This window comes from Rutidosis leptorrhynchoides, chromosome 3 (assembly GCF_046630445.1).
Source record: "Rutidosis leptorrhynchoides isolate AG116_Rl617_1_P2 chromosome 3, CSIRO_AGI_Rlap_v1, whole genome shotgun sequence".
Classification (NCBI taxonomy): domain Eukaryota; kingdom Viridiplantae; phylum Streptophyta; class Magnoliopsida; order Asterales; family Asteraceae; genus Rutidosis; species Rutidosis leptorrhynchoides.
The window spans coordinates 497,610,471-497,682,559 of NC_092335.1; the positions used below are offsets into that span (position 1 = coordinate 497,610,471).

The following is a 72,089-nucleotide window of genomic DNA, read 5'->3' on the forward strand; positions in this document are numbered from 1 at the left end:
AATGCACCAAATTATGAAATCAAAGGACAAATCCTACACATAGTAACAAATCAATGCCAATTTAGTGGTGCGCCGAAGGAAGATCTAAACGAACATCTTCGTACATTTAATAGGATATGTACTTTATTTAAAATAAAAGAAGTGGAGGATGAACAGATATATCTCATGTTATTTACCTGGACTTTAAAGGGAGAAGCCAAAGATTGGTTGGAATCGTTACCTGAAGGGGCGATTGATACATGGGACGTTTTAGTTGAGAAATTTCTTAAACAATTCTTTCCGGCATCTAAAGCCGTGAGACTTCAAGGGGAAATTGTTACGTTCACGCAGAAGCCAAATGAAACTCTATATGAGGCATGGACAAGATTTGGAAAGTTGTTGAGAGGATGGACGCAACATGGTTTAGACACTTGTTAAATAGTACAAATATTCTACCAAGGATGTGACATCACTACACGAAAAGACATAGATATAGCAGCTGGTGGTTCCATTATGAAGAAAACGGCAACTGATGCTTACAAAATTATTGATAACACTGCTTCCCACTCACATGAGTGGCACCAAGAAAAAGATATCGTTAGATCATCTAAAGCAGCTAGAGCCGATTCTAGCCATGACTTAGATTCTATTTCCGCAAAGATAGATGCTGTCGAGAGACGAATGGAAAATATGACTAAGGATATTCACTCAATACGAATTAGTTGTGAGTAGTGTGGAGGACCACATTTGACAAAAGATTGTCTCAGTATTGAACTAACAATGGAACAAAGAGAGAATGTTTCATACATAAACCAAAGGCCTGGGAATAATTATTAGAATAATTATCAACCGCCAAGACCAATCTACAATCAAAACCAGAATTATAACCGAAATGTTCCATACAACAATCAACAAGGTCCTAGTAATTAACAAGTATCCAATAATACTTACAATCAGCAAAGACCTAATTTTCAAAATAAACCACCACAAACCGATGGTAAAAAGCCAAATTTAGAAGATATGATGTCAAAGCTAGTTGAATCTCAAACTCAGTTTTTCACATCTCAGAAACAAACGAATGAACAAAATGCTCAAGCATTTAGAAATCAATAAGCTTCTATTCAAAATCTGGAACAAGAAGTGAGCAATCTAGCAAGGTTGATAGGTGAAAGTAAACCGGGAAGTTTACCTAGTGATACAAATGCTAACCCCCGGAATGAAACAGCTAAAGCCATTACCACAAAAAGTGGTATTACACTTAAACCACCTGAAATACCTGTAATTTCTAATGAAGCTATTCCTACTCCACAAGAACCACAACCTGAACAAGATAAGGAAAAAGAACCGGTAGTTGAAAAGGTTAATGAAGATAACACAGTTAAGGCAAAACCTTATGTTAAACCATACCAACCACCACTTCCTTACCCGAGTAAAATGAGAAAAGAGAAACTTGAAGCCGAGCAATCCAAATTCTTGGATATGTTTAAACAAATAAATGTAAATCTTCCTTTCATTGATGTAATTTCAGGAATGCCTAGATATGCTAAATTCTTGAAAGATCTAATCACAAATAGAAAGAAAATGGAAGAACTCTTGGCTGTTACTATGAATGCTAATTGTTCTGCAGTGCTGTTGAATAAGATACCAGAAAAATTATCAGATCCAGGAAGTTTCACAATTCCATGTTTTCTGGGAAGTCTTAGTTCAATAGAAGCATTGGCAGACTTAGGTGCTAGTATAAATCTAATGCCGTATTCACTATACGCTAAACTAGACCTTGGAGAATTGAAACCAACACGAATAAGTATACAACTAGCCGATAGATCAGTAAAATATCCTAGAGGGATAATGGAGAACATGCTAGTTAAAGTTGGTACTTTAGTATTTCCAGTAGATTTTGTTATTCTGGACATGGAAGAAGATTCTCGAGTTCCTCTCATATTAGGAAGACCATTATTAAACAAGGGCAAAGCAATAATAGACGTGTTTGGTAAGAAACTGACCCTAAGTATAGAGGACGAGAGTATTACCTTTTCTGTTGATAGAGCAATGCAACAACCGCAATCTGCAGATGATACATGTTATTATATTCAAACTATAGATTCACATGCAGAATTGTTAGAAGAATTTCCAGAATTACAAGGAACAAGAGAATGTTCTTTAGGAGAAGGAACTGAACCAATTGATGAAACTGAAATGTTAGCTACACTTATGGCTAATGGATATGAACCAACAACAGAAGAAATTCAAATGCTAAAAGAAGAAGACAGATATCGATATAAATCATCGATAGAAGAAATACTGACATTAGAGTTAAAGCCACTTCCAAACCATTTGGAATATGCTTATTTACATGGTGAATCTGAATTACTTGTAATAATATCGTCTTCTCTTACTGAAAATGAAAAATCTCAACTCATTTCTGTGCTAAAAGCTCATAAACCAGCTATTGTATGGAAGATTCATGATATTAAAGGAATAAGTCCTTCGTATTGCACACATAAAATCCTTATGGAAGAAGGTCATAAAATGTATGTGCAACGCCAAAGAAGACTAAATCCTAATATGCAAGATGTTGTTAAGAAAGAAATTATTAAACTGCTTGATGCAGGTTTAATTTATCCAATCTCTGATAGTCCATGGGTAAGCCCAGTTCAATGCGTACCTAAGAAGGGTGGCATGACTGTCATCACAAATGAAAAAAATGAGCTTATTCGTACTAGGACTGTAACAGGATGGCGTGTTTGTATTGATTATAGAAAATTAAATGACGCCACCAGAAAAGATCACTTTCCCTTACCTTTTATTGATCAAATGTTGGAAAGATTAGCCAGAAACAGTTACTATTGTTTTCTTGGCGGTTTTTCCGGATATTTTCAAATTCCAATAGCACCCGAGCACCAAGAGAAAACCACATTCACGTGCCCTTATGGTACTTTTGCTTACAAACGCATGCCATTTAGACTTTGCAACGCCCCTGCAACCTTTCAAAGGTGCATGATGGCGATTTTTCACGACATGATAGAAGAATGCATGGAAGTTTTCATGGATGACTTTTCAGTCTTCGGTGATACTTTTGAATCATGTCTAGTTAATCTTGAACGAATGCTTATTAGATGCGAACAATCAAATCTAGTACTTAATTGGGAGAAATGTCATTTCATGGTTAAAGAAGGCATCGTTCTTGGTCATAAAATTTCAAAGGAAGGAATTGAAGTGGATAAAGCTAAAGTGGATGTAATTGCTAAACTTCCATATCCCACCAATGTTAGAGGAGTTAGGAGTTTTCTAGGGCATGCCGGTTTTTACTGACGTTTCATAAAAGACTTTTCTAAAATTGCCACTCCTATGAATAAACTTCTAGAAAAAGATGCTCCATTTATCTTTTCAGATGAATGCATCAAATCTTTTAATATTCTTAAAGAAAAACTCACTAATGCACCGATCATGATAACTCCAAATTGGAATCTACCGTTTGAACTTATGTGCGATGCAAGTGATTTTGCAATGGGAGCCGTTTTAGGACAAAGGATTGAAAAACGATTTCAACCTATGTATTATGCTAGTAAGGCGTTACAAGGAGCACAAACGAATTATACAACTACTGAAAAAGAACTCCTTGCTATTGTCTTTGCTTTTGACAAATTTCGTTCATATCTCGTTCTAGCTAAAACGGTGGTCTATACCGACCATTCTGCTCTTAGATACCTATTTTCGAAACAAGATGCCAAACCAAGATTAATCCGTTGGATCTTACTCTTACAAGAGTTCGATATGGAAATCCGAGATACAAAGGGAGCAGAAAATCTCGCCGCTGATCATCTTTCTCGTCTTGAAAATCTTGAATTAGAAGTTCTAAATGAATCGGCAATACAAGACAACTTTCCTGATGAATATCTATTGAAGATAGATTATAATGAAATTTCATGGTTTGCAGACTATGCAAACTACTTAGTATGTGGATTCCTTGAAAAAGGATTATCGTACCAAAAACGAAAGAAATTCTTTAGCGATATAAAACACTATTTCTGGGAAGATCCACATTTGTTTAAAAGTTGTCCCGATGGAATAATACGCCGATGTGTATTCGGAGATGAAGCTAGTCAAATATTAAACCAATGTCACACAGGACCAACAGGAGGGCATTATGGGCCTCAGCTCATAGCAAGAAAAGTTTACGATGCTGGATTCTATTGGCCTACAATTTTTAAAGACGCACACCTTCTTTGCAAAATAAGTCAACGTGATGAAATGCCACAAAATGTCATTCAAGTATGTGAAGTATTTGACATTTGGGGTATTGACTTTATGGGTCCATTTCCAAAATCTCATAATAATCTCTACATTCTCGTTGCCATTGATTATGTATCTAAGTGGGCGGAAGCACAAGCTCTCCCGACTAATGATGCACGAGTTGTAGTCAACTTTTTAAAACGTCTTTTTGCAAGGTTTGGAACACCGAAAGCTTTAATAAGTGATCGGGGTACTCATTTTTGTAATAATCAACTTGAGAAAGTTCTCAAAAGATATGGAGTAACTCATAAAATCTGAACCGCTTATCATCCACAAACAAGTGGACAAGTTGAAAATACCAACCGAGCTTTAAAACGTATTCTAGAGAAAACTGTAGGATCAAATCCGAAGGAATGGTCCATGAAATTGGAGGATGCACTCTGGGCTTTTAGAACAGCCTACAAAACTCCAATTGGAACCACAACTTTTAAACTCGTTTACGGAAAAGCATGTCATCTTTCAGTAGAAATTGAACACAAAGCATTTTGGGCTTTGAAGACATGTAATCTTGATTTACATGAAGCTGGACGTCTACGGTTAAGTCAACTAAACGAATTAGAAGAATTAAGACATGAAGCATACGAAAATTCGTTAATCTATAAAGAAAGAACGAAGAAATGACATGATAAAAGAATCAAAAGTTCAAAAAAATTTAAAGAAGGAGACAGAGTTCTTCTTTTCAATTCAAGATTCAAGCTATTTCCTAGAAAATTGAAATCAAGATGGTCTGAACCATTCATAGTCAAAAGAGTTTTCCCATACGGAACAATAGAGTTAATAAATTCAAATGAGATTGAATTTAAAGTTAATGGTCACAGAGTTAAATATTACATACATGGTCCGATGGAAGTTGACAATGAAGTCAATCATAATTTCACCACCCAAGAAAACCTTCAAAATGAAAACATAAATATGTTATCAACAACATAAGAAAAATCAAAATTGGAAAATAGGGAGGATTCAAATTGGAATGATGAAGAAGAATTCTTATACAAACCTCCCATTCCAAGAAACGAAGAAAAATGTGAACAAGAAGTTCAAATAGAAGTAAAAGAACTGAGAAAGGAACACCCGAAAAAGGTTTACAAACCAACTCGACTTACTAAAGCAGGAGACCCGGGTGAATTTATCATTTCTTGTTTGCTTAATGATGGTGCTGTATATAATGGACTCGCAGATTTAGGAGCAAGTGCAAATATTATGCCTCTTTCCTTATACAAAAGATTAGGTATGGGTAAATTAAAACCAACCAAAATAGGGGTTCAATCATTTGACCTAACTATTAAACACCCGGTTGGAATAGCAAATAATTTACTTGTTAACGTGGGAAGTTTGACCTTTATTGCAAACTTCATAGTGATTAATATGGAGGAAAACCTTGATATTCCTCTAATCTTAGGTCGCCCATTTTTAGCAACCACCGAGGCATTCATTGATGTAAGAGAAGGTAGAATGACACTTAGGGATGGTGATACATCGATCACCTTTGTGAATCGAAAGTTTAGATCTCCACCAACTAAAACTGTTAAACCAATAAAAATGCATAAGTGTGGGGAAGATGAAGAAACACTTAATGATGATCCGATCACAAAGAACTCCGTTGATGATAAGAAATTAGATGAACCCGTTTTTAACAGTTCAACGAAGAAACTTTATAAACGGATTCACGATGCTAAGATTAAGGGAAACTTTAAGTTATGTAACCGATTACTATCCATTTTATGGCCAAAAGAAAAGGCAATGTTAGTTGAATTTGTGAAAGTTACAGATGAAATCAACAATTGGCTTGAAGCAAAAGTCAAAGATATACAAGTTGTTGATAGTCCAATTAAAAACGAAGTTAATCACAATTTCAACACCACATCTAACTAAGTGTGGGGAGAATCAAGTCTTTAAAGGATAATATGTATTTCTGTTAGAGTTAGATATTCTGTTTTCGTGTAGTTCTCGAGAATGGAACCCGAATAGTCTTTCCCTAGCAGACCCTAAAGAACTAGTCTTCTCCCCCCATTCTGAATTTTTATTTTTTTAGGTTTTACGAGATGAAGACTTCCTGTGAACTAAACCATGGTCTAATGCTACACGCTTTGATCACTAAACGTAATAATGACACCCTTCCAAGTGAATTAGTATCATTAATCAGAGGCAAATTGGACGGAGTAAGAAAAGAATCCAGGAACGAAAATAATAAGTTCCATTTTGGTAAAGAAAAATCAAAATCCGCAGCGAAAAGAGGAGCACGACACCTTGAAAGATGTCACAAATGCGGAAAATGGTCACACGAAGGAAAATGCTCGACGAATCAGACATATTCCAATACCGAATTCGTTACTTTATGCAGAGATGGACCGTTCATATGTTTCGAAGAAAAAACGTTGAATGTTCGAGGTTACGCCTATGTAGATATGGAAAACCAATTAGTCCGACTATCTTATGAGTGGGCTAAAGCAGGTCACTAAGAATTCTATTTCACAGGTAAGTATGTATAGTTTTTATGTTTATTTTTATTGCTTTTAACCTTTTGATAATAAACGCTACATCGTTCGCTATAAAGTATTAAATTGGTATTCAATAAAATTAGGTTTTGCGACCGAAATTATTGATATCATGCAAAAATTTATTACATCACTGCGAAATTTACCGTTTATTCTTAAGGTATAAATATCTTTAATCATTCAACCCAAAATATTTCAAAAATTCGTCATGAGTTAAACTAGGTTATGGAACCGAAATTACTTTACCGAAAAGAGGGGCGTATATTTTTGATAATATTTGATTGATTAAAGTGGGATAAAAGACCAAAAAGATTTTTAATTTTATTTTTACTTTGTTTTTAAAATTAATATTGTAAACCTTTTAAAATCAATATATTTAAATTTATAAATATTTGAAAAAATTAATATTTTTAATATAAGTTTGTATGTATAAAAATAAAAATATAATATAAATTTGGTGTGAATTTTTAATTTTAATAATATGTATTTTTAATTATATGCATTTTAAATTTAAGTTTGGTGTGAATTTAAAAACAAAAATTTACTTTATTTCGCTAAGTTAAAAATTGATTTCTAAAAATTCGTCGTGAGTTAAAGACTAGGTCGTTGAACCGAAATTGCTCTACCCAAGGGAGGGACGAAAACTTTTATTATCATTATTTTTAATCTTATTGAATTAAAGTATGCCAAAAACATTTAAAAACTCAAAAATCTTTACTTCTAAAACCACGCTTTGAATTGACAAATTTTAAAATTTTGTCGAGGGACGGACTAGGACAACGATCCGAAACGCCCTCATCCTAAAAAGAAACAAAATTTTAATTTTTATTTCATTATATGTTTTAATAAGTATAAGGTTTTTTATAAAAAAAAGAAAATAAAAAATAAAAAAGTACTGTACCCGGACCCCATGTGATCTCATGGGGTTTGCACTGCAACTCCATGCGATCGCATGGAGCTGGAATCCAGGCCAGAAACATAAAACCCAGCGAGCTGTGTTCTGTCTCCACACTTACACACACATATACACACGAACACACACTCAAATCCTCACCAAAAATTACCAAATTTCACCGTAATTCGTCAAATTTCTTGCTCTAATCATGCCTAGATTTGGATTCTTCAACAAAAAGGTAAAAATTACACCCCTAAACTCTTAAAATTTCTAGTTTTTGTGATAATTATCAATATTATACCTAATTTAATTTTGTTAATTTCTAGTGTATTTAGAGTTAAATTGTTAGTATTTTAAGCATGTATAACTTAGATTGATGCTATTTAACATGATTTGAAGCCAAAAACTTCAAAATTTTTAGAAATCTAGGGTTTATGTTCTTGAGCAATTTGGGGCTTTTTAATATAAACAGGTTATGGCCGTTTTTTATCATGAATTATTGCTAAATTAAGTAATGTAACATGTTTAGGTAGCTAAATGATCCAAACATTGATCCTAAACATGATTTTTGGAGATTAAAGTAGACTTTTTAGGTACAAAATTCATGAATTTGATTAATTTGATATAATTGTCATTTGAGACTTGTTTAATTGTTAGTAATGACTATTTTAACATGTTATTTGAGTTAAATGCTTATGAAGTTTGGATACATTTTCATATATGCTTATTTGAAAAAGTGTAGAATTGATAAAATTGTGAAAATGTGTATAATTTTAATTTTGATTTAACATGTTATTGTAATTGTTTCAAGTTGTTATTTTGCTAACACTAATGCATATTTGGATGCATAAATTTTGTGTTTAATATGTTTTACAGAAAACCGATACTGCTGATGCTTCATCATCATCTAGACAACCACAACAAGAACCAGAACCAGAATATGAGCCGCAATACGAGCCAGAACCCGAACAAGAACCACAACAGGAACAACAACATCAGCCTGATCAACATGTACCTTATTATGATCCGCTACAATTTGTTGATGCCTTCACAGTATTTCCGATACATCCGCCAGTAGAATACCCAACGATTCCTGAACATACATTGTATCCTAATCTGAGATTCGATAGAAGCTGGAGAGATTACCCGGCAAATCAAAGTAATAAATTCAAATTAGTAACGAAAGATGTAGAGGTGCCTAGGGTAATTGATTGGAATCCTTTGGAAACGGTACATCAAGCTGACCGTGTTAGACTGCTACTAATTCAAAGGTATGGCAGTTCTTCTTTTACCGATTGGGAACGTCTATTCACCATTTGTAGACCTGTATATAAGGAATGGTGTGTTGAGCTGATGAGTATTATAGCGTTAAATGTAGATGCAGATAGATTAGATGATAGAAGTTTTCTTAGATTTATACTTGGCCGTAGGATGTACAGGATGTCCATGCTGGACATGGCCAGGGCTTTGCAGATATATACGCCCGCTGAATTACTACTACCCGATTGTATTAATTTGATTTATCGTGGTGAAAGGGTATATAGGAATTTTGATGCGAACGCCGTCTGGAGGCGTATGTCAGATTATAATGTTTTTGGGCGGGCAGGAACACATACCTACTTACATATTAACAGAGTCGAGCTTCGTATAATTCATAGATTTTTGGCTAACTCGATTACACAGAGAGGTCACAACAAGTAAAAATTGACCTTACATGATTTATTTTACCTAAAGTGTATTCGAGACCCAAGAGGCTTTGTTAATATCCCTTACTGTGTTGGTTTTTATTTATCTAAAATGGTGGAAGGAATACAGGAAGGGGGGATAATTAGAGGAGGTATTTTTGTTACTCTCATTGGAGAGTATTTAGGTGTAGATAGGGACCAAGGGGGTCCACTTTTGGTATGTAGAGAACAGGTTGAGCCTTTAGGATTGAGGTTTTATGCGGGTGCTAAGGTATTAAAGAGTATACGCAATCAGGCAGTACCCTATGAAGGTAGTCATCCTCAGGTAGAGAGAGGTTCGGACGAGGAAATTGAGGAAGCGGATGACATTAGGGATGTCATTCGGGAGGCTATGACTGATGTCTACCAGCGTGTAGATGAGGTAGACATGACAAACGCGGAGAGATTTCGTCAGATGGAGCAGTGGCAAGCCCGGAATGATTACGAGCATTCCAGGCAATGACAGCATGATAGATGGGACTATCAACATCATCAGATTATGAGTCGGCTGTCACCTCAGGAGCACTACGTCCCGACCCGACCAGCTTACTATCCTCCACACCAGCCCGAGATGAGACCGTCATTTACTCTCTACGACCCTAACCAGGCATACCAGTACACCTATCACCAACCATGGTACCCGGACGACGACATGAACTGGAACCCCTATCCAGATTGATTTAGTTCCGGTTGGTAATTTATATGATTTTTAATTTTTATTATTTCTGTTTATTTATGTTTAAACACATTATATTATGATACTTTTATTGTAATGTTTAATATTTTTGTTTGTTGTACTAATGTTTCATATTTGATTTGAAAGTGGGATTTTAAGTCCCATTTCAAATTACCATGCATGTTTATATTTGTATTGTATGTATTTTATTTCATGTACAGAACAGGGTAAAACAGCGCATTTTCAAAGACTTGCATTAAGTTCAGCAAAAGCTAGTACTTTTGACGACAAAACGAAAAACAAATGTGATGTAACAACAAGATGGAATGAACAAATGATGTGCACCATTTATCATTCAATAAACAAACGCCAATATGTTTGGAAACTTTGGTAAAATTTAATCATTTTTCTAAGCTAATCACCCTCAATAATTTAAATTGTTACTGATTTCTTGCAAATGAGGGCATTGCAAGATCTTAAGTGTGGAAAGGGGTTAAATTCTTTCGGATTTTTAAAATTTTTACCTTATACACTTGGTTACCGTTAAAAATACTAGTAATGCAGTAGTTGTATTAGAATCTAATGCTCTCTGATAATAAAGAACAGCCCTAGTCTTATATACTGACTACCCAATTCTAGTAAAATTTTCAAAATTTTCAATTAAATGAATTCAAAATCATGTTTATACATATTTATGAACGATAAAACTAGGTGTTAACACCGAAATTATTGTTGCCTCGGAAAGGACATAAATTGAGAAACAGCCTAAAATATTAGAATTCATTTAAAATGGAATAGAGGACAATAAAAAGGCAAATAAAAGAAAATAAAAGCCAAGTGTGGGAAAATTTACCAAGTTATTTAAAACATATATCACATATTTTTGTACAAATAACTGAAGATACTTTTGCTTTGGACTAATCTAAACAGTTTTACCCAATTTACTGTAATATATTTGAAAGAAAGATGGATCTACACGATGAATCAATTCCATCATTAAAAGGAAGTAAAGTCTTCCGAAAAAGAAACGCGCTTCTTGATTTAGGTCAGGAAGTTGTCGTCCAGACCAGTTGTAGAGTCTACGAAAAACCTTGAAAAGTTTTCTCGAAAATCAGCTGGAAATCCACGGACCTCAGCATCAAACAGGGTCACCAAGTGGTCAGACTTATCCTAACCATGAGAGGATCTGTCTCGTAAAATGGGGAGGACGCCGTGCAAATTAGTTTGATAAGACTAATGAATCAGATCTCCAGAAAGGATAATCTCCTTAAAGATCAAAAATCAGCTTTTAAGACTGATATTACTCAATCCTAGAGATTGACCTTAAAGATTGAGAATTATAAACTCATGGAATTCGATGATATCTAAACTCGAGCTTGAACGAGAAAATATTTTGATCAAAATTACAAACCGATTTGTTTTCTGAAAACCCATTTTCAATGCGTTCATTACCATTGAACGTAAAATCCTAGGAATTCACCTGAAATTCATTAGGTCACCTGAACCAAATCGGGTGTCAACCGTAAGAACGGTGGTTGTATAGCATGGTCAAAGACATGACCTTGTGCCAGACCGAAAAACCATAAGAGTGAGCTTTACTATTGCTCCTACAAAGGATAGTAATTGCATCCGACACGTTATAGACCATAATTAAAAGCATATCAGGGGACATTGCCTTAACAGTTGCTTGTTCAACGCTTTCCTTTACAACCGGACGGTAGTTTATCGAAAGGTAATATACGGAGCAAGTATACTGGACGTGTTGCTTTCCCAATACAAGGTTAGCAAGTGGGTGACACAAAACCGTAAGTTTTGAGCTAAAATTTTCAAATCTGAAACCCACCAAACCCACAAAAACAATTTTGCAATGCCGGTGACAACTCTCAACGCTCGACGCAACGGACTAAAAATTACAAGTCAACTATGCACATAAATATAATATAATATTTAAATAATTCTTAAAATTATTTATATATTATATATATTTATATAAATCGTCGGCAGAATGCAAACAAAGACATGTGACCTGGAAAAGCTGGCCATGCGATCGCATGGCCTGGAAGAACAAATTCCATGCGATCGCATGGCAGTAGGTGGCAGGCCACACCCCTATAAATTCTCAGTTTTGGTTGATCATATATCCATCATCCATCTCTCTATCTATCACGTATATATATATATATATATATATATATATATATATATATGTATATATATATATATATATATATATATTATAATTTTAATTTTAATGTTAATTTTAAATTCTAATAATAAGGGTATGTTAGCGAATGTTGTAAGGGTGTAAGTCGAAATACTGTCTGTGTAATGCTACGCTATTTTTAATCACTGTAAGTTATGGTTAATGTTATTTTTAATTTAATGTCTCGTAACTAAGTTATTATTATGTTTATTTAATACCGAAGTAATCGTGATGTTGGGCTAAATATTAAAATTGGGTAATTGGGCTTTGTACCATAATTGGGGTTTTGATAAAAGAACGACAAAATTAGACTATGGACTATTAATGGGTTTTATATTAACTAAATGATACCTCGTTGATTTAATATATAGACTTATAATTTGACGTATTTATATATAACCACATACGCTTGACTAGGTACGGTGGGCGGGATATCTATAAATACCAATAATTGTTCATTTTACCGGACACGGAACTAGATTAATAGTTAATAGACTTGTTGAAACAGGGGTGGATTACATTCAAGGGTAATTGGTGTAATTGTTAACAAAGTAGTAAAACCTTGGACTACACGCAGTCGATAACCTGATGTATTCATTAAACAAAGTATTAAGACCTTGTTACAATTCGAATCCCCAATTAGTTGGAATATTTAACTTCGGGAATAAGAATAATTTGATGAAGACTTTCGCACTTTATGATTATGACTGATGGACTATTATGGACAAATCCGTATGGACATATCGAATAATCCAGGACAAAGGACAATTAACCCATGGGAATATACTAAAAATCAACACGTCAAACATCATGATTATGGAAGTTTAAATAAGCATAATTCTTTTATTTCATATTTAATTGCACTTTTAATTATCGCACTTTTATTTATTGTCATTTTATTTAATTGCATTTTTAATTATCGTACTCTTTAATTATCGCAATTTTATTTTATCACACTTTTATTTATCGCAATTTCATTATCGTTATTTACTTTACGCTTTAAATTAAGTTATATTTATATTTTACATTAGGTTTTAACTGCGACTAAAGTTTTAAAATCGACAAACCGGTCATTAAACGGTAAAAACCCCCTTTATAATAATAATACTAATATATTTTTTTTTGTATTTTTACAATTATAAGTTAAAACTAATATAGCGTTAAGCTTGTTTAAAAGATCCCTGTGGAACAAACCGGACTTACTAAAAACTACACTACTGTACGATTAGGTACACTGCCTATAAGTGTTGTAGCAAGGTTTAGGTATATCCATTCTATAAATAAATAAATATCTTGTGTAAAATTATATCGAATTTAATAGTATTTCGTTGTAAAAATAATACTATTTCATATACCCCTCGCATAACATCAAGTATTTTTGGCGGCGCTGCCGGGGAATGCTAAAACGCCGAAAGTGCAACTCTATAAAAAAAAGATTTTTTATAAAGTTCCTTTTTTTGTAAAAATATACGTTTTAATTATTAAAAATCGAAAATATAAAAAGAAAAGAAAAACAAAATATTTATATATTTTTAATAGTTTGTTATATATATAAAATTATAAAGTTTCTTTATTTTTATTTTAGTTTTTAAAATACAAGTTTTTATTTATTTATATAATTATTTATTAAAACAGAAAAAAAAAATATATAACTCTCGGCCTGGTACTGTAGCAGCCCAACACCTGGCCCGAAAACCTAGCCCATGCGATCGCATGAGCCCGAAGGCAAAATTTCATGCGATCGCATGAGGGTACCTGACACGCCAGGTTTGACCATCCAACAGCAATCATTACGGAGTATTATTATTAATTATAATTAATTAAAAACCTAATTAGGTTTTTATTTATTTATTATTTAAGTTTTAGTTTTATTATTTAATTTGTATTATTTAGTTTATTTAGTTTTATAAATTATATAAAAATTAATAGTTTTATAAAATAAATAATATAAAAATAATATTTTTATAAACATTGTACTTTTTACAACTTTAAGTATTATTTTTATTTTTTGTATCTTTTATTTGTTTTAGCGTAATATTTGTAGTTTTCGTTCGTAATTAGTTTAAGCCATAGTTTTTGCCGTAGTTATTTTTATTTCTAGATTTTTAGACCTTGCCGAAAAATCCCTTAAGTGCTTTTTCTTTAGACTAAGATTTAGGTGCTTTAGAATTTTGCGACGCCGTTTTAAATTTTAGTGCCTATTAAGTTATTGCCGTTTTGGATATAGAATTCCCTTTAAGCTTTAATACCTTTATACGTAAGTTTTAATTTTTAGTTTTTAGAATTCTAAGTTTCGACGCTTATTTTCTTATTTTCATTTTTCGACATTTATTTTTCGACGTTTTTCGACGCGCTCTTTTTCTTTCTTATTTCTCGACGCTCTAGTTTATAGGACATAGAATTTTTTTCTATTTCTTCTCTAAAATTTCAAAACGAAAAATTATTTTAAGTGGTTAAATTGATAGACATCCATTTTCTGGTTCGTAGTAATAGTTGGATTTGTACGTGGACCGGGTTATTGGAGCCAAACAGTACTCAATTATATTGAGACCAAACGAATCCTGCCCCTCTGCTGCATCTTTTGGCTATTCGAAACGTGGGCAAAATCAAAAAAGTCTATTAATTTGATAACTTATATAATTTTTCTTATTTTTATAACTAATAGGATATTCAGTGAATGCACCGAGCAAAACGTTCACCACATTTTGTACGTTCACTACCTGTATCTCGATCAAGACATCTAGCAAATATTGTCGCCGTTAATTTTTCTTTAGAATCGTCATCCAGTCGACCAAGTACTCCAATTCAAATTTTCGATAATCCATTTTTTGAACCCGACCTCACAATTGAGAATCCGGAGAATATTCAGGAACAATTCAGAGATCCTGAACCATTAATCTTTCCTCCGGAACCACCAATCATTCAAACGAAGATTGTAGAGGAACCAACCATTAAATCAGAATCCTCTAGTGATTCAGATTTAACAAATTCAATCATGGAAAATCTGGAACCTCTAAGTATGGAAGACCGAATGAGAGCTAAACGCACTGGCCAAGGTCACGCAATTACTCAACCAGACATTAATGCGCCAGATTATGAAATCAAAGGACAAATCCTACACATGGTAACAAATCAATGCCAATTTAGTGGTGCGCCGAAGGAAGATCCAAACGAACATCTTCGTACATTTAATAGGATTTGTACTTTATTTAAAATAAAAGAAGTGGAGGATGAACAGATATATCTCATGTTATTTCCCTGGACTTTAAAGGGAGAAGCCAAAGATTGGTTGGAATCGTTACCTGAAGGGGCGATTGATACATGGGACGTTTTAGTTGAAAATTTTCTTAAACAATTCTTTCCGGCATCTAAAGCCGTGAGACTTCAAGGGAAAATTGTTACGTTCACGCAGAAGCCAAATGAAACTCTATATGAGGCATGGACAAGATTTGAAAAGTTGTTGAGAGGATGTCCGCAACATGGTTTAGACACTTGTCAAATAGTACAAATATTCTACCAAAGATGCGACATCACTACACGAAAAGACATAGATATAGCAGCTGGTGGTTCCATTATGAAGAAAACAGCAACTGATGCTTACAAAATTATTGATAACACTGCTTCCCACTCACATGAGTGGCACCAAGTAAAAGATATCGTTCGATCATCTAAATCAGCTAGAGCCGATTCTAGCCATGACTTAGATTCCATTTCCACAAAGATAGATGCTGTCGAGAGACGAATGGAAAAGGTGACTAAGGATATTCACTCAATACGAATTAGTTGTGAGCAGTGTGGAGGACCACATTTGACAAAAGATTGTCTCAATATTGAACTAACAATGGAACAAAGAGAGAATGTTTCATACATAAACCAAAGGCCTAGAAATAATTATCAGAATAATTATCAACCGCCAAGACCAATCTACAATCAAAACCAGAATTATAACCGAAATGTTTCATACAACAATCAACAAGGTCCTAGTAATCAACAAGTATCCAATAATACTTACAATCAACAAAGACCTAATTTTCAAAATAAACCACCACAAACCGATGATAAAAAGCCAAATTTAGAAGATATGATGTCAAAGCTAGTTGAATCTCAAACACAGTTTTTCACATCTCAGAAACAAACGAATGAACAAAATGCTCAAGCATTTAGAAATCAACAAGCTTCTATTCAAAATCTGGAACAAGAAGTGAGCAACCTAGCAAGGTTGATAGGTGAAAGAAAACCGGGAAGTTTACCTAGTGATATAAATGCTAACCCCCGGAATGAAACAGCTAAAGCCATTACCACAAGAAGTGGTATTACACTTAAACCACCTGAAATACCTGTAATTTCTAATGAAGCTATTCCTACTCCACAAGAACCACAACCTGAACAAGATAAGGAAAAAGAACCGGTAGTTGAAAAGGTTAATGAAGATAACACAGTTAAGGCTAAACCTTATGTTAAACCATACCAACCACCACTTCCTTACCCGAGTAAAATGAGAAAAGAGAAACTTGAAGCCGAGCAATCCAAATTCTTGGATATGTTTAAACAAATAAATGTAAATCTTCCTTTCATTGATGTAATTTCAGGAATGCCTAGATATGCTAAATTCTTGAAAGATCTAATCACAAATAGAAAGAAAATGGAAGAACTCTCGGCTGTTACTATGAATGCTAATTGTTCTGCAGTGCTGTTGAATAAGATGCCAGAAAAATTATCAGATCCAGGAAGTTTCACAATTCCATGTTTTCTGGGAAGTCTTAGTTCAATAGAAGCATTAGCAGACTTAGGTGCTAGTATAAATCTAATGCCGTATTCACTATACGCTAAACTAGACCTTGGAGAATTGAAACCAACACGAATAAGTATACAACTAGCCGATAGATCAGTAAAATATCCTAGAGGGATAATGGAGAACATGCTAGTTAAAGTTGGTACTTTAGTATTTCCAGTAGATTTTGTTATTCTGGACATGGAAGAAGATTCTCGAGTTCCTCTCATATTAAGAATACCATTATTAAACACGACCAAAGCAATAATAGACGTGTTTGGTAAGAAACTGACCCTAAGTATAGAGGACGAGAGTGTTACCTTTTCTGTTGATAGAGCAATGCAACAACCGCAATCTGCAGATGATACATGTTATTATATTCAAACTATAGATTTACATGCAGAATTGTTAGAAGAATTTCCAGAATTACAAGGAACAGGAGAATGTTCTTTAGGAGAAGGAACTGAACCAATTGATGAAACTGAAATGTTAGCTACACTTATGGCTAATGGATATGAAACAACAACAGAAGAAATTCAAATGCTAAAAGAAGAAGACAGATATCGATATAAATCATCGATAGAAGAACCACCGACATTAGAGTTAAAGCCACTTCCAAACCATTTGGAATATGCTTATTTACATGGTGAATCTGAATTACCTGTAATAATATCGTCTTCTCTTACTGAAAATGAAAAATCTCAACTCATTTCTGTGCTAAAAGCTCATAAACCAGCTATTGCATGGAAGATTCATGATATTAAAGGAATAAGTCCTTCGTATTGCACACATAAAATCCTTATGGAAGAAGGTCATAAAACGTATGTGCAACGCCAAAGAAGACTAAATCCTAATATGCAAGATGTTGTTAAGAAAGAAATTATTAAACTGCTTGATGCAGGTTTAATTTATCCAATCTCTGATAGTCCATGGGTAAGCCCAGTTCAATGCGTACCTAAGAAGGGTGGCATGACTGTCATCACAAATGAAAAAAATGAGCTTATTCCTACTATGACTGTAACAGGATGGCGTGTTTGTATTGATTATAGAAAATTAAATGACGCCACCAGAAAAGATCACTTTCCCTTACCTTTTATTGATCAAATGTTGGAAAGATTAGCCGGAAACAGTTACTATTGTTTTTTTGACAGTTTTTCCGGATATTTTCAAATTCCAATAGCACCCGAGGACCAAGAGAAAACCACATTCACGTGCCCTTATGGTACTTTTGCTTACAAACGCATGCCATTTGGACTTTGCAACGCCCCTGCACCTTTCAAAGGTGCATGATGGCGATTTTTCACGACATGATAGAAGAATGCATGGAAGTTTTCATGGATGACTTTTCAGTCTTCGGTGATACTTTTGAATCATGTCTAGTTAATCTTGAACGAATGCTTATTAGATGCGAACAATCAAATCTAGTACTTAATTGAGAGAAATGCCATTTCATGGTTAAAGAAGGCATCGTTCTTGGTCATAAAATTTCAAAGGAAGGAATTGAAGTGGATAGAGCTAAAGTAGATGTAATTGCTAAACTTTCATATCCCACCAATGTTAGAGGAGTTAGGAGTTTTCTAGGGCATGCCGGTTTTTACCGACGTTTCATAAAAGATTTTTCTAAAATTGCCACTCCTATGAATAAACTCCTAGAAAAAGATGCTCCATTTATCTTTTCAGATGAATGCATCAAATCTTTTAATATTCTTAAAGAAAAACTCACTAATGCGCCGATCATGATAACTCCAAATTGGAATCTACCGTTTGAACTTATGTGCGATGCAAGTGATTTTGCAATGGGAGCCGTTTTAGGACAAAGGATTGAAAAACGATTTCAACCTATTTATTATGCTAGTAAGACATTACAAGGAGCACAAACGAATTATACAACTACTGAAAAAGAACTCCTTGCTATTGTCTTTGCTTTTGACAAATTTCATTCATATCTCGTTCTAGCTAAAACGGTGGTCTATACCGACCATTCTGCTCTTAGATACCTATTTTCGAAACAAGATGCCAAACCAAGATTAATCCGTTGGATCTTACTCTTACAAGAGTTCGATATTGAAATCCGAGATAAAAAGCGAGCAGAAAATCTCACCGCTGATCATCTTTCTCGTCTTGAAAATCTCGAATTAGATGTTCTAAATGAATCGGCAATACAAGACAACTTTCCTGATGAATATCTATTGAAGATAGATTATAATGAAATTCCATGGTTTGCAGACTATGCAAACTACTTAGTATGTGGATTCCTTGAAAAAGGATTATCGTACCAAAAATGAAAGAAATTCTTTAGCGATATAAAACACTATTTCTGGGAAGATCCACATTTGTTTAAAAGTTGTCCCGATGGAATAATACGCCGATGTGTATTCGGAGATGAAGCTAGTTAAATATTAAACCAATGTCACACAGGACCAACATGAGGGCATTATAGGCCTCAGCTCACAGCAAGAAAAGTTTACGATGCTGGATTCTATTGGCCTACAATTTTCAAAGACGCACACCTTCTTTGCAAATCCTGTGATGCTTGTCAAAGGGCCGGAAAAATAAGTCAACGTGATGAAATGCCACAAAATGTCATTCAAGTATGTGAAGTATTTGACATTTGGGGTATTGACTTTATGGGTCCATTTCCAAAATCTCATAATAATCTCTACATTCTCGTTGCCATTGATTATGTATCTAAATGGGCGAAAACACAAGCTCTCCCGACTAATGATGCACGAGTTGTAGTCAACTTTTTAAAACGTCTTTTTGCAAGGTTTGAAACACCGAAAGCTTTAATAAGTGATCGGGGTACTCATTTTTGTAATAATCAACTTGAGAAAGTTCTCAAAAGATATGGAGTAACTCATAAAATCTCAACCGCTTATCATCCACAAACAAGTGGACAAGTTGAAAATACCAACCGAGCTTTAAAACGTATTCTAGAGAAAACTGTAGGATCAAATCCGAAGGAATGGTCCATGAAATTGGAGGATGCACTCTGGGCTTTTAGAACAGCCTACAAAACTCCAATTGGAACCATACCTTTTAAACTCGTTTACGGAAAAGCATGTCATCTTTCAGTAGAAATTGAAAACAAAGCATTTTGGGCTTTGAAGACATGTAATCTTGATTTACATGAAGCTGGACGTCTACGGTTAAGTCAACTAAACGAATTAGAAGAATTAAGACATGAACCATACGAAAATTCGTTAATCTATAAAGAAAGAACGAAGAAATGGCATGATAAAAGAATTAGAAGTTCAAAAGAATTTAAAGAAGGAGACAGAGTTCTTCTTTTCAATTCAAGATTCAAGCTATTTCCTGAAAAATTGAAATCAAGATGGTCTGGACCATTCATAGTCAAAAGAGTTTTCCCATACGGAACAATAGAGTTAATAAATTCAAATGGAATTAAATTTAAAGTTAATGGTCACAGAGTTAAACATTACATACATGGTCCGATGGAAGTTGACAATGAAGTCAATCATAATTTCACCACCCAAGAAAACCTTCAAAATGAAAACATAAATATGTTATCAACAACATATGAAAAATAAAAATTGGAGAATAGGGAGGATTCAAATTGGAGTGATGAAGAAGAATTCTTATACAAACCTCCCATTCCAAGAAACGAAGAAAAATGTGAACAAGAAGTTCAAATAGAAGTAAAAGAACTAAGAAAAGAACACCCGAAAAAGGTTTACAAACCAACTCGACTTACTAAAGCAGGAGACCCGGGATAATTTATCATTTCTTGTTTGCTTAATGATGGTGCTATATATAATGGACTCGCAGATTTGGGAGCAAGTGCAAATATTATGACTCTTTCCTTATAAGAAAGATTAGGTATGGGTAAATTAAAACCAACCAAAATAGGGGTTCAATCATTTGACCTAAATATTAAACACCCGGTTGGAATAGCAAATAATTTACTTGTTAACGTGGGAAGTTTGACCTTTATTGCAAACTTCATAGTGATTAATATGGAGGAAAACCTTGATATTCCTCTAATCTTAGGTCGCCCATTTTTAGCAACCACCGAGGCATTCATTGATGTAAGAGAAGGTAGAATGACACTTAGGGATGGTGATACATCGACCACCTTTGTGAATCGAAAGTTTAGATCTCCACCAACCAAAACTGTTAAACCAATAAAAATGCATAAGTGTGGGGAAGATGAAGAAACACTTAATGATGATCCGATCATAAAGAACCCCGTTGATGATAAGAAATTAGATGAACCTGTTTTTAACAGTTCAATGAAGAAACTTTATAAACGGATTCACGATGCTAAGATTAAGGAAAACTTTAAGTTATGTAACTGATTACTATCCAATTTATCGCCAAAAGAAAAGGCAATGTTAGTTAAATTTGTGAAAGTTACGGAGGAAATCAACAATTGGCTTGAAGCAAAAGTCAAAGATATACAAGTTGTTGATAGTCCAATTAAAAACGAAGTTAATCAAAATTTCAACACCACATCTAACTAAGTGTGGGGAGAATCAAGTCTTTAAAGGATAATATGTATTTCTGTTAGAGTTAGATATTCTGTTTTCGTGTAGTTCTCGAGAATGGAACCCGAATGGTCTTTCCCTAGCAGACCCTAAAGAACTAGTCTTCTCCCCCATTCTGAATTTTTATATTTTTACGTTTTACGAGATGAAGACTTCCTGTGAACTAAACCATGGTCTAATGCTACACGCTTTGATCACTAAACGTAATAATGACACCCTTCCAAGTGAATTGGTATCATTAATCAGAGGCAAATTGGACGGAGTAAGAAAAGAATCCTGGAACGAAAATAATAAGTTACATTTTGGTAAAGAAAAATCAAAATCCGCAGCGAAAAGAAGAGCACGACACCTTGAAAGATGTCACAAATACGGAAAATGGTCACACGAAGGAAAATGCTCGACGAATCAGACATATTCCAATACCGAATTCGTTACTTTATGCAGAGATGGACCGTTCATATGTTTCGAAGAAAAAACGTTGAATACTCGAGGTTACGCCTATGTAGCTATGGAAAACCAATTAGTCCGACTATCTTGTGAGTGGGCTAAAGCAGGTCACTAAGAATTCTATTTCACGGGTAAGTATGTACAGTTTTTATGTTTATTTTTATTGCTTTTAACCTTTTGATAATAAACGCTAAATCGTTCGCTATAAAGTATTAAATTGGTATTCAATAAAATTAGGTTTTGCGACCGAAATTATTGATATCATGCAAAAATTTATTACATCACTGCGAAATTTATCGTTTATTCTTAAGGTATAAATATCTTTAATCATTCAACCCAAAATATTTCAAAAATTCGTCATGAGTTAAACTAGGTTATGGAACCGAAATTACTTTACCGAAAAGAGGGGCGTATATTTTGGATAGTATTTGATTGATTAAAGTGGGATAAAAGACCAAAAAGATTTTTAATTTTATTTTTACTTTGTTTTTAAAATTAATATTAAATTAATATTGTAAACCTTTTAAAATCAATATATTTAAATTTATAAATATTTGAAAAAATAAATATTTTTAATATAAGTTTGTATGTATAAAAACAAAAATATAATATAAATTTGGTGTGAATTTTTAATTTTAATAATATGAATTTTTAATTTTATGCATTTTAAATTTAAGTTTGGTGTGAATTTAAAAACAAAAATTTACTTTATTTTGCTAAGTTAAAAATTGATTTCTAAAAATTCGTCGTGAGTTAAAGATTAGGTCGTTGAACCGAAATTGCTCTACCCAAGGGAGGGACGAGAACTTTTATTATCATTATTTTTAATCTTATTGAATTAAAGTATGCCAAAAACATTTAAAAAACCCAAAAATCTTTACTTTTAAAACCACGCTTTGAATTGACAAATTTTAAAATTTTGTCGAGCGACGGACTAGGACAACGATCCGAAACGCCCTCATCCTAAAAAGAAACAAAATTTTAATTTTTATTTAATTATATGTTTTAATAAGTATAAGGTTTTTATAAAAAAATAATAAAAAAAAGGAAAAAGTACTGTACCCGGACCCCATGCGATCGCATGGGGTTTGCACTGCAACTCCATGCGATCACATGGAGCTGGAATCCAGGCCAGAAACATAAAATCCAGCGAGCTGTGTTCTGTCTCCACACTTACACACACATATACACACGAACACACACTCAAATCCTCACCAAAAATCACCAAATTTTACCGTAATTCGTCAAATTTCTTGCTCTAATCATGCCTAGGTTTGGATTCTTCAACAAAAAGGTAAAAATTACACCCCTAAACTCTTAAAATTTCTAGTTTTTGTGATAATTACCAATATTATACTTAATTTAGTTTTGTTAATTTCTAATGTAATTAGAGTTAAATTGTTAGTATTTTATGCATGTATAACCTAGATTGATGCTATTTAACATGATTTGAAGCCAAAAACTTCAAAATTTTTAGAAATCTAGGGTTTGTGTTCTTGAGCAATTTGGGGCTTTTTGATATAAACAGGTTATGGCCGATTTTTATCATGAATTATTGCTAAATTAAGTAATGTAACATATTTAGGTAGCTAAATGATCCAAACATTGATCCTAAACATGATTTTTGGAGATTAAAGTAGACTTTTTAGGTATAAAATTCATGAATTTGATTAATTTGATATAATTGCCATTTGAGACTTGTTTAATTGTTAGTAATGACTATTTTAACATGTTATTTGAGTTAAATGCTTATGAACTTTGTATACATTTTCATATATGCTTATTTGAAAAAGTGTAGAATTGATAAAATTGTGAAAATGTGTATAAGTTTAATTTTGATTTAACATGTTATTGTAATTGTTTCAAGTTGTTATTTTGCTAACACTAATGCATATTTGGATGCACAAATTTTGTGTTTAATGTGTTTTGCAGAAAACCGATACTGCTGGTGCTTCATCATCATCTAGACAACCACAACAAGAACCTGAACCAGAATATGAGCCGCAATACGAGCCAGAACCCGAACAAGAACCACAACAAGAACAATAACATCAGCCTGATCAACATGTACCTTATTATGATCCGCTATAATTTTTTGATGCCTTCACAGTATTTTCGATACATCCGCCAGTAGAATACCCAACGATTCCTGAACATACATTGCATCCTAATCTGAGATTCGATAGAAGCTGGAGAGATTACCCAGCATATCAAAGTAATAAATTCAAATTAGTAACGAAAGATGTAGAGGTGCCTAGGGTAATTGATTGGAATCCTTTGGAAACGGTACATCTAGCTGACCGTGTTAGACTGTTACTGATTCAAAGGTATGGCAGTTTTTCTTTTACCGATTGGGAACGTCTATTCACCATTCATAGACCTGTATATAAGGAATGGTGTGTTGAGCTGATGAGTACTATAGCGTTAAATGTAGATGTAGGTAGATTAGATGATAGAAGTTTTCTTAGATTTATACTTGGCCGTAGGATGTACAGGATGTCCATGCTGGACATGGCCAGGGCTTTGCAGATATATACGCCCGCTGAATTACTACTACCCAATTGTATTAATTTCATTTATCGTGGTGAAAGGGTAGATAGGAATTTTGATGCGAACGCCGTCTGGAGGCGTATGTCAGATTATAATGTTTTTGAGCGGGCAGAAACACATACCTACTTACATATTAACAGAGCCGAGCTTTGTATAATTCATAGATTTTTGGCTAACTCGATTACACAGAGAGGTCACAACAAGGAAAAATTGACCTTACATGATTTATTTTACCTAAAGTGTATTCGAGACCCAAGAGGCTTTGTTAATATCCCTTACTGTGTTGGTTTTTATTTATCTAAAATGGTGGAAGGAATACAGGAAGGGGGGATAATTGGAGGAGGTATTTTTGTTACTCTCATTGGAGAGTATTTAGGTGTAGATACGGACCAAGGGGGTCCACTTTTGGTATGTAGAGAACAGGTTGAGCCTTTAGGATTGAGGGTTTATGCGGGTGTTAAGGTATTAAAGAGTATACGCAATCAAGCAGTACCCTATGAAGGTAGTCATCCTCAGGTAGAGAGAGGTTCAGACGAGGAAATGGAGGAAGCGGATGACATTAGGGATGTCATTCGAGAGGCTATGACTGATGTCTACCAGCGTGTAGATGAGGTAGACATGACAAACGCGGAGAGATTTCGTCGGATGGAGCAGTAGCAAGCCCGGAATGATTACGAGCATTCCAGGAAACGACAGCATGATAGATGGGACTATCATCAGCATCAGATTATGAGTCGGCTGTCACCTCAGGAGCACAACGTCCCGACCCGACCAGCTTACTATCCTCCACACCAGCCTGAGATGAGACCGCCATTTACTCTCTACGACCCTAACCAGGCATACCAGTACACCTATCACCAACCATGGTATCCGGACGACGACATGAACTGGAACCCCTATCCAGATTGATTTAGTTCCAGTTGGTAATTTATATGATTTTTAATTTTTATTATTTCTGTTTATTTATGTTTAAACACATTATATTATGATACTTTTATTGTAATGTTTAATATTTTTATTTGTTGTACTAATGTTTCATATTTGATTTGAAAGTGGGATTTTAAGTCCCATTTCAAATTACCATACATGTTTATATTTGTATTGTATGTATTTTATTTCATGTACACAACAGGGTAAAACAGCGCATTTTCAAAGACTGGCATTAAGTTCAGCAAAAGTTAGTACTTTTGACGACAAAACGAAAAACAAATGTGATGTAACAACAAGATGGAATGAACAAATGATGTGCACCATTTATCATTCAACAAACAAACGCCAATATGTTTGGAAACTTTGGTAAAATTTAATCATTTTTCTACGCTAATCACCCTCAATAATTTAAATTGTTACTGATTTCTTGCAAATGAGGGCATTGCAAGATCTTAAGTGTGGGAAGGGGTTAAATTCTTTCGGATTTTTAAAATTTTTACCTTATACACTTGGTTACCATTAAAAATACTAGTAATGCAGTAGTTGTATTAGAATCTAGTGCTCTCTGATAATAAAGAACAGCCCTAGTCTTATATACTGACTACCCAATTCTAGTAAAATTTTCAAAATTTTCAATTAAATGAATTCAAAATCATGTTTATACATATTTATGAACGATAAAACTAGGTGTTAACACCAAAATTATTGTTACCTCGGAAAGGACATAAATTGAGAAACAGCCTAAAATGTTAGAATTCATTTAAAATGGAATAGAGGACAATAAAAAGGCAAATAAAAGAAAATAAAAGCCAAGTGTGGGAAAATTTACCAAGTTAATTAAAATATATATCACATATTTTTGTACAAATAACTGAAGATACTTTTGCTTTGGACTAATCTAAACAGTTCTACCCAATTTACTGTAATATATTTAAAAGAAAGATGGATCTATACGATGAATCAATTCCATCATTAAAAGGAAGTAAAGTCTTCCGAAAAAGAAACACGCTTCTTGATTTAGGTCAGGAAGTTGTCGTCCAGACCAGTTGTAGAGTCTACGAAAAACCTTGAAAAGTTTTCTCGAAAATCAGCTGGAAATCCACGGACCTCAGCATCAAACAGGGTCGCCAAGTGGTCAGACTTATCCTAACCATGAGAGGATCAGTCTCGTAAAATGGGGAGGACGCCGTGAAAATTAGCTTGATAAGACTAATGAATCAGATCTCCAGAAAGGATAATCTCCTTAAAGATCAAAAATTAGCTTTTAAGACTGATATTACTCAATCCTAGAGATTGACCTTAAAGATTGAGAATTACAAACTCATGGAATTCGATGATATCTAAACTCGAGCTTGAACGAGAAAATATTTTGATCAAAATTACAAACCGATTTGTTTTCTGAAAACCCATTTTCAATGCGTTCATTACCATTGAACGTAAAATCCTAGGAATTCACCTGAAATTCATTAGGTCACCTGAACCAAATCGGGTGTCAACCGTAAGAACGGTAGTTGCATAGCATGGTCAAAGACATGACCTTGTGCCAGACCGAAAAACCATGAGGGTGAGCTTTACTATCTCCTACAAAGGGTAGTAATTGCATCCGACACATTATAGACCATAATTAAAAGCATGTCAGGGGACATTGCCTTAACAGTTGCTTGTTCAACGCTTTTCTTTACAACCGGACGGTAGTTTATCGAAAGGTAATATACGGAGCAAGTATACTGAATGTGTTGCTTTCCCAATACAAGGTTAGCAAGTGGGTGACAAAAACCGTAAGTTTTTAGCTAAAAATTTTCAAATCTGAAACCCACCAAACCCACAAAAACAATTTTGCAATGCCGGTGAAGGGTTATTCCGGAAAACTTATCTAGGGTAAAAGCTAGATTTAATTTTCAAAAGATCAAATGTTTTCATAAAGATCCAATTTCCTTAAAGGATCTAAATTTTTATAGTCATGTGGGACTGTAAACCACATCGTTACTACCATTGTTCATACCGCCGTATAAAAATCACTGATGTACAAAGTGTGAAGAATAAAGAAGTGATTCTAGTATTTTTATTTCAAGACTATATTGCTTGAGGACAAGCAACGCTCAATTGTGGGAATATTTGATAATGCTAAAAACGAACATATATTTAATAGCATTATCCCTCAAGAAAGACAAGCTTGTAGTTGCAATTGTTCTACGTACAAGTAATATTCGTTTAAATAATAAAAGGTGAAGACAAAAGACAGATTCGACGAATTGAAGATGCAAACGACCAAAAAGCTCAAAAGTACAAAATACAATCAAAGTGGTTCCAATTATTGATAAGAAACGTCTCAAAATTACAAGAGTACAAGATGCGAAACGCAAAATACAAGATATTAAATTGTACGCAAGGACGTTCGAAAATCCGGAACCGGGACCAGAGACAACTCTCAACGCTCGACGCAACGAACTAAAAATTACAAGTCAACTATGCACATAAATATAATATAATATTTAAATAATTCTTAAAATTATTTATATATTATGTATATTTATATAAATCGTCGGCAGAATGCAAACAAAGACATGTGACCTGGAAAAGCTGGCCATGCGATCGCATGGCCTGGAAGAACAAATTCCATGCGATCGCATGACAGTAGGTGGCAGGCCACACCCCTATAAATTCGCAGTTTTGGTTGATCATATATCCATCATCCATCTCTCTATCTATCACGTATATATATATATATATATATATATATATATTTATATTATAATTTTAATTTTAATTTTAATTTCTAATAATAAGGGTATGTTAGCGAATGTTGTAAGGGTGTAAGTCGAAATACTGTCCGTGTAACGCTACGCTATTTTTAATCACTGTAAGTTATGGTTAATGTTATTTTTAATTTAATGTCTCGTAGCTAAGTTATTATTATGCTTATTTAATACCGAAGTAATCGTGATGTTGGGCTAAATATTAAAATTGGGTAATTGGGCTTTGTACCATAATTGGGGTTTGGATAAAAGAACGACACTTGTGGAAATTAGACTATGGGCTATTAATGGGTTTTATATTAACTAAATGATACCTCGTTGATTGAATATATAGACTTATAATTTGACGTATTTATATATAACCACATACGCTTGACTGGGTACGGTGGGCGGGATATCTATAAATACCAATAATTGTTCATTTTACCGGACACGGAACTGGATTAATATTTAATAGACTTGTTGGAACAGGGGTGGATTACATTCAAGGGTAATTGGTGTAATTGTTAACAAAGTATTAAAACCTTGGACTACACGCAGTCGATAACCTGATGTATTCATTAAACAAAGTATTAAGACCTTGTTACAATTCGAATCCCCAATTAGTTGGAATATTTAACTTCGAGAATAAGAATAATTTGATGAAGATTTTCGCACTTTATGATTATGACTGATGGACTATTATGGACAAATCCGTATGGACATATCGAATAATCCAGGACAAAGGACAATTAACCCATGGGAATATACTAAAAATCAACACGTCAAACATCATGATTATGAAAGTTTAAATAAGCATAATTCTTTTATTTCATATTTAATTGCACTTTTAATTATCGCACTTTTATTTATTTTCATTTTATTTAATTGCATTTTTAATTATCGTACTCTTTAATTATCGCAATTTAATTTTATCACACTTTTATTTATCGCAATTTTATTATCGTTATTTACTTTACGCTTTAAATTAAGTTATATTTATATTTTACATTAGGTTTTAACTGCGACTAAAGTTTTAAAATCGACAAACCGGTCATTAAACGGTAAAAACCCCCTTTATAATAATAATACTACTTATATATATTTTTGTATTTTTACAATTATAAGTTAAAACTAATATAGCGTTAAGCTTGCTTAAAAGATCCTTGTGGAACGAACCGGACTTACTAAAAACTACACTACTGTACGATTAGGTACACTACCTATAAGTGTTGTAGCAAGGTTTAGGTATATCCATTCTATAAATAAATAAATATCTTGTGTAAAATTGTATCGTATTTAATAGTATTTCGTTGTAAAAATAATACTATTTCATATACCCCTCGCATAACATCATACATCTGTGGATGTAAGTAGGATAGTAAATGACTGTTGAATCAGATTGGAAGAATGTACAGTGTAACTTATTAATGTGAAAACTAAATATTCCTCGGGTATTACCTACCCGTTAAAATATTTTCACCATTAACAGTTTGTACAAAAGAACTTTTGATTACAATCTTTATGAAAATATATATACATATATATTTTCTTCAGAGGTAATCATGGATTTATTGAGTCAATATAGTATTAAACTCATTTGATTTACCTTTTGAACTAGAATACATAATCTCTAAAACATTAGAGATTACATAATCGTTAGGGATGACGAAGATAATGATGTAGAACAAGATGTAGAACGAAGATAATCGATGTAGAACGATATATAGAATGAAGATCATACTCGAAGTACAGATGGTGATATTGAGGCGTGTGATGTTGAGGCTTGTGTTATTGGTGGTATTGGTGTCGATGCTGGTGGTACTGTTGATTTTGGTGTTGACGGTGATGCCTGCAAGTTGTGCAATCGTACTCTCCAAAGTTACTATTCGAGCACGAAGTTCGTTGACTTCTTCTATTATTCCGGGATGATTGGCGGTTTGAACAAGTGGATGAATAAGGTTTAGAATTATAGATATTATGTAATCGTTACGAGCTATTCTGGAAATGAGCGTGAAAATGGTGTTTCGGACTGGTTCGCCGGTAAGTGCTTCAGGTTCTTCGCCAAGAGTGCAGGTTGGTGGGTGGAAGGGATCACCTTCTTCTTGTCTCCAATGATTAAGTAGACTACGAACTCATTCCCAGTTCATCCAGAATAGAGGATGACTAATTGGTTGATCCATTCCGGTTACATTGCTTTCAGAGCTCAAATGGTAATCCATATAGAAATAGCTTTCGAATCCAAGGAACTTGAACTAGTAGCGAGTTTCATCTTGCACGGTCAGATAAAGTATTTTCGATAGGAAATATATTATAGGATTTAGTTTTGCATGCTTCAATACATAACTTACATACGTATATACAATACCAAAATCCCATAAGTCACGGAGGAATCTTCGGAAACTGTCAGACAAAGTTTATAGTAATAGATATGCTAAGATATGAATTTATCTATATACTATCTATCCAATAAATACAGGAAGGCGTGTCTAGACTTAGGAATGATAAGCAGGTAATTTTCCACTAGGAATGATAAACAATACTTATAATATGTAGCTAAGGTCGAAGTCCAGAGTTGCTAATGCATTCTATCGACTATCAATCAGACTCACTAATGCAAGACCTGGTTCGCTAAGACTACCGCTCTGATACCACATGTCATACCCCGTTCTAATCCATAAGGACGAATACAATAACATATGATTACATTGCGAGGTATTTGACCTCTAAATGATACATTTTACAAACATTGCATTCGTTTTTAAAGACAAACTTTCATTACATCGAAAGTTAACAGGCATGCATACCATTTCATAATATCCAACTATAAATGACCTAATCTGTCATTTGCTTAATCATAATCTTAAATGAACTTAACGACTTGAATGCAACGTCTTTTGAAAAATGTCATGAATGACTCCAAGTAATATCTCTAAAATGAGCAAATGCACAGCGGAAGAATTCCTTAATACCTGAGAATAAACATGCTTTAAAGTGTCAACCAAAAGGTTGGTGAGTTCATTAGTTTATCGTAATCAATCATTTCCATAATCTTAATAGATCACAAGATTTTCATTTTATAAATATAATTCCCATAGCAGAATCCTCTCGTCTGCATAAAGGTAAAATCATTCATATGGTGAACACCTGGTAACCGACATTAACAAAACGCGTCTAGAATATCCCCAAAACAGAATCCTCTCGTCTGTATAATAATAAATCGAAGTACTAAAGCATCCGTAACCCGGATGGAGTTTGTTAGGCCCAATAGATCTATCTTTAGGATTCGCGTCAATTAGGGTGTCTGTTCCCTAATTCTTAGATTACCAGACTAAAAAGGGTGATATTCGATTCGATAATCCAACCATAGAATGTAGTTTCGATTACTTGTGTCTATTTCGTAAAACATTTATAAAAGCAGCGCATGTATTCTCAGTCCCAAAAATATATATATTGCAAAAGCATTTAAAAGGGGAGCAAATGAAACTCACTATACGATATTTTGTAGTAAAAATATGCATACGACGGAACTGAACAATGCAGGGTTGACCTCGGATTCACGAACCTATATCAAGTATATATATTAATATACATCACATTTAATCGACTAAATTTATTTATATTTTTATAATGTATTAAGATTAATATCATTATATATAATTATACTAATACTTATAATAGGTTATATTCTATATATGATATTTAATTAATGTTAATATAATAATATATTAAAATACAGAAATTTGTAATTTTAATTATGATAAAAATTATGATAATTCTAATAATAATAATAATAATAATGATAGTTTTAACGATAAAAAATGACAATTTTAACAATCATGATAATAATACTTTTATTCCTAATAATGATAATGTTAATAATAATTATACTCATATTCCTAATAATGATCATATTATTGATAATAATAATAATAATATTAGTAATAGTAATAATAATAATAATAATAATAATAATAATAATAATAATAATAATAATAATAATATTATTATAGATGATAAGATTTATACCCTCGTAGTCATAATCGGATATCGTCATCGTTATCATCATCGAACGTCTCATTAACATAATCGATTTTCATAATCATCATCAATATTTATGATCATAATCACTTATGATCATCATCTTTTTCCATTCCATTATCATTATCAATATCTAAATAATTATTTTCGTCACATAACCACATTTTTGCTTTATAACTTTATCACCATGAATCATAATCATAATCAATTTATCACCTCGTTTCACTCGTCCATTATCGTTTTTGCTCATCATCGTTTATCATTCAACTAACTTGGGTTTCGGCCCAAATGGCAAAACCGAACATAAGGCCCAACACTTAAATCAAGTTCACAGTCCAACATATACATGGCCCAGCACTAGAAGCCCTAGGAACAAAATTCTTTTTGCTAACCCACTTAATAAAACTGCCCAACAGAAAAATCTATTCGTTGGCCCAACAAAACATCATCTAATCCTATTACTCCATAAAAGAAAGAAAACAAAACAAAATGTCCCCCTTTTGTTTTTGTCTCCCACTTTGGGTCGGCCAACAGATACAAAAAAAATAATATGTCTTTATCCATTTCTTCGTTAGTAAAATAGGAACAGGAGGTAATCCTTGTCGCTGCAGTTTGCACGAAACTGAAACATATCACAGCAGCGGTTTTAATGGTGGTTTGGTGATCGATTGAAAAGGAAATATATATATATATATATATATATAGCAACAAGACAACGAAAGTTGTGGTTGATGAGAGTTGTAAGGTGTTGGTGGTTCAATAAATTTGAAGTAAGTGGTGGTGTTATCAACGGTTTGAAACAAAAAAAAAATGGTGACTAGGTGATGTGGTTAACGAGTTGCAACAAAACAAAAGGTGTAGCAACAACAGTTGATAGTGGTTCGTGGTGGTTGTTTCTCAGTGTAGTTCAAAGGAGGTGAAGGTGTAAGATGGCCATGGTTGTGATACGGTTTCACGATGGACTGTGGTGAGGTTCATGGTGGTGGTGATCATAGGCTGAAGGAGGAAGTGATAAGGTGGTGATGGAATCCTATAAAAAAAATGAGACATAAAAATATGCAAGTGGTTTTGGTGGTTTAAGTGTTAGTCGAAGGTGGTGTAGGGGTTGTATGATAATGTTTAAGTGGTTTAAATGATAGTTGTCGATGGTGGTTGTAGAAACAGGAAACGGTGGTTCAGTTTAGTGATGACGATGGGTTTGATGAAGTGGGTTCGATGGTGGTTAATTATGATGTAAGAACCTGCTGTAGCAGCAGTGAATCGAACCACAAAGGTGATGGTTTGTGATTTACAATCGTGAAACGAAAAAGAAATTAAGTATAGCATCTAGCGGTGATGAAAGGTGGTTATTGATGGTGGTGAGTAGTTGTAACCGCAACCGTTTTTGGTTGAGCAAGTAACAGAAGTAGAAACCAGTTCATAGAAGTAGTAATATGAAGTGGATGTCGATGTAGATGTGTTTGTGTGGTAATGACTTGTGTGGTTTGGTTTGCAGCCGTAGTAATACAATAAGTGGGTGTGGTTTTTGGGTTACAACCAAATAAGATAAAAATGGGTTGTACTTCAATATCCAGTTGCAGAAATAAATGGGTCTCGGGTTGGGGTTATTAATCGAACTAGAAGTAGCAGTGAACAACATTTGCAGCTCAAGTTTGGTGATTGTATATGTGGGAGTGTATATAACTTCATATCAATATGTAGGTATATATAAGTCTATACATATAGATTTAGATAGATAGGAAAAGAAAGAAAGAAAACAGTAATAATATTCCTAATTCATAATTCATATTAGAGATAAAAGGAAACAGTACACATATCCGTGATTCTTAATTTCAGTCTAAATAATAATATAATATTAATTATAATATAATTAAAATTTTAAAATGTGCGATTAAGTTAGCCGTCGTCTATTATTTCATTCACGGGCTGATTTTCGTACTCTGTTGTTACTCAGTGGCGGATAAAAAGTACTCAGATAAATTCCTAATTTTTAAATTAAATGTCTTTATTTATTTTAGTCATTATGGTATAGAATTCAGTCACTAACTATTAAATAAATATTACATTAATTATTCACTCCCAACCCTAAGTAAAATATAAAAAGTTTTAAAATTCAACAAATAGTTTCTAATTATATTTTAAATAAGCCTATAATTTATATAACTCATTTTCGGATCACCGTTTATTTTAAAATTATATAAGTTTGAATTTAACTTGCTTAATATCGCTTGACTGACAAAGGAGTGCTATTATCGTTTACTAAATAAATTCGAAACCATATAAATATATATTCAATATACCTTACATAAATATATATAGATTTATTTTAATAATAATATCATATATTATTTTATTTACCTAATTAATTAACTCATATAATTTTTTAATTTATAATAATTGATATATATATATATATATATATATATATATATATATATATATATATATATATATATATATATATATATATATACAAATATATATGTCTCTATTTACAAATAGTGGTTCGTGAATCGTCGGGAATATTCGAAAGTCAACTGACTATATGAAACAGTTCAAAAATTTTGAGACTCAACCTAACAGACTTTTCTTAACGTGTCAAAAATATAATATCGTATCGAGAGTTTGATTTAAAATTAGTCGAAATTTTCCGGGTCGTCACATGTATTATGAATGGTTGATGTTTACCGACCGGTACGATACGAAAGTATACGCTTTAACACATATTAGCGTCAAGCTACACGTTGTTCAGAATCCATATCTTTAATATTGGATCAAAATACAGAAAAACAGTTACGGTTCGGTTACACGTTAACACACAGATCTTAGTATGCATTTTTATATAAAAGAGTATTGTCATGACATTATGTATGTGATATTTTTATAGCAAAACTCACGTGCTCACTAAACTTTAGCCTTACAGATATTGCATATATCTCAAGTTTAAATGTTTGAGGACTTAAGTCGAAGAGATGCCTTAAGGACATGAAAGAAGAGTTTAGAAATTATATATTTGTAGAGATGATTGTATAAAAAAATGTAATTTTTAGTGCTTCCGCTTTAAACGATGTAAATTTACGCTTAGAAATAGATGCCGAAAGGACGGGCGTTACATTATAGAAGTATAAAAACTAGGGTTTTTAATTTGGGGATGATTAACATGTGATGATGATGATGAGGATGAAAAGATAAGTTAAATAATAAAGAAAAGAAATATAATAAAAAGACTAAAGTACCCTCACATGCTTTGCACATGACTGAACAAACGGATGAAATAGACAGAAACTAGACGGGAGGACGAGGGATGTAGATTTTTAATACATTAGGGACGAGGAATGCACACAAAAAAAAAGGACATGGAGTCAAATTTGATGTAAAGTTCAAGGACGAGGAATGAAATTTTGTCTATTTATTATAGAGGAGCTAATTAGAATTCAAGTTGGAAACATGTATCTTTTAATATTATTATAGATATAGATTATAAATACCTTTTAATAATTATTTAATTAAGTTTAAATAAAAAAAATGACACGTAGGATTATTCAATTCAGAATAATTGAGAAATTGACACGTATGATTATTGGCACGCGCTTTATAATAATGTGTGTGTGTGTGTATATATATATATATATATATATATATATATATATATATATATATATATATATATATATATATATATATATATATATATATATATATATATATATATATATATGGTAAGCGGTAGTCATGGTCACTAGCTACTATATTTGGAAAAATAGGAATGATCACGTGTTTGGTAATTCAAGAATGTGTAACACAAAGATTGTATCCGAAATCCAAACCAAATTCTTTGAATGGATTTCCTCGAGGCTGAAAAACGGTAGCCTAGATTGGCTTAACTAGCTATCGAATCCGATAAAATTCGATGTCAACCCTCCAAATAAAGAAGGCATCGGCTAATGTAACAGGGTTTTTTCATCCTTATCCTCAATTGAACTCTTGGATAGAGCCTAAATGAGTGGCTTAACAATTGCTTTGTCGCTAACTTTTTTAGCACTACAACTGTAATCCCCTCAGCTTGATTCAAGTGAGGCAATACCGAGAGTAAAGTTGGGTGATAAGGGTTTTTCCCTGTGACAAATTTTTTTTTTCGAGTTATTCCTTCTAAGTAGCATATGGTTGATTATACATGTAAATGCTATTCGAGTTTGTAATCGTTTATGTAGGTATATCTCGGGCCTCAGGCCTTCTCATGTACTCTTTTTTACATTTAATAATAGTTTGTTGATCTTCAAAAAAAAAATTAACTTAAATCGAGCCTAGTTGTGACTGAAGCCAAATAAACCACACTAATGAAACAAGACAAATACCAAATTACAACAAGCTAACAAAAAATGGAACCAAACGAATCACGATAACAAATCATCCGGCTTTTGAAGGTCCCTTACCATTCGTTTCATGCATCCGGACGCGAAGTTATCCCGTCCACAGTATTTGTGAACTCCTTTACCTTTGCGTGACAATTCGTTTAAATAAAGTATTACTCTCTTGTCCATCTATATCTCGATAATTCAAATTCAAATTTAAAGTCTAATATTGTAAACATCATATGTATCATGTACGTTATGTCTAATGTCTCCATATTGTTTCTCTTATTGTTTCTCTTATCTGTCTTCGAATTATCATGAAGTGACACTAATTAAATATCTTATAATATATATATATATATATATATATATATATATATATATATATATATATATATATATATATATATATATATATATATATATATATATATATATATATAGGGGCAGGATACATGGGGAAGTAACACTTTGGGGGGAAGCAGGGGGAAGCTCTCTCCACCGTAGATCAACATCTTACAGCGCTTCTCTGTTTTTGTTACAGTGTTCCTTCCCGCTTCACGTTCAACAGGATTAGGGGCAATTACGTCATTTCGTTTTTCTTATTCAAATAAGCCTTTCACGTTATCAATTACACTCCTCTTTACGATTTATGATCTCATCGCTCCCTGGATTCTAGGTTTTTGTTCGTTCGCTGCTATATCAAAGGTGAGATTTCTCAATTTTTTTGTTTTTGATTAATTCACGATTTATTCTGCGTTTTATTATTGTTGTTATAGATCTTCGTTTTATTGTTATTTCAGACTACAATTGATGTTTTCTACTGGTTCAGAATTTAATATGGAAAATAGTGTGGATCTTCCTTCATCTTCTAATCCAAGTTTTCATGATTCAACTGGTATTGATTCTTGTAAACCTTATGTTATTTGTACAGATCTCTTAATATTACAATGAATTTCTTATTAATCTCACTTTCTGTATATTTCATTACTAGCTAATACAGTTTCTTCTCACTCCAATGATGATGCGTTGGAATCAAATTTGAATCATCCTGAAGCTGGTAATTTGTTTTTGTTATTTTTTGTTCTTCCTGTATTAGAGTTTGTTATTTTTTCCTTGAATTTATTATTGTTTTCAATCAATAATAATTTATATGAATTGTTTATTTTGTTTAGTCAGTTCTAACATTTATTATGATATTTTTATTTGTTTTTATTGAACTTTTGTACATTTAATTGTACTAATTTTGTTTACGTCTTCATAATATTGTTTTAGTAGAATAGTATTGTTTTTGAAGAATCTTAATTTTTTTCGGTTATTTTTTTGTTTGTTGCTGTTAGGTTGTTCTTCTAGTTCAAAAAAGCACGTTCTTAAATGTGTTGAACAGTTAAGTACTGATGGTTCAATGAGATGGATCCCTGTTGTTCCTGAATCAATTAAACATAAATGTGGGATTACTTTTGCATCATATGAGGAATGTTTTGAATTTTACGAAAGATATGCTGAGTCCAGTGGTTTTGATGTTAAAAGATCATCTCAGAATAGAAATCGTGATAAATCAGTTAAATATAAGCTATATCGCTGTAACAGGTATGGGACTTTTGAAGCGAAACCAATAGATACTACGAAAGAGATCCCTGCACCTACAGTTTTACCGTGTGGTAGACGTCCCAGACGTCGCAGGGTATTACATAGTCGCAAATCTCAATCTATTAAGGTTGATTGTCAAGCTTGTCTTAGATGCAAGGTTTTAAAAGATGGGAAAGTCATTATTTTCAAGTTTTTTGAGGCTCACAATCATAAACTTGTGTCTGAGGCTAATAGGAACCAGCTGAAAAGAAACAGAAGGCTCAACTTTAACAATGCTTGCAATCTTTTCAATTTGAGTACCAACTTGAATATAGGTCCTGTTGATGCTCATTCTATTGAGTGTCATAGTAATGGTGGCTTAGATATGCTAGCTTCTTCTCATGTAGATTTTAAGAATTTTCAGCGGGATTTGTCTAGGACTATAGTTGAAAGCGATGCTCATATATCTCTTCAATATCTTGCTAAGAAAAAAGAAGATGATCCGAATTTTAGTTATGAATATGTGTGTGCTGCTGGTGGTGAATTACTTGGTATGTTTTGGGCCGACAATATCTGCAAGTTAAACTATCAAGAGTTTGGAGATATTCTATCATTTGATCCAACGTATAACACCAACAGGTAAGATTCTTTCCAATTATCTATTTCCAACTTTGATTTATTTATGAAGATTATTTAGATTCTTTTCAATTCATATATTACGTAGTATTTCTTATGATCATTTAATATTTTTTTTTTTGTTATAACAGTTTATTAATGTTGTTGTGAAAGAATAATATTGTTTTTAAAAAAATTTATATGATTTTGTCAGGTATAAAATGGTTTTTGTTCCTCTAACTGGAGTTGACAATCATAAGAAATTAGTTGTCTTTGGAGCAGCTCTTTTGTCTAGTGAAACTTCTATGGCTTTTTGCTGGTTTCGTGATTGCTTTTTAAAGACATTTGGTAAAGAACCTGTTCTTGTTGCTACGGATCAAGATCTAGCAATTAAAGATGCTATAAATAAAAAGTTCACTACTGCGAAACATCGTTTGTGTATGAAACATATCAGCCAGAAGCTTTCCGCGAAGGTATTTTTTGATCAGTGTACTAATATTGTTGTTAAAGAATAATATTTATTTAACTTTTTAATGTTATTTTCTTTTTAAATTTAAGTAAGTGTACTGTTTTATTTTTATTTTTTAGGTTGGTAATGATTTGTACTCGAATAAGGATTTTCTTAAACGGATGAATTACATTTTTTGGGACCAGTAGATGACTATAGATAAGTTCGAAACTTGTTGGAAATCTCTACTTGATGATTTTAATTTGCATGGTGCTAGGTGGTTTACAGATATGTATGCTTTGAAAGAAATTTGGGTACCCTGTTTTTTCAGGGACACACCCATGAGTGCGTTGATGAGAACGTCTTCCCTTTCTGAAAGTGAGAATTCATTTTTTCATAAATGCAAGAACAAAAACTCAACAATATTTGAGTTTCTTTTACGGTTTGATTCTATTTTGGGTAAGGGTTAGAGTTTGAAATGGAGCATAAAACTATTAGGTGTGTACCAGCAGAAAGATTGAATTGCATGCTAGAGATGTATACACTCCTAATTTTTTTATGTTCGTGCAAGATGAAATTCTGCATTCTACCTTAACGTGTGCTCAGTTTAGCTGTTCTCTAGAGGAGATGGGAGATATCTATGTAAAATTCAGGAAAAGTTTCCTGAACCTCGCCCATCTTGGAACTATAAGGTCAGTATTATAGTTTTCAATTTTTTTATTCTTTATAAACAATAATATAGTTTATAAACGATAATGTTGTTATTCACATGGTTTATTTGTTATTTTGTTTCAGGTTTATATTGATCTTGAAACTGTTGAAACTAGTTGCTCGTGCCTGTTGTTCACTCGTGAGGGTCGTTTATGTCGTCATATATTTTACGTTTTTAACCTATTCGACATTCATACGATTCCTGCACATTATATTTTGAAGAGGTGGACAAGGGAAGCCTCTATTATTTTCAGTTTGGTACTCGATAATGGTGTTAAAAATACTGGAACTGCCAAAGTCTGCAATGTACTTATGAATAAGTTTAGGAATCTCGTTTTTAAATTGAAGGATGATCCAGTCAAACTTGATGATTTAGGTGAGAAACTTGATGCTATTGTTCTTGATTTTTCTTATGGCAATCTAGTTGAACATTCATCGACTAGTAGCGAAGTTCAAATACAAAGATTGATTGGATTTCCAAAGCCTGATAACGTTAGTGTTCATGCGCCTCAAGGTCGTACGAACAAAGGTGAACGTAGTAATAAAAGAATTAAATCTGCCAAGGAAAAGGCTGTTGAATCTTCTGGTAAAAAGAGGAGGAAATGCATGAATTGTGGAAAATCCGTAGGTCACAACAAAAAGACTTGCCCTGAGAAGAAGACTGTTGATTTGAATGCATTGCGTATCGAAAAAATTGTTGAACAAGAAGTTAGAAGATCGGTTCGTACTCCAAAAAAATCCAGATTTCATCCCTCTAATGCAGCAGCTAATTTAGATGATGTGTACGATACATCGGTGCGTTCTTCTTCTGCTGATAATGCTCTTGTCGATCAAGATTTGTTTGATGATGATGATGACGACGACGATGATGATGTTGATGAAGATCCTGATGTTAATTCAGATGATGAAGATTTTGAAGGTGAAGATGGGGATTTGTTTTGATAATATGATGTTGATGAATTATTTTTTTAGTAATTGATTATAGTTATCTTTTTTTCATTATTGTTCATCTGGTTTTTGAAGACCTTTTATGTAGAAGGCTTTGTTTACTTTCACATTCTTGTAAAACAATAGTATTGTTTACAAAGAATAAACTAACATTGATACTTCGAAGAATAATCTACATGATTTCTTGTCAAAACATTGATTGAAGTTTTGGAAAAAACAAGAATCTACTTTTGTATTGCAGTATTATTTAAATAAATGTAATTTCTGATAAGAAATTAATGAAATATATGATGTATTATTTAAATTTCTGTATTCTTTTAAAATTGTTTTTTGAATGAGAGAAAGAAGTGAGGAATCCTCTTCCTGCGAAGTGAGGATGATTCTGCAATAAGTAAATCAAAATGGCCATCATGGACCAAGATCCAAAGGGATCAATCTTTTACACCGATAACTTTTGTAAGCTTTTATTATGATTGTTTACGAAGAATGCTATTGTTCATAAACAGTAAGAATACTATAGAAAATAATAAATAATTGTATAAGTTCGAAATAAATGCTGATTCCGTTTAATAAATATTGTATTTATTAACAATAATAATGAATAAATGTATTGTTTTATCTATCATTGATGAATTGATGAATTGTACATGTAGAGTATGAAATCAAAAAAATAATTGTGTGCGATTTGAACATGAAATAAATTAGGGGTAGGTTTTTCTTCATGATTCCTGCGATTAGTTGCCAAGCAACCCGAGACCCGCGATTAGTTGCCAAGCAACTCGGGATCGATCCTTAGATTTTCCTACTTAGCATGCGTGGGTGCAAATGAGAGTATTAGATGCCTCTCAAGCCGTTAAAAAAACATGAAATAATTAGGATTCTTTTTTAAGAATAGTATCGTTGTGTAGAAATACTAGTATTAATATTATTAATTTATTAATATTTTATTATAGTATTATAGTACCTTTTACCAAAAAAAAAAATTGGACTGTTATTAGTATTTATTAAAAAAAAATACTATTCTTCTTGAACAATATTAATAATGCAAAACATTACCTCAAATAAAAATATAATTAAATAAAATAAATAATAGTAGTAAAATATGAAAAATATCAAACGTCATAAATATACTGTCACTTTCCATTTAAAAAAAAATCATCCGAAAAAGACGCACACAAGAAAACCCCCCAAAGAAACGCACACAAAAGAAACCCAAAAAACGCAAAACAGAGCGAGCAAAAACCCTAAAAATCAAATCGCAACTTTTACTCAAACAAAATCAAAACGATAATGTCATCATCGAGTGATGAAAATCCAACTCTGCTGTTGATTAAACAACAAGGTATCAAATATCGTTTGTTATTTTCATGTAATTTTTAGAAAATGATTGATAAAATGTAAAATCGAATGAAACTTGTTTATAACGAGCGATTTTAATGTATAGGGAAGAAGAAATACAATAAGGAATCGACCAGAGACACTAGAAGTTCTAGTTCAAGTAAGCGTTTATATAATACTGTATATAGATGCTGATACGTAAAAAATTGTATGCAAAAATATACTGTTGTTGAGTATGAATGTAAATGCAATAATACTATTTGTTTCAAACACAATGATCTTCAAAAAGCGTTATTCGTGATATCAAGTTATCAACTATGATGATATGAATAGTAATTTTTCCAAACAATACTATTGTTTCCAAACAATACTATTGTTTCCAAACAATACTATTTATATATTGTTCTTTTCTTCAAGACACAGTTTTAAAGTTAGTAAATTTCCATAAAACCAATTCACTGCATTACTATATTGAAATTTTAATTATGTACATTATTATAACACAAAAACAAAACTAAATCAACTAATATGCGTATTACTTTTTAATAACAATACTATTGTTGTTAAACAATATTAATTATATATTTATTTTTCTTCGAGAAACATTGTAAAGTTGGTACATTTTTAAAAAAATAGTTGAGTGCGTTATAATTTGAAGTTTAACGAAGTATTTAAATTTAGATTATTATAATACAAAGGTAAAATTGAATGAAATGTGATATCAATATTATTCTTTTACAACAATAGTATGCTGAAATTGATAATGTCATTACACCATACAACTTTATTCTTTTTTCTTTTTTTTTTGCAGGGCATTTTCAATCAATTTTGTTACACCATATTTTTGAAATGCAAATAACAGGTTCTATCAGCTTCTTTCTTCAGTTCTTCTCTCTTCGCTTCTGAATAATTTGAATTGAAGTATCCCATTTCTGTCCAAACATCATCTTTGAGAAGATTAAAATCATTCATAACCATTTTTGTTGCATATTGTCTTCTTAACAACTCTATTTGATTGTCCTGCTCTTTTCCTTCACCTACAAATCCACACGACCAATTCGAATCACCTGTATAAGTTTCAATGTGGCGCATCATGAACACTCCATATCCAGGATGATTTTCATTTGTTCTGCAACTCATGCATGTTCGTTTTGGAATGCTTTTCTTCACCAAATCAGCTTTAATGTGTTCAACATCTTTCAGATATCTTGCAAATAAGTGTCTCTGCATAAGAAATAGTACTATGATTAATTTAGAATACATGATTAATTTATCCTTTTAATGTTTGATGTTTACTCACCAGGGCATTTGGTGCAATTCCATACTTCAAATAATTTTCAATCACAACGTTGCTGTGGTCTAATATTTCCACCTCCGCTGTTTTAAGGTTGAAACATAATATGAAGTTTATTTGATCATTCATAACTGGGAATAGTACCTGTTTATGAATTATCACAATTTTAAATATTTTAACAAATTCTATTAATTCTTTTATATGAAAGTAAATAGTAATAATATATAATTAGTCTTCCATACCAAATTAGTTTTTTTGAATGTGAAATCCACATTTTCAGCTGTTGTTTCTCGAACGACGTTTAATCTGAATAATACAAACGTCTCTTCTTTGTATGCATTTACATTCAGCATGTCTGGACTCTTCAGTTTTGAACGTAAAAATATTAATACACAACTTTTGTTTTCAAAACATTGCATACAACAAATATTGTCTGCAAATTCTTCTAAAAGAATGATGTTTATTTATATATGAGACACTACCAGGTGGCTTACCAAAATTGTAGTGGTGAACACATATCTTGTTGGTGATCCACTGGTATCTAAATTATGTTCCTTGTTCATTATCGTTGACCAACAATCAATAACCGAGCGCGAGATACGTGTTTGATGAGTCAGGCTTGCAATTTGGATCCTATTCATCATCTTTCCAGTGTCGCTTTTGAACACTTCCTTGCTTTTTGTTGTTTTTTTTACATATATTAGTAGAGAATCAACAAACAGATCAAAATTATATTTAAAAAGAAATTAGAAATTGATGAAAGAATTGAGTAAGTAATTTCCTACGTAGGATCATCAACGAAACAATGCAAGAATGTGGAGACATCCTTTTCCATTACAGTAAGCTCAACATGTGTTTTGTTGTCCTCTTCAGCTTCTTTTGGTGTTGTATCTTGTCCGTCATCGAACTCATCTCCAAGACTGAATGAGGGTACTGATGATTAACCTATCATCTTTGATTTACCTTTTGATTCTTTCGAAAGTTTTATACTGTTATCTACCAATTCTATCATTTCATCAACAGGTAATCCAGTCACCTCATCAATCAGATCTTCTCTTTTTATATGTTTTGGTGTTTCTTCATTTGTCTCTGGTGTCTCTTTTCCCAAAAGCTTGAATATCTTATTTCCCCATTCACTTATTTCCTTGTTTTTTGGATACTTTGCTTTTGCTCCCTTCAAAATTTCTTCAATCTGTTCCTTCTCATCAGCAATATATCTTTTTTTAATGTAAAAGACTATGATGGATTTTGTAAAAAAAATCAATATGTGATCCATTTAGGTTTAAACACAGAATGCAAACAATTTTTGGTTTTATAATCTTACCTGTTCATTAATTGGGTCTGGAATGTATGAATATCTTGGCTGGCTCAACTGTTCTTCATATGATTCAATCTCTTTAACCTCACCATTACCATATTCACCTGTTCTCATCTTAAATTCTAATCTTTTTCTTACATCTTCATTAGACCATTTTTCAATCACCGCCTTCTTCCTCATTTCTTGAAAATCTTCACATTTCACTCGATCCAAATACAGTAGCTGCATGGTTTCATTATATTTAGTATTCTAAATTCAGTTATATATATTGATCTATATAAGAAATACTTTAATATATTACTAAACTTACAATTAGAAATGAGAAAGGTCCAATGTAATGTTGGCCTCCTTGACCTCTATTCCATCCTTTTTTACTGTTAATGAGGCATTCGTATACATACTCACACCAATCTAGACTCGAAATTTCTACTTCAGGTGTTATACATTGCAAAAACTGTGTGTTGCATGTTCCCAATTTGATACTTTCAACCATGCAGGATACAAATAAAACAAGAAAGCTTAATTCAAATATTTTGTCTACTTCCTTTCTTGTCTTCATTAACTGAACCACATCCCCACACCTAATTCCTGATTTCTCAAAATTTGATTTCCATGAGTTTGTTACAGGATCTTCATGATTACATTTATCAACTGCCACAATTTTTGTTCCACCAATTGGAATCCCAAGAACATCATGAACAGTCTCCTTGCTTATTTTAATACATCCTTTTTTCAGCTTTAAGGTTGATGATTCTTCATCATAATTGTCTACCAGAAAAAACCCCAGTTTCATCTTATTTTCTGATATTTTCATCTCTAAGATTGATTCAAAATCCATATCTTTTATCTTTTGTTTTTGTTCCTCGGTCATTGTTTGTATTGCATTATACAAGCATTTAGGAGATGTTCTACATCTCATAACATCTTCATCAGTTGTTTCTTGTTCTGTTTAAATAATAAATTACATATAGCTTTTTAGCATGTTTTAACTACAATTTCTAATTAAAAAATGAATGTTATTATTCATCAACTAAAATGTTATAAATAAGAAAAAGAATATGAATATTATACCTTTATCCCTTCTTATTACAACATCTCTGATTGGTGGTCTTTGAAAATCATCATCTGAATCGTCTTGATCGTCGTTTTGTACTTCTTCATTACAAGACTCATGTTTTCTTTTTCTATATTTTCCTTTTCTGTTCTTCAATCCACTAGTGCCCTCTCCACTGTTGTTGGTTTCTTTGTTGCAAACTTTATATTGTTCTGGTAGAATATTAAACTTCATTAGTATTTTTATAATATTCTTTTCCGGTATTTTGGTGTCTTTAGGGAGCATTCCAGTGGTTCTTTGTTTTTTCTTGGCTATCTTCAACTGTATCTGATTCCTTTTGTATAACTTTTTTGCCTTGAAACCTGTTTCATAAAAATAAAAAAAAAATTAATGAAAATTAATACAAACATCAATCATAGATATCTCTATACATTTATCTTGTTTATATATTTATATGGTAATTGTTATTTTATACAGTATATGTAAAATATTGATTTTAAAGAATAGTATTGTTTCAAAAGAATAGTATTGTCTCAAAAGAATATTATACATAATTAGATATGTATAGAATAATTGCATTCATTTATAAAATCAAAATCTTCAAAAAATGTATTATTCTGGTTATAATCAGATATATTCAGCTAACAAGTTATATTTAATTGCTTATTAACAATAATATTGTTTACAATCAATATTCATTTGTTTCATGTCAATAGTCGCATTCAGTTTGTTTTTTTCATTCAACTCTGATAATTAATCCTAAAAAACAATACATACAACTGCAATTGCATCTATATAGTTTTCAAATATGATCATTTGGATAATGATTTTTTTACACTGCAATTCCTATATTGATGCAATTACATCTAATTAAATTTAACAATTGTATAGCAATAATGTAAATAATGTTCGTTTCAGTACCTGGTTCTGCTTTCGATTTCCCTTTTCCTTCATCCCTTTCTTCTTTTCCATTTTTTGCTGAATCGTCATTCATTTCTTCGACGATCAATCTGCGTTATGAATACCTTCTTCTGTTAAGAAGCTGCACGAAGATTCTGAAACCCCTAATTTTGATAAATCGTGTAATGCCAAACCCTAATTATGAGATTGATTTGTTTTTCGTTTCGTTTGTTGTAAGGGTTGAGAAATCATTCTTGTATTTTTATTTTATGTTACGGAATGCATATTTGCTGTTTGACGATTATACCCTTCATCCCCTTTTTAAAGGAGATTGGACAATCAGATCTGATCTACGGTGGAGATTGCTTCCCCCCACTTTCCCCCAAAGTGTTACTTCCCTCTTGATCCTATATATATATATATATATATATATATATATATATATATATATATATATATATATATATATATATATATATATATATATATATATATATATATATAGTGAAAGGATCCCTAGAGAACTAGAGTATGTAGAGAACCCATAGAACTCATAGATTGAACTTCAATCTATGTGGAGATTGAGCTTCAATCTTGGGAAAAAAAATACAATCTGGAAAAAAAAACTGTAAAAAAAAAACAGCGAATCTGCACAGAAAAAAAAGTGAATCTGCAAAAAAAAAAAAAAAAAAAAAACTGCAAAAAAAGGTCAATCTGCACGCAGATTGACTCAATCTGCACACAAAAAAAGTCAAATCAGCACAGAAAAAAGTCGATCTGCAAAAAAAAATGCAAAAAAACAAAACGCAGATTGACTCAATCTGCATAAAAAAAACTGAAAAAAGTCGATCTGTAAAAAAAAAAAAAAAACTGGAAAAAATCGTCAATCTGCACGCAGATTGACTGAATCTGCAAAAAAAAAAAATTCTGAACAGAAAAAAATAATCTGCAAAAAAAAAAAAAAAAATATGTGAATCTGCACGCAGATTTAGTGAATCTGCACGAGTTCCATGAGTTCTCTACGGATCCTCACCCTATATATATATATATATATATATATATATATATATATATATATATATATATATATATATATATATATATATATATATATATATTAGTGTTCCCATGAGAACATTCTCATTTAAAACAATTAATGACAACACTTGTGAGCCACACAAATTTAATCTATTAATAATCAATTAATGGGTAAATAAGTAATTTTTGCTATACTTCTCCCATAAAAATCTCGTACTCCTCTTAAAAATGCTTTTAAAAAACTGACATTCATTATCATAGTTACACATGCATCTAGTTTTAATTATGAACTCAGATTTGAATTTGGATATGAAAAACAATATCGAGGTATCTCACGATTAATATTATTTTATCAAGAGCATCCCCATTAAACTGGTTCCATCTTTGTTCATCATACAAAACAAAAATAAACGGATGGGTAATATTGTTGTCACTTGAATCCCAAGGACGAATCAATTCACACAAAAAAAAAAAAAAAAAAAAAAAAAAAAAAAGAAAAGGATGCATAATATTGTTGTCAGTTGAATCCCAAGGACACATTATTTCACAAAATAAAACGACTGCGTAATAAACAGATGCGTAATATTTTTATCATTTTTCTAGTGCAAACATATTTCACAAAAGTGACATAAACGAAAGGATACATTCTATCAAAGTGGATGCATTATTTTATTGGGTGTTCAATTGAGAAAAGTGAATGCATTATTATATTGAGGCATTTCATCAATAAAAGTTCGTCTCCGGTAGCATTTAGTAGCAGTTTGGAAGGTTACAACATGATCCAACTTTGAAAGAAGAAAGAGAGAATGTTGAATATGAATTGTGATGTTTGGGTGGTTACTATTTTGACGGGTCAAAAGGATTATTAGTTTCCAGCCAAGCCCTTAATTCCTTTTTATTTGATTAAAAAAATATTTAATGCATATTTAATTAATGTGTGGTCCAGAACTGTTCTTACCAAAAATTAAAATGAGAACGTTCTCGTTTAAAAGCGCGCACACACACACATATATATATATATATATATATATATATATATATATATATATATATATATATATATATATATATATATAAATCATGAGGGTGGTGGTGGCATGATAAGACTCTCACCTTCCAATGTGGAGGTCAAGGGTTCGATTTCTTGCACCCACAAAGTTATTCTCCCTCATAGCCACGGAGGTTCGCCTGCAATGACTCCGGGCTGTTCGCAAAGCGGGTAGTTGCCCTAAGATTAGTCGGTTAAAAAAATGTTGGATACACAGGTTACCAATATATATATATATATATATATATATATATATTATAGATAGTGAATATTTGATTGATTAGTAAATCGACGAATGTATATGTTCTTTTATTCTGGATTAATATAATCATCTATTTTAAGAAAGCTTTTACTTTTTTTTAAAGCAATAAAACATTTCATTATATAAAAGCAGGGATACAAGGGATCAAATGTAAAGGAGTTCACAAATATTGTGGACGGGATAACTTCAAGTCCGATTCACGTCCGGATGGTGAAAGGAACGGTAAGGGACCTTGAAAAGCCAGATGATTTGCTATCGTGCTTCGTTTGGTTCCATTTTTTTGTTAGCTTATTGTAATTTGGTATTTGTCTTGTTTCATTAGTGTGATATATTTGGCTTCAGTCACAATTAAGCTCGATTTAAGTTAATTTTTTTTAAGATCAACAAACTATTATTAAATGTAATAAATAGTACACGAGAAGGCCTGAGGCCCGAGATATACCGACATAAACGATTACAAACTCGAATAGTATTTACATGTATAATCAACCCTTTGCTAATTAGAAGGAATAACTCGGAAAAAAAAATTGTCACAGGGAAAAACCCTTATCACCCAACTTTACTCCCGGTATTGCCTCACTTGAATCAAGCTGAGGGGATTACAGTTGCAGTGCTAAAAAGTTAGCGACAAAGCAATTGTTAAGCCACTCATTTAGGCTCTATCCAAGAGTTCAATTGAGGATAAGGTTGAAAAAACCATGTTACATTAGCCGATGTCTTCTTTATTTGGAGGGTTGACATCGAATTTTATCGGATTCGATAGCCAGTTAAGCCAATCTCGGTTACCGTTTTTCAGTCTCAAGGAAATCCATTCAAAGGATTTGGTTTGGATTTTGGATACCATCTTTGCGTTACACATTCTTGAATTACAAAACACGTGATCATTCCTATTGTTCCAAATATAGTAGCTAGTGACCCAGACTACCTCTTACCATATTGATGATCCCGTAGATGTCTTAATGTTTGGGTTGGGGCACTTTGATAGATCCGTGTGTTTATATAAGTCAAGTTGTCAATATTCAACCATTTATATATTCTTTCCCAAATGTCGGCGGCGACTTTACAAAAAATTAGAGAGTGATTTAGTGACTCGATATCATCGTCACAAACCGGGCATCTAGTGGAGTCTAAATCGATTCCTCGTCGATCAAGTTCAGTTCTCACGGGTAGTTTATTTTGCTTGGCATCCAAATTAGGATGTCAATTTTTTGTGGGATTAAGGTGTTTCTTAAGGTTGGGTCGGGAAGATGGATGTTTGAAGTTGATATTTCCGCGAGTATGTTGCTGAGTGAATTCGAAGAAAAGGAGCCGGTGTTACAAAGTTTCCAGACCCAATCATCCGTGAGTTTCCCAGTTACCTTATGATTATTTAACAAGGATGTGAGTCGATCCAGTTCTGAAGAAGTTCTCCATTTAGGAATCGTAATCCAGGTCCAAACAAATTCAACTTTATCGTCGGTCCATTTGACTCTATCAGCAACTAGAGCATTTTTGCAAGATTCCAATCTATATAATTTAGGAAAAGCGATCTTCAATTCGACTTCACCACACCATATGTCGTGCCAGAAGCTCGTTTCCAAACCTGAACCTATAACTTTAACGAACACGTTAGTGATATCACACCCTAACTATAACATCCCGTTTTCTTCATACTTGTCTTAAGGTACTTAGTTAATCGTTCGAACGTTTATATTTCGCTTGTTTATGTGATTAAACGATATAAAGTGTTAACTCGATGTATACGAGATATATTCATATGTATATGTTTAAGAATGTATGCATGTATAAGTATGTGCATGGGTTTTGATGGTGTTAAGTCATGTGAGACTTAAAGACGAAGTTTAAACGTGTGTAGGAAGCGTGAACGAGGTGTACAAGTCGAATAAATTAATAGTTGTATTAAGTTGTCAAAATGGCCTGTTACAGGCCATTGCCGCGCCGCGGAGATCTTGGGCGCGCCGCGACAAATAAAGCAAATCAAAGTCAGGAGTGGAATAAGGCAGCTCGAAAATCCAGTGTATTGCCGCGCCGCGACAATTGAGGTCGCGACGCGACAAAGCTGCTGATCTGATCCGTTTTTCCTATTTAAAAAGGGGTGGTCCAAGGGTATTTTCATCTTTTCACGTATGGATCTGATTAGAGCTTTAAACCTCAACCACTTATCTCACTCATTTAATTTCTTTTCTCTTTTCTTTCCATTTTCTCTTCCAAAACATAAAACCCATTTGGATTAAAAGTGAGATTCGAAGGTGAAGACTTGTGATTCGATCTTTGGAGCAAATAGGAAATTTGTTCTCCTCGTTCTTAGCTACGACTTGATAGTATTGGTAAGTCTTAACTCCATGTTTTGAGTTTTAGTTAATTTATGGCTAGGGTTTTGGCCATTTGAGTCTTGTGAGACCCATTTGGGAGTTAAATGGGTGAATTTGGGTTATATTGATGTAAGGAAACCCTAATAACTATAATCTAGGGTTTGGTTATGTAAATCGAGATTTGTAAGTGTTAGATGATGTTGTTAGTCACTAATACACTTGTAAATGATGAAAGAATTGTTAATGGGTCATGTTGACTAAAATTGCAAGTGTAAGTGTCAAAATGAGTCAAATGAGTAATAGTTGACCTAATTGGGTGAAATGGGTATGGAATGCCCATTGTTCGGGTTAGTTGGTGTTAGTAGACTTACATCACTTTTTCCTAGTGATTTATGACAAGTCTTAGCCATTAATGGGCGGTTTTGGTGTAGTTGAGCCATTTAATGCAAATTAGGTCATTAAATGCTCAAGAGTGAGTATTGTGGTTAATTCCACTAGTTGTGTATTGAATGTGTACTTAATGTATTAGGTACCTTCTCTCGAAGCATACGGAAGTGTTAAATCACCACCGACGTGTTAAGGTGAGTGGAATAATTATATATGTATGTATATGATTTATTTGCTTGTGGGATATGGGTTTAAGTTCGATGTTGACGATACCATATCCTAGAATATATTGTTTGTTTGGATGAGGGTTAAAGTTCGATATTGACGATACCTCATGTATGGATTTAAAGTTCGATGTTGACGAAGCCATACCACTATTGTAGTGACGTTAGTTGATGAGGGTTTAAGTTCGATGTTGACGATACCTCATATGTGGGTTTAAGTTCGATGTTGACGATACCACATTTATTGGGATGAATGGGGATTAAGTTCGATGTTGACGATACCATTCGTAGGGCTAGTCTTTGAAAGGACCCGTTCATATACATTATAAAAGATTCACAATAGTTGATTACATCGCGAGGTATTTGACCTCTATATGATACATTTTACAAACATTGCATTTGTTTTTAAAAGACAAACTTTCTTTACATCAAAAATTGACAGGCATGCATACCATTTCATAATATCCACTATCCAACTATAACTTGACTTAATAATAATAATCTTTAATGAACTCAATGATTTGAATGCAACGTTCTTCGAAATATGCCATGAAAGACTCCAATTAATATCTTTAAAATGAGCAAATGCACAGCGGAAGATTTCTTTAATACCTGAGAATAAACATGCTTTAAAGTGTCAACCAAAAGGTTGGTGAGTTCATTAGTTTATCATAATCATTCATTTTCATCATTTTAATAGACCACAAGATTTCCATTTCTCATAAATATACGTCCCATGCATATAGACAAAAATATCATTCATATAGATTGAACACCTGGTAACCGACATTCACAATATGCATATAAGAATATCCCCATCATTCCGGGATCCTCCTTCGGACATGATATAAATTTCGAAGTACTAAAGCATCCGATACTTTGGATGGGACTTATTGGGCCCAATAGATCTATCTTTAGGATTCGCGTCAATTAGGGTGTCTGTTCCCTAATTCTTAGATTACCAGACTTAATAAAAAAGGGGCATATTCGATTTCGATAATTCAACCATATAATGTAGTTTCAATTACTTGTGTCTATTTCGTAAAACATTTATAAAAGCAGCGCATGTATTCTCAGTCCCAAAAATATATATTGCAAAAGCATTTAAAAAGGGAGTAATGAAACTCACACATATAAATATTGTAAAACAGTTAATAAAGCATTTGCATGTATTTTCAGCCCAAAAATGTAATGAGTAAAAAAGGGAGCAAATGAAACTCACGCATATAAATATTATAAAACAGTTAATAAAGTATTTGCATGTATTCTCAGCCCAAAAATGTAATGAGTAAAAAGGGAGCAAATGAAACTCACCATACTGTATTTCGTAGTAAAAATACATATAACGTCATTGAACAAGTGCAAGGTTGGTCTCGGATTCACGAACCTAAATTAATTATATATATTTATGTGTTGGTCAATATTTGTCTAACAAATTAGGTCAAGTTATAGTGTACCACAATCCTAATGCTCGAGACTAATATGCAAAAGTCAACAAAAGTAAATTTGACTCAAAATAATTTCTAAAAATCTATACATGATTAATATATAGTTTAAATATCATCATTTTATATTTTTAAATATTTTTAAAAGATTTATTAGAGTAAATAATATAATTTATGTATTAATAAATAAAATTTTATATTAAATTTATATAATAAAATATACTTTTATATATATTAAGTAATAAAATTTATAGGGTTAATTTAATATCATAAAGATAATATGATAGGTATTATTAAAGTAAGTTATTACATGTAGTAAAATATGTTTGTATCACATATTTATTTGATAAAATAATATCTATAAGGATAGTAAGTAAAAGTTGTATTATTTTGTAATAATAATTATTATTATTATAAAAATATCAATATTTATAATTACTAAGATGACATTATAATAAAACGATAATTCTAATTATGATAACTTTAATATTTACGATAATTTTTAATATTATCTTTAAAATAATAATTCTATTTAAAATAATAATAATAATGATATTTTATAGTAACAATGACATTTCTATTAAAATGATAATTTTTGTTAAAATGATAGTTTTAATACTAACGATACTTTTAATAATAATAGTAATGATAAAAATAATAAGAACGATAATTTTATCTAAATCAATATCTTATAATATTTTAATTTCATCATGATACTCTTACTCATTATTTCCTAATCATTTCGTTTAATAGCTTTTAATCATCTTTTATATCGTGTTCATAATAATGATAATAATAGTAATCAAAATAATTAGGTGTTACAAATATTTGTTTTAATTACACTAATATTAATAATGATAGTTACTATAACATTATTAACGATAATACTAATAATTATCTTAATGATAATATAGTAATAATAATAATAACAATAACAATAACCATTTTTAAATAATGATATATATATTAATAATGATAATAATAATAATACTAATAATAATAATAATAATAATAATAATAATAATAATAATAATAATAATAATAATAATAATAATAATAATAATAATAATAATAATAATAATAATTGGATAATAATAATAATACTAATTATAACTTTAACGATAATAATGATAGTAATAATAAAAAAATAACAATTTTTAATGATAAATCCCTTTTATTGATAAAGATAATAATAATGATAATAATAAGATAAAACTAGAACGGCGATAAAAACTACGATAATAATAATCATTTTTAATAAAAATATCGAAAATTCAATTGATTATAACTTTTAATCCGTTCATCGAAACCATTCGATATCTAAAGGAAAAGTTCTTAATTTTTCTCTAGCTTTCCAAGGACATGCATATCTTATACCTTATCTCAACCGCAATTGTAACTAATTCAAGATTCAACCTAACCTGTCTAAGGGCAATATCAAAAGTACAAGCATGCATAATCCTAAATACTCGAGCACTAGTCAGGGATACACTATTAGTATGTAAAAGTTAAATTATGAGTACTCACGTATCAATATTGAGATTCAATATTGCAGGAAAGGTACGTAGACGCAACGGAAATGATAAACACTATATTGACCTCACGAGCATACCCATGAACCATATTTAATCACCTCCATAGCTATAATCCATAATTTCCTTAATCCTATCCTACTCGAAAAACAATTTCGAAATCACTCGGACAGCACTCCGTCGTAATATTTTATGTATACTAATAATATCTTGAAATAATACGGAGTAAATATATATATGTAAATCGATTGAGAGAGTTTAGAGAAAAATATTTTCAAGTTTCTATGAAATAATGAAACCTATTTAATTCTATTTATAATAGATTTTTGAATTATTAAAGTGAATTATTAAAGTATGAATTATTAAAGTGAATTATTAAAGTATGAATTATTAAAGTGAATTATTAAAGTATGAATTATTAAAGTGAATTATTAAAGTTGAAGTAAAGTAAAAATAAAGTAAAGGTAAAGTTTAAGTATAGTAAACGTATAAAACTATGTACGTATAATACGCGTATAAATATATATAATATTAATTTAAATCGTTATATATATATTTAATAAAATAAAATATAAATATCGTTATCTTTATCATACTAGTTAAGTAATGAGTTGTCAAAAGTGGTTCTAGATATTTATAAAAGTTATATACGTTTTAATAATAAAGTTCTTTTTAAACTGAAAACGTTTTTGTACGTTTGAAACTAAATAGATCAATCGAGTCTTTATGAGATTCAATCTTCCACTATCCTTTGTCTAGTTCTCAATGATTGACAATTTGTTCTTATTTATAAATCACTTTACTATTTTCTGAATATTGTTAAAATGGAAAGATTTCTCAAATCAACGTGGGCCTTTCAACAGAGACTTGTAATCATAATTCAATATATCTGATAATTCAATCATTTGATCTTATCTTCCAATTCCATTGATAAAAATTTTGAAACAGATACAATCATATAAAGTATTTAATCTAATATTTTGTTTACGTTTCAAGTTATAATATATATACACATATACATATATAATCATATTCGTTTAATGGTTCGTGAATCGTTGGAACTTGGTCGAGGTTGAATGAATGTATGAACATAGTTTAAAATTCTTAAAATTTAACTTAACAAATATTGCTTATCGTGTCGGAAACATATAACGATTAAAGTTTAAATTTGGTTGGAAATTTCCGGGTTGTCACAGTACCTACCCGTTAAAGAAATTTCGTCCCGAAATTTGAGTGGAAAGGTCGTGAATGATAATAAGTATGTTTTCATGATGCATACGGGCTGAAAATTAGAGTTTTATCATCAGCGAATAATTTGGATATACAATCCATTTATATGAAGAGTACGAATGAAGCTAACATAGAAGAGTGAAATGAGTAAGTGTAGATTCATCTTATCATTTGACGTAGATATGATTGATTCCCAGATTTCAAGGGATTTGAAGAAAATCTTCTTAATAAGGTTTGACTCTCCGGTAATCAAGGGAATTAGGATCCGCTTTAAATGCGATCGTCCATTTTAATTGTTCTGTCAGAGATTTTCTTATAAATTCACCTCCTTCATTTCCTTACAACTTACACCTTCTGTTGATGCATTTTATGCAAGTCCCTAGACATCTACCCACGTCCATTGCAGGTACAACAGTTTACAGGCCACCATGATTGCTCGTTATTATCCTATCCATGTTTGTATGTGGTTACAGGAACTGCAGGAATGAGATTTAGATGTTTAACTATGTTAGACTTAGCCAGACGTACGAGTGATGCCTCACTAGCACGGCTGACAGGCTCATACGCACGGTTGATGCTGAGCTAAGTCACAATTACAACCTAAATGAGAAGACACGAGTGAATGATCACCCGTACGGCTGATGAAGCCAACTCGTACGTGTGATGAATGAATCGTATGGGTGAGTCAACATGTAACGACCCGCACTTTTCCGATCGTTCTATACTTATGAGATTAATATTTACATAAATTAAACCTTACCAACATGATAAGCAATCCAAATTGTTGAGATTTATGTTTTTGAAAAGAGTTTTACACAACGTTTGACCGTCTAGTTTGACCGATGATATCACGAACTATACAATATATGATAATTATACATACATATTTAACATGATCTCAGGATGTTTTAATATCTCATTTTGTATTAATAACAAAAAGTCATAAGTATATTTTGAAACTACTAACTTAAGTTTTCAAAACAATAACCATACGTAACGTTATTTGACATAAATACTGATGATTTATAATGTTTATACATATATCGTATAAGTAATGTATTTAATCATTTTTAAAGGGCTTTTATACATAAAACAATATAAGTATATTTACAAAAGATAGTTATATTTGAATTCTCGTTTCGTTTCCTCAATAATCCTATACGTATATCTAGGGTACTATACACAGCTTCTAGAAGTATTTACTATTGGTATATACCAATAGAAATCTTCAATTATTGGAATAATATGTCATTCATGACATAATAAATTTTAACTTATCTTAGATATTTTCACTAAAAACCAAATTTTCAAGCCTATAAATAAGCACCATTTCTAACTCATTTTTACACATTCATTTTCCAAATTTTACTTCCAATTTTCACACACACTTGCAAGAACTCTCTCAACTTTTATTTTACTACTTCTTTCCAGCAACTTTACATTTTAAACTTGAGGTAAAAACTCTACTTCAACTCTTTTTCAATTCATATATTTATAGCTATATATATAAGAGTTTATAAACTAGAACATAGTTTGAATGATTTCAAACTTGTTCGCAAACTAAATAGATCCTTCTAACTTAACTTTTAAAATACTTCAAGACCTGTAATATAACTTAAAAATATGCTAATTTAACAAGGTATAACTTGGTTTTTCAAAGAACACCTTAAAAACTGTTTTTATGACGTCGGGGTGCAACCGGGGGCTGTTTTGGGTTGGATAATTAAAAACCATCTTAAACTTTGAATTGGAGGTTTATTTTCTGGAAAAATGATTTTTACTATTAATATGATAACACATAAAAATTTCATGATTTAACTCAAAGTATAAGTATTTTTAGAAAAATAATCATTTAAGGTTGTTTACATGATGGAAAATGATTAACTTCATAAGTTTCACTAAAGTTTGAGCTATGACCTGTGATTTCGAATACAAACTAAGGTATTTACAGTTCATAGTCTTAAAGAGGGACTCGATCCAAGGAAGTGGCAAGTTGAATCAACGAAAACGGAGTTGTAACGAAGAAACTATGACCAAAACGAGATCGGATATCTAAGACTAGTTTGGCTACGAAAATAATTGGAGAAAATTAAATAAATCACATCTTTTTAAAATAACATGATATTTTATATATATGTACTCATAATTTAATTTTATATGGTTCAGGATCACCCGTAAACAACACGAGAAGATTAATCATAAGATCCCATGATTGTACGCAACACGTCATTTGACAACACCGGTACTTTATGTACGCAACACGTCATTTGACAACACCGGTACCATGGGTCAAGATTAATCTCGACCAATACATATACGATGGGGTTTTATTTATTTCGTTGGGGGTTTTATTTATTTCATTGCGGGTATATTAAACATCTAAAAATGAACCATTAAAATTGAATTACTAACAACGAACTGCTAACTACGGACTAAGGAATTATTCAAAGTATTAAAAGTATAACAAGTATATATATGTGACGTTTGTTTAAAAAGAAAAGGTATTGATATATTATATATGGATAGGTTCGTGATATCAACCGGAGACCAAGTCAAATTATATATATATCTTCAAGACGAAAGTGAGTATATAGTCCCACTTTTAAACTCTAAATATTTCGGGATGAGAATACATGTATTTTATGTTTTACGTTATGGACACAAGTAACTGAAAAATATATTCTACGTTGAGTTGTACCACTGGCATACTTCCCTGTAGCTTGGTAACTGTTATTTACAGCGGTATTGTAAACGCGAATCCTGTTGATAGAGCTATCGGGCCTGACAACCCCAACCGGACTGGACGACCAGTATTCAACGGTTGCACAGTACTTCGTTTTGTGACTACACTTGGTACGGTGTAGTAAGATTTCATATTGAAGGGAATATGCGACGTGAATAAATGTTAAGTATGGTTACCAAGTGCTCAACCACTTAGAATATTTTTATTAAACTGTTTATATACGAAATCTTGTGGTCTATATATATATATTGCTGCCGGCATTAAACCTATATCTCACCAACTTTATGTTGACCTTTTTAAAACATGTCTATTCTCAGGTGATTACTAAAGCTTCCGCTGCATTATGTTGAATTTGAGCAGGATCTTGCGTACGCATATTTGTGTCAAAAATAAAACTGCATACCCAAGGATTTGTGTTGTAAAATATGCTCGAAATCGTGTTGTTATCATTATATGTAAAGTTTGTAAGTCGAAGATTATCGCTAAACGATAATCATCTTTTTATTGTCTAAAGCTTGTAACAAAAATAATGGTTATGGTTTGTAATGTATAATATATGCAGTTTCTCTTTCAAAAATGTCGCATATAGAGGTCAATACCTCGCAATGAAATCATACGTTATCTAACACGTTCTTATGGTTAAGGACGGGTTATGACATGTGGTATCAGAGCGGTGGTCTTAGCGAACCAGGTTTGCATTAGTGTGTCTAACTGATAAGTCGTTAGGATACATTAGTAAGTCTGGACTTTGACCGGGTCTGATTTCAAAAACCATTGCTTATCACTGTTGGTTAAAATTTATATGTAAATATTATGTAGTACTAATGAGTTAGTTGTGGTGTGATAGATGTCGGGCTCAAAACTTATTATCACATTCAGCGACTCCGAATCAGAATCTTCAGATGGTGTTCCAGTCATTAACCTATCCGATGACGAAAATAATATCTTTGGGGAAGACTCACAAATTCCGGATGAACCAACTATAGAAAATCTAGAAAGTGAACCCGAGGAAATTACGAAAGACAAGTTCGAACAAGGAAAGAAACGAAAAGCTAATGAATTAGAAAATTCAAATCCCGAGTTTAGGGAGGATGATGTGGCACCAACTCCACTAAACACTACCACCCCTATTCCCGCTATTCCTATTCGTGCTGTCCCGGCATCTAGTTCTTCAGCCCCACCGCCAAAATATAGGCAGACAGCTAGGATAAGCGTTAGGCCATTCATTGGAACTAAACGTCCTAGAAAATAGACCAAACGATGCGCTGCCGTATTAAACCATGGGATCATATAATGTTTTGTATAATATTATTAGTGTGGTTTGCTTAATGTTCGATGTAAGATAAGCATATGTAAAATAGTGAAGTGTGAAATGCAATAATTTTCCATGGTTAAGTATTATTTAGATTGTAGTAATTGGTTCGGTACTTAGCTATTAAGTATGAACATTAACGGGTAGGTACTACCCTAGATATCATTATAAAACGCTAATAAGAAGAAAAGGCTTTTATAATAATACCTGGTTCATATTATTAATAAGCTATAATGTACTGTAAATATACACTACATCTATAATATTCCATGTGAATAATTATTTTCTTTTCATTCTTATAGAAGAATATGGCGCGATTGAACCGAATGACGGAACAAGAAATCCAGGAACTCATCAATCAGCGAGTGAACGACAGAATGTTATGGGTCGAGGCTGCAAGAGGTGCTGCAGTTAACCCAAATCCTCGTGTGGGGTGCACTTACAAAACTTTTCAAGCTTGCAAGCCCTCATCATTCAGTGGAACAGAAGGACCGATCGGTTTAACCCGGTGGATAGAAAAGATGGAAACTGTGTTCAAAATCAGTGGTTGTGTTGAAAAGGACATGACCAAATACGCATCGTGCACTTTACAAGATAGTGCACTCACGTGGTGGAAAAATTATGTGAAGGCTGTAGGAGGAGATGTAGCTTATGATACTCCGTGGGAAGAATTCAAAACAATGTTAATCAATGAATATTGTCCAAGGAACGAGGTTAGGAAGTTGGAAGATGAGTTACGAAGTCTGAAGGTTATTGGTACTGAAATCACCAACTACAATCAGCGATTCATGGAATTAGTTTTGCTATGTCCTGAATTGGTTCCAACCGAAGAACGGAAGATTGAAATGTACAAAGATGGTTTGCCCAAAAAGGTCAAGGCAAATGTTACAGCATCGAAACCTAAGACAATTCATGAAGCTATAACCATGGCAAACGAGCTAATGGATCAGGTCATCATGGATAAGAAAGCATCCAATACTGATGTGAAGGTATCAGGTAACAAAAGAAAGTGGAATGGAAATTATGATCGAGGTAACCAACAACAATCTTTTAAGAAACAAGAAACCATACAAGGTGCAGGTGGTGGTTCAAGCTTTGGTTACAAAGGACAAAATCCTTTATGCAACCGATGCCACAAACATCACTCTGGTTACTGTAATGTGGTATGCAACAAATGTAATCGAAAGGGTCATCTTGCTGAAGATTGTAGGGCTCTCGTTATAAATACAAATGGTACCAAGACTCCTGCCACCAATGCAAATAGAACTGCTTTGGCTACCATTACTTGTTATGGGTGTGGAAAACAAGGTCACTATAAGAGCCAGTGCCCGAATCCAGAGAAAAATATCGGACCTGCACGAGGGAGAGCATTTGTTATTAATGCTAGAGAGGCGTGTGAAGACCCGGAGCTTGTTACGGGTACGTTTACCATTAATAACTTATCCGCATCTATTATATTTGATACTGATGCTGATAGAAGTTACGTGTGTAGAGACTTTCACGCTAAATTGAATTGTTCATCATTACCTCTAGATGCTAAGTACATGATTGAGTTAGCTAATGGTAAACTAATTAAAGCCGATAAAATTTGCCGTGATTGTAAAATAAATTTAGCCGGAGAAACATTTAAAATTGACTTAATACCCGTAGAATTAGGAAGTTTTGATGTAATAGTCGGCATGGACTGGATGTCCAAAGTAGGAGCTGAAGTTGTGTGTGCCAAGAAGGCAATTCGCATTCCTTGTAAGGATAGAATGCCGGTGATGATTTATGGAGAGAAGGGTAACTCAAAGCTAAAACTCATTAGTTATTTGAAAGCTCAAAAGTGCTTGAAGAAAGGGTGCTATGCTATCTTAGCACATGTTAATAAAGTCGAAAAGAAAGAAAAAGAGAAGTGCATCAACGACGTGCCTGTGGCAAGAGATTTTCCTGAAGTTTTTCCGGAAGAGTTGCCGGGATTACCTCCATTTAGATCTGTAGAATTTCAAATAGATTTAGTACCAGGAGCCGCACCAGTGGCTCGTGCTCCATATAGACTTGCACCGTCCGAGTTAAAAGAACTTCAGAGTCAGTTAAAAGAATTACTGGATCATGGATTCATACGACCAAGTACTTCACCGTGGGGAGCTCCGATTCTATTTGTTAAAAAGAAAGATGGATCTTTTAGGATGTGTATAGATTATCGTGAATTAAATAAGTTAACTATCAAAAATCGGTATCCACTACCGAGAATTGACGACTTATTTGATCAACTCCAGGGATCATGTGTTTATTCGAAAATCGACCTAAGATCGGGCTATCATCAACTACGTGTCAAAGAAGAGGACATTCCGAAAACTGCTTTTCGGACACGTTATGGTCATTACGAATTTTTGGTCATGCCGTTTGGATTGACGAATGCGCCAGCTGTATTCATGGACCTCATGAATCGAGTTTGTAGTCCGTATTTAGATAAGTTTGTTATCGTTTTCATTGATGATATTCTTATCTATTCCAAGAGTGAGCAAGAGCATGAAGAGCATTTAAGGTTGATATTAGAGTTGTTGAGAAAAGAACAACTATATGCTAAATTTTCTAAGTGTGCTTTTTGGTTGAAAGAAGTGCAATTTCTTGGCCACGTTGTTAGTAGCAAAGGAATTCAGGTTGATCCAGCAAAAATTGAAGCCATTGAAAAATGGGAGACTCCTAAGACACCAACGCAGATACGTCAATTTTTGGGTTTAGCCGGTTATTATAGAAGGTTTATTCAAGATTTTTCCCGAATAGCTAAGCCGTTGACAGCGTTAACGCAAAAAGGGAAGAAATATGAATGGACTTCTGAGCAGGAGAGTGCATTTCAATTACTAAAGAAGAAGTTAACTACGGCGCCTATTTTATCGTTACCAGAAGGGAACGATGATTTTGAAATATATTGTGACGCTTCGCGACAAGGTTTTGGTTACGTTCTTATGCAACGAAAGAAAGTTATTGCATACGCATCCCGACAATTGAAGATTCACGAGCGGAATTATACGACGCATGATCTAGAACTGGGAGCAGTCGTGTTTGCATTGAAGATATGGAGACACTACTTGTATGGGGTTAAATGCACTGTGTTTACTGATCATAAAAGCCTTCAACATATTTTTGATCAGAAACAGCTGAACATGAGACAACGTAGGTGGGTCGAGTTAATAAACGACTATGATTGTGAAATTCGTTATCATCTCGGGAAGGCGAACGTGGTGGCCGATGCTTTAAGCAGAAAGGAACGAGAACCAATTCGAGTACGAGCGATGAACATAAAAATTCGCATGAATCTCAACTCACAAATCAAAGAAGTTTAACGAGAAGCACTTACTAAAGAAAATATAGGAAATGAAATAATGAAGAAGTATGAGAAGCAACTCGTTATGCGGGAAGATGGAATTCGATATTTTGCAAATCGTATTTGGGTACCGAAGTTGGGTGGATTAAGGAAGTTGATATTAAATGAGGCACATAAGACAAGATACTCGATACATCCTGGAGTTGGAAAGATGTACCAAGATCTTAAGACACATTATTGGTGGCCTAATTTAAAGACAGACGTTGCAACATATGTTGGGGAATGTTTAACTTGTTCCAAAGTCAAAGCTGAACACCAGAAGCCGTCAGGGTTACTTCAACAACCAGAAATCCCAGAATGGAAATGGGATGGTATTACCATGGATTTCATCACGAAGTTACCAAAGACTGCCTGGGGATACGACACCATTTGGGTGATTGTTGATCGTCTTACCAAATCTGCCCATTTCTTGCCTATAAAGGAAACGGATAGAATGGAGAAACTATTACGATTGTATATAAAGGAAATTGTTTCAAGGCATGGAATACCTATTTCCATTATATCCGATCGTGATAGTAGATTTACCTCAAAGTTCTGGCAATCACTGCAGGAGGCACTAGGAACTCGTTTAGATATGAGTACCGCATATCATCCGCAAACCGACGGGCAGAGTGAAAGAACGATTCAGACTCTTGAAGACATGCTCAGGGCATGTGTGATCGATTTTGGAAACGGATGGGATAAGTATCTACCGTTAGCAGAATTTTCGTATAATAATAGTTATCATGCAAGCATTAAAGCTGCACCATTCGAAGCATTGTATGGAAGGAAGTGTAGATCTCCTATCTATTGGAATGAAGTAGGAGATCGACAATTAACTGGTCCCGAGATCATACACGAAACGACTGAGAAGATAGTACAAATCAAGGAGAGATTGAAAACAGCCCGAAGTCGCCAAAAGAGCTACGTCGATGTCCGAAGGAAACCATTAGAGTTTCAGATTGGGGACATGGTTATGCTAAAGGTGTCACCTTGGAAAGGTGTAATACGTTTCGGTAAAAGAGGTAAACTGAACCCAAGATATGTAGGCCCGTTCAAGATCATCGAACGCATTGGACCGGTAGCTTATCGACTCGAGTTACCGCAACAACTCGCCGGAGTACACAATACCTTTCACGTCTCAAACCTTAAGAAGTGTCTTGCAAAGGAAGACCTCACCATTCCTCTTGAAGAAATCCATGTCGATGAGAAACTACAATTCATCGAAGAACCAATCGAAATCATGGATCGTGAAGTTAAACAGCTCAAGCAGAGCAACATACCAATCGTTAAGGTTCGTTGGAATGCTCGAAGAGGTCCTGAGTTTACTTGGGAATGAGAGGATCAGATGAAACAAAAGTATCCACACTTGTTTCTCGATGACGCAAAATAGGTACAATTTTAAAATTTCGGGACGAAATTTATTTAACGGGTAGGTACTGTAACGACCCGCACTTTTCCGATCGTTCTATACTTATGAGATTAATATTTACATAAATTAAACCTTACCAACATGATAAGCAATCCAAATTGTTGAGATTTATGTTTTTGAAAAGAGTTTTACACAACGTTTGACCGTCTAGTTTGACCGATGATATCACGAACTATACAATATATGATAATTATACATACATATTTAACATGATCTCAGGATGTTTTAATATCTCATTTTGTATTAATAACAAAAAGTCATAAGTATATTTTGAAACTACTAACTTAAGTTTTCAAAACAATAACCATACGTAACGTTATTTGACATAAATACTGATGATTTATAATGTTTATACATATATCGTATAAGTAATGTATTTAATCATTTTTAAAGGGCTTTTATACATAAAACAATATAAGTATATTTACAAAAGATAGTTATATTTGAATTCTCGTTTCGTTTCCTCAATAATCCTATACGTATATCTAGGGTACTATACACAGCTTCTAGAAGTATTTACTATTGGTATATACCAATAGAAATCTTCAATTATTGGAATAATATGTCATTCATGACATAATAAATTTTAACTTATCTTAGATATTTTCACTAAAAACCAAATTTTCAAGCCTATAAATAAGCACCATTTCTAACTCATTTTTACACATTCATTTTCCAAATTTTACTTCCAATTTTCACACACACTTGCAAGAACTCTCTCAACTTTTATTTTACTACTTCTTTCCAGCAACTTTACATTTTAAACTTGAGGTAAAAACTCTACTTCAACTCTTTTTCAATTCATATATTTATAGCTATATATATAAGAATTTATAAACTAGAACATAGTTTGAATGATTTCAAACTTGTTCGCAAACTAAATAGATCCTTCTAACTTAACTTTTAAAATACTTCAAGACCTGTAATATAACTTAAAAATATGCTAATTTAACAAGGTATAACTTGGTTTTTCAAAGAACACCTTAAAAACTGTTTTTATGACGTCGGGGTGCAACCGGGGGCTGTTTTGGGTTGGATAATTAAAAACCATCTTAAACTTTGAATTGGAGGTTTATTTTCTGGAAAAATGATTTTTACTATTAATATGATAACACATAAAAATTTCATGATTTAACTCAAAGTATAAGTATTTTTAGAAAAATAATCATTTAAGGTTGTTTACATGATGGAAAATGATTAACTTCATAAGTTTCACTAAAGTTTGAGCTATGACCTGTGATTTCGAATACAAACTAAGGTATTTACAGTTCATAGTCTTAAAGAGGGACTCGATCCAAGGAAGTGGCAAGTTGAATCAACGAAAACGGAGTTGTAACGAAGAAACTATGACCAAAACGAGATCGGATATCTAAGACTAGTTTGGCTACGAAAATAATTGGAGAAAATTAAATAAATCACATCTTTTTAAAATAACATGATATTTTATATATATGTACTCATAATTTAATTTTATATGGTTCAGGATCACCCGTAAACAACACGAGAAGATTAATCATAAGATCCCATGATTGTACGCAACACGTCATTTGACAACACCGGTACTTTATGTACGCAACACGTCATTTGACAACACCGGTACCATGGGTCAAGATTAATCTCGACCAATACATATACGATGGGGTTTTATTTATTTCGTTGGGGGTTTTATTTATTTCATTGCGGGTATATTAAACATCTAAAAATGAACCATTAAAATTGAATTACTAACAACGAACTGCTAACTACGGACTAAGGAATTATTCAAAGTATTAAAAGTATAACAAGTATATATATGTGACGTTTGTTTAAAAAAGAAAAGGTATTGATATATTATATATGGATAGGTTCGTGATATCAACCGGAGACCAAGTCAAATTATATATATATCTTCAAGACGAAAGTGAGTATATAGTCCCACTTTTAAACTCTAAATATTTCGGGATGAGAATACATGTATTTTATGTTTTACGTTATGGACACAAGTAACTGAAAAATATATTCTACGTTGAGTTGTACCACTGGCATACTTCCCTGTAGCTTGGTAACTGTTATTTACAGCGGTATTGTAAACGCGAATCCTGTTGATAGAGCTATCGGGCCTGACAACCCCAACCGGACTGGACGACCAGTATTCAACGGTTGCACAGTACTTCGTTTTGTGACTACACTTGGTACGGTGTAGTAAGATTTCATATTGAAGGGAATATGCGACGTGAATAAATGTTAAGTATGGTTACCAAGTGCTCAACCACTTAGAATATTTTTATTAAACTGTTTATATACGAAATCTTGTGGTCTATATATATATATTGCTGCCGGCATTAAACCTATATCTCACCAACTTTATGTTGACCTTTTTAAAACATGTCTATTCTCAGGTGATTACTAAAGCTTCCGCTGCATTATGTTGAATTTGAGCAGGATCTTACGTACGCATATTTGTGTCAAAAATAAAACTGCATACCCAAGGATTTGTGTTGTAAAATATGCTCGAAATCGTGTTGTTATCATTATATGTAAAGTTTGTAAGTCGAAGATTATCGCTAAACGATAATCATCTTTTTATTGTCTAAAGCTTGTAACAAAAATAATGGTTATGGTTTGTAATGTATAATATATGCAGTTTCTCTTTCAAAAATGTCGCATATAGAGGTCAATACCTCGCAATGAAATCATACGTTATCTAACACGTTCTTATGGTTAAGGACGGGTTATGACACAACAGGAGGGGTATATAAAGTCTTATGTTCTTCATTTTAGGTTAAGCCTCTCATTTGTTACACACACTCAGATCTAGTGAGCTCCTCCGATTCTCTCTCAACACAAATCACCCAGGTGGTGAATAATAGCTCTAGGTGCTGATCTAATCACACTTGATTTAGTTGTGGTATGACTAAATTAATCCCAAAAAGCTTAACCTATTTACTAGAGGTTTTGATTCACTTATTCCGTCATTGTGTGAGTTAAATCTGTTGATTTCTAAGTTCCTAGTCATGTTTCATCACCTTCTATTCTTTCCCCCTCAACTCATATTTTAAAGTATTCATCAATATGCTCCATCCAGTTCTGATTCTCGATATACTTCTAACTTTCATATCGATCATCCTTCTTTTTCATCTACCGCCGGAAGAATCTATTTACTTCTATTATACTCTTGGGTTTATAGTGTTTCTAGTTATCCCATGTCTTTATATTGCTATATGTATCGATATATATGGTTTATAACTTTTGGTTTGTCGTTGGGCTTTATATCTTCCCTTATATTTCAAAGTCTCTGTTTCTATCTTCTATAATCATTGTCATCCACAGTTAATGCTCTCTTTTATTTGCATCAATTTATACCCCAATTTCTATTTCGGAGTTTTGTCCTTTCGTTTCTTCTTCTTGCGATTAAGCACCGCTTGTAATGGTCCAGAATTTGCAGATATGAATTTTGGAATGAACATTGTTAATGTTCTAGGAAGAAAATTGTAATGGCACGATCTTGACTTGTCAAATTACCAGAATACCTCAGAAAAAGCCGAATCATCAAGAAATATTTTCTTGATATTTTAGAGGTTAAATAGAATACAAGAGTCATATAACATGGCACATGATGATGTTATGATCTGTGAATCATCACGTTCCATTTAGAAACTCAGCATTAATTACTGTAATATAATCACGTTGATCAAGTGTCATTATATTATACTAACTCATGCTTCAGTTTCCAACACTACTTCAAAAACATTCATATTTTAAACTCAAAGGTTTACAGAGTATAGGAACTAAACAGTTTCCTTTTTGATGTAATACAGATAGCGCAAAGAGATAAATGATTCCAGATAAGAATAGTTATGAAAATATCTTCAGAATTATGGAGGATATTTATAATGAAAGATACGATGATATCTTAGAATTTCTAATATCAGAGGATGATGAAGTATATTGTCTGTAAGGGTTTAGTGTCAGGAGCAAGGTATTCGTTAATGACTTCAGCAGACACTGAATCATTTGGATTCTTTGAAGGCAGGTTCAGTCTTTGTGATTTGTCCACAGCCTCCTTCATACTTTGCTCAATCCATTTTCCAGTTCCAAAACTTCTCTATTTCTGAGCTTTGCTAATACACTAATCTTTATCATCAAACTTTTTACTGCTAAGGTCGTTTACAGTTTTTTTGTTGCTTCATCAGCATTTCGAGAACTAGTTAGCGGTTCAGAGTGTTTTTCAGAAACTTCACATTCGAAGTATGTAAGCCTTGGAAATAGACGTTATGTATAACAGTTGGCGTCAACATGCTGTGAGATTTCAAAATACTGATTGCTAATTCCCAATGATTCGTATGGCAATTCTCGTTACAAGAGGCAGATGAGTAAATGATGAGGTTTCGATAAATATAATGATTCTTCGGAATGCCCAAGATCAGTGAAGTTGTTGGTAAGTTTATTGCTAATGTGGTGGAATATGAAAGGTTCTCCGGTAACAAAAGGGTAATTACATATATCAAAATTATGATAAGGCTACTCCGAATGAAAAAATTGAAGTTGTCTTGCTGGAGCTGTGATATAATTTGCTACTTTGCAAAGGAATTGCAAGGTTATTTTTGCTAATAAATGCCAAAAGATCTGACACAGATATGTGTTGAATTATGACTTTGGTTTCGAGAGCTTTTTAAGTACATAACTGTAGGTAATATGTGGTTGGATCATCATCTCGATTGCTCATTATTTGAAGTGTCTTCAGAGATTTTCGAAGGGTTTGAACACAGATTGTAATCGTTTGTATACATTTGATGTTCTAACACACTTTTGAAGTCAAAGTATAGCTTTGAAAGATATAGGAATCTAAAAGTGATGGTACCGGTTATATCTCAAATTGAATTCTGAGATTTTGAAATCAGAATATGTAATTGGGTTTGAATGAGTATGGTTGTTTTGATTTCTATGAAAGAATGCATATTATTGTGAAAGTAGGAAGTATAATTGATAATTTGCTTAATCTGATTCGAAGAATGTAACATATTAATTGTGAATTTTTATATATCTCTCGGGTATTACCTACTCGTTAAAAAAAATTTCACAATTAATATTTGTACATAAGAATTTTATTACAGTCTTTATGAAAATATATATGTATATATTCTCCTCAGATGTAACATAGATTTTAATGAGTTAATACTAAATTAAACTCATTCGATTTACGGTTGGAACTAGAATTGAATAATTCCTTGAAGGCTTTAGAGGTTACATAAGTATTTCTTCAATAATATTGAAATTATGAATCAATACTTCATTATTTGTTGAGATGTGATGTCGGTTTTCGTTAAATTCTTGTGAACTTCGCAAAGTACGAATGATGTTATCTAAAAAGTTTCGGTTACGTCAATGATGAAGTGTAAAATCAAATATATACTTGATTTATTAGGAATTGAAATTTGTTGAATTGAGACAGAGATTGTAGTTAACGATGGTTAAGTCGCGAGCGAGGGACGTACATTATTGCATATTTGTAATATGAATTAACTGAGTAGTTAAGATTCACACACAATAGCTTAGCACGGAAAGATTTATTTTTTATTTCAAAAAATATATATATATATATATATATATATATATAAAATATATATATAATTTCTTGAGAGGGAATGAGTTAATTCTTCATAACTTGTTGATACAATATACACGTTATTGATTCGTAATGATGTCCACAGTGATTCTTGAACTGACGGAGTTTATGCTGTTATAAGTGTTGTTGATTCTGATGTTGACTGTACTGACGATGCTGGTGACATTGACGGTACTGTTGATGCTGTTGGTAAAACAAGTTTAACTTGTTAATCACACACCATTTTTGTCAGGGTTTCTACTCTTCCTTCTATCATTTTGGTTCGCTTAACTGATTTATGGTTAGAGCTAGATTAGATAATCTCTAAGACTTTAGAGATTACATAATCGCCGCGGAATGTTTCTCCAATGAAGTAATGAATTAATACTTCATCAGTTATTGTTGTTGGTACTCCTTGGTATCTATGGTGCGTATGACGTTGATGCTCGTGGGACATATTGTGAAGTTGAGGTTTACGACGCGGTTGTGGTTGGAGGTGGTAATGGTACTGTTGGCGTTGATGATGGTAGTACTGGTTATGCTGCTGATGCTGCTGCTGGTGTTTGTAATCTCTGCACCATATTCTCCAAAGCCACTACCCGAGCGCAAAGCTCATTGACTTCTTCTATTACACAGGGGTGATTGTCGGTTCGGACGAGCGGATAAATAAAATCTAAAATTTGATGTAATATATAATCATGATGAGATACTCTAGAAATGAGCGAGAAAATGGTATTTCGGACAGTTTCGTCGGTAAGTGCTTCAGGTTCTTCGTCAAGAGGGCAATGTGGTGGATGGAAGGGATCACCTTCTTCTTGTCTCCAATGATTGAGGAGGCTACGAACCCATCCCCAATTCATCCAGAATAGGTGATGACTGATTGGTTGATCTATTCCGGTCACACTGCTTTCGAAGCTTGAATAGGATTCCATTTCGGAATCTGAGTGACTTGAACTGATGACGAATTCCATTTCGTACGATTGGATAAAGGATTTTTTTTTCTGATATGAAATGATTTTGGCTAATGGATGGTATTCTCTCTATATATATATATATATATATATATATATATATATATATATATATATATATATATATATATATATATATATATATATATATAGATCAAAAGATTTCGTAGATTACGGAGGACTTTGTGGGATATGTTAGGCAAAGTTTAAAGTAACAGATACGATAAGATATGATTTAGCATATATGCTAAGATATGAATTTTTGTCTATACACTATTCATGCAATCAATGCAGCAAGACGTGTCTTAGACTAAAAATGATAAGCAGGTAATTTCCTGAGGATGATAAGTAGTTAATTTTTGACACAAAATGATAAGCAAAACGTTTGACATGCAGACACGGTCGAAGTCCAGACTCACTAATGCATCC

The 72,089-nt window shown here is 32.6% G+C and overlaps 1 protein-coding gene across 1 annotated transcript; it reads left to right on the forward strand.

Moving 5' to 3' along the window:
* Positions 1–33,204: 33,204 nt before the first annotated feature.
* LOC139901792 (protein FAR1-RELATED SEQUENCE 5-like) lies at positions 33,205–40,978 on the forward strand. The gene is made up of 12 exons (XM_071884468.1): positions 33,205–33,255; positions 33,406–33,526; positions 37,144–37,278; positions 37,432–37,497; positions 37,594–37,659; positions 37,940–38,807; positions 38,998–39,256; positions 39,372–39,436; positions 39,563–39,673; positions 39,854–39,923; positions 40,027–40,781; positions 40,966–40,978. Exons 1-12 carry the CDS (start codon positions 33,205–33,207, stop codon positions 40,976–40,978), a joined length of 2,580 nt encoding a protein of 859 aa, XP_071740569.1.
* Positions 40,979–72,089: the final 31,111 nt, after the last annotated feature.

Bases quoted from the DNA above. Each gene is read 5' to 3' on its own strand.
- LOC139901792 (XM_071884468.1), top strand. From the start codon at position 33,205: ATGGACTGTGGTGAGGTTCATGGTGGTGGTGATCATAGGCTGAAGGAG. The intron at 33,256-33,405 runs GTGATAAGGTGG...TGGTGGTTGTAG, and splicing joins ATCATAGGCTGAAGGAGGAA to AAACAGGAAACGGTGGTTCA. The intron at 33,527-37,143 runs GTTTGTGATTTA...TTTTTGTTACAG, and splicing joins ATCGAACCACAAAGGTGATG to TGTTCCTTCCCGCTTCACGT.